Source organism: Talpa europaea (genome assembly GCF_964194135.1).
Source record: "Talpa europaea genome assembly, chromosome: 1".
NCBI classification, from domain to species: Eukaryota; Metazoa; Chordata; class Mammalia; order Eulipotyphla; family Talpidae; genus Talpa; species Talpa europaea.
Genome location: NC_140073.1, coordinates 132,925,274 through 132,997,362, shown reverse-complemented (window position 1 = coordinate 132,997,362; position 72,089 = coordinate 132,925,274). Strand labels below are relative to the sequence as shown.

The following is a 72,089-nucleotide window of genomic DNA, read 5'->3' as shown; positions in this document are numbered from 1 at the left end:
AAAAAGAAAGCAGGAACAGCTATACTTATATCAGATAAAACAGATTTCAAACTCAAAAAGATAAAAAGAGACCCCAGTGGTCACTACATTATGATCAAGGGGACAATACTTCAAGAAGAAATAACACTCATTAACATATACTCACCAAACAAAGGAGCACCAAAATATATCAGACAACTGTTGTCCTCTCTGAAAACAGACATCAGAGAAAACACATACGTAGTGGGAGACTTCAACACACCACTATCAACAATGGATAGATCAACAAGACAAAAAATAAGTAAAGAAACCAAAGCTCTAAATAAGGACCTAGAGCAATTGGGCTTAACAGACATCTATAGAACACTAAACCCCAAAAAAACGGAGTACACATTTTTCTCAAACGCACACGGATCATTCTCCAGGATCGATCACATACTGGGGCACAAGACAAACATCAACAGATACACCAAGATTGAAATCATATCAACCATCTTTTCTGACCATGAAGGCATCAAACTAGAAATAAACCATAAAAAGAAGGCAAGGAACTTTCCTACCTCATGGAGATTAAAAACCACACTACTGGAAGACCACTGGACTAATGAGGAGATCAAAGAAGAAATTAAAAAATTTTTTGAATTGAACGACAAGGAGGACACCAATATCCTAAATGTATGGGATGCAGCAAAAGCAGTAATAAGAGGAAAATATATAGCAATAGAAGCTCACATCAAGAAACAAGAAAGAACGCAAAGAAACAACCTAATCTCGAAGCTCAAAGATCTAGAAAAAGAACAACAAAAAAACCCCAAAACCAGTAGAAGAAAAGAAATAATAAAAACCAAAGCAGAAATAAATGAAATTGAAACTAAAAAAACAATCCAAAAGATCAATGAAACCAAGAGCTGGTTCTTTGAAAAAATCAATAAAATAGACAAACCCCTAGCCAGGCTCACAAAGGAAAAAAGGGAGAAAGCACAAATAAACAGGATCATCAATGAAAGAGGAGAAATCACAACGGACACAGCAGAAATCAAAAGAATAATCAGTAACTACTATGAACAGTTATATGGAAACAAGTTCAACAATCTAGAGGAGATGGACAAATTCCTACAACTCTACAATCACCCAAAGCTAGATAAAGAAGAAATAGAACACCCAAACAGACCAATTATAATTAGCGAAATTGAAATGGTAATCAAAAACCTCCCCAAAAACTAAAGCCCAGGACCTGATGGATTTACAAATGAATTCTACCAAACATTCAGAGATGAATTAGTGCCTATCCTTCACAAACTCTTCCAAAAAATTGAGAAGGAAGGGACAATACCAAACACGTTCTATGAAGCCAACATTACACTAATACCAAAACCAAACAAGGACAACACAAAAAAGGAAAACTACAGGCCAATCTCCCTAATGAACACTGATGCAAAAATCCTCAATAAAATTTTAGCCATCAGAATCCAACAATGTATCCATAAGATAATTCACCACGACCAAGTAGGATTCATTCCAGGGGCACAAGGATGGTTTAACATCCGAAAATCAATCAACGTTATCCAACACATCAACAAAAAGAAATATAAAAACCATATGATAATATCAATAGATGCTGAGAAAGCTTTCGACAAAGTGCAACACCCATTCATGATAAAAGCCCTTGAAATTCTTGGGATACAAGGAACATACCTCAACATCATAAAGGCCATCTATGACAAGCCAACAGCCAGTATCATTCTCAATGGTGAAAAGCTGAAAGCAATTCCATTAAGATCTGGAACAAGACAAGGATGTCCACTCTCACCACTGCTTTTCAATATAATACTGGAAGTCCTAGCCAGGGCAATAAGACAAGAGAAAGACATCCAAGGAATCCAAATAGGAAAAGAAGAAGTCAAACTATCACTATTTGCAGACGATATGATATTATACATAGAGAACCCCAAAAACTCCACAGAAAAGCTAATTCAACTCAGCAATCAGTTCAGTAAAGTGGCAGGATACAAAATCAACACGCAAAAGTCAGTAGCCTTCCTATACACAAACAATAAATCTGAAGAAGAAGAAATCAAAAAAACCATCCCTTTTGTTATTGAAACAAAAAAAATCAAATATTTGGGAATAAATCTAACAAAAGAGGTAAAGGACCTATACAAAGAAAACTATAAAACACTGTTAAAAGAAATAGAAGAAGACACAAAGAAATGGAGAGACATCCCCTGCTCATGGATTGGAAGAATAAACATTATTAAAATGGCCATCCTTCCAAAAGCAATATACAGATTCAATGCTATTCCAATCAAAATTTCAATGTCATTCTTCAAAGAAATAGAACAATTATTGATGAAATTCATATGGAATCACAAAAAACCCCGAATAGCCAAAGCTCTCCTGAAAAAAAAAGAAGGGAATGGAGGCATCAGACTCCCAGACTTCAAACTATACTACAAAGCCATAATCATCAAAACTGCATGGTATTGGAACAAGAACAGACATACAGACCAATGGAATCGAATAGAAAATCCAGAAATAAACCCACAGATTTATGGTCAACTAATCTTTGACCAAGGAGCAAAGACTATGCATTGGAGCAAAGAAAGTTTGTTCAATAAATGGTGCTGGGAAAACTGGGTCGCTACATGCAAAAGAATGAAGCTTGACCACCACCTCACACCATACACAAAAATCAACTCAAAATGGATTAAAGAACTAGACATAAGACCTGAAAACATAAAATATATAGAAGGAAATATAGGTGAAACACTACGTGATTTGCACATCAAAGACATCTTTACAGACACATCACCCAAAGCAGTGATAGTGAAGGCAAAGATAAACAGCTGGGACTACATCAAATTAAAGAGCTTTTGCACAGCAAAAGAGACAATAACAAAAACAAAGAGAAACCCCACCAACTGGGAGAACATTTTTGCACCCAACACTAATGATAAAGGACTGATCACAAAAATCTGCAAAGAGCTGATGAGACTCAACAACAACAAAGAAAATAATCCAGTCAAAAAATGGGCAGAAGAGCTTAAAAGAAACTTCTCTGAAGAGGAAATGCAAATGGCCAACAGGCATATGAAAAAATGTTCAACATCACTTGTCATCAGGGAAATGCAAATCAAAACTACCATGAGATACCATCTTACACCAGTGAGAATGGCACATATTAAAAAAACTAGCAACAACAAATGTTGGCGAGGGTGTGGAGAAAAAGGAACTCTTCTGCACTGTTGGTGGGAGTGCAAACTGGTCCAACCACTGTGGAAAGCTGTGTGGAGATTTCTGGACCTACTAAACATAGAGCTTCCATATGATCCAGCAATTCCACTCCTAGGTATTTACCCAAAGGACACAGAAACATCAATTCCAAAGAGCACCTGCACCCCTATGTTTATAGCAGCACTGTTTACAATAGCTAAGCTTTGGAAACAACCCAAATGCCCAAAAATAGATGACTGGATCAAGAAGATGTGGTACATATATACCATGGAATATTACTCAGCATTCAAAAAAGATAAACACAGGCAATTTGCAGCAACATGGATGGCGCTGGAAGGGATCATGCTCAGCGAAATAAGCCAAAAAGAAAAAGAAAAATACCGGATGGTCTCACTCATAGCAGGAATCTAGAAAACTTAAATAAGGGACCAGGAAAATGAATAACTATAAGAAAGTGAAAATCAAAATCAACAAAAAACTATGAACCAGGGACACTTTTAGGGGGGCGGGGGCGGGAGGGGAGGGATTGGGGTCAGAATGGGGGGGCTGCAATTGTATGGGGAATATAACAATAAAATTTATTAAAAAAAAATAAAAAAAAAAAAAGATATAAACCTGTGACAAGACAATAAAAGGAGACATTTCCTAATAAATTATGTGATGCTATTATGCGTCAGATGAGTGAGGGTCAGAATATCAAGGTAGAAAATAACCTGGAAACACTTCAGGTTGATATATGAATAGTGAGCCAAGTCTCGATGGGTGTAATGGACTTAGATAGTTAAAGGTGGTAGGACTGGGGGAACCTTCCAGATGACTCCATTTCTGTATTTCTCAAGAGTCAGGATCTTTTATAGTTCCATATACATGTTACAACTGTGTTTTCTGTGAAAAACACCATTGGATTTTGATAGGGATTACATTAACTCTATAGATTGCTTTCTGCAATATTAATTCATATGCCATAAAATATCTCTTCATATATTTGTGTCTTCAATTTTTTTAATCAATTTCTTACGGTTTTCATGTATTGAAGAGTTTTCCATTTATAGAGTCTGCATGTGTTTCACCTCTTGGTTAAATTTATTCCTAGGTATTTTATTCTTTTGATGCAGTTATAAATTAGATACTTTTCTTAATTTCTCATTCTGATAGTCTGTTAAGTCTGTTATTAGTGTTTGGAAATTCAACTGAATTTTATACACTGATTCTCTTCTGCAACTTTACTGAATTCATTCATTAGTTCTAACAGTTTTCATAGATTTGGGGGGATTTTTATGTACAATTCATATCAGCTGAAAACAGTGACAATTTTTACCCCTTTTCTTGTTAAGGTGCCTTATATTTCTTGTTCTTGCTTGTTATTCTGCCTAGGGTGTCCAGCACTATGTTGAATAAAACGGCAACAGTGGGTATCCTTATGTTCTTAGAGGAAAAGATTGCAGTTTTTTACCACTGAGTATGATATCATATGGGCTTGTCATACATGGCCTTTATTATATCAAGTACATTACCTTTATACCCAATTTGCTGAGAGTTTTTGTCATAAAAGGACTGTTAATTTTTCCAAAAATTTTTTTCTGTTAAAACTACACACATGGGTAACTAATTAACAAGAAAGGAGCCCAGAGCTTACAATGGAGAAAGGAAAATCTCTTCAATAAATAGTGTTGGGAAAACCAGACAGCCCATGCAAAAAAAAAAAAAAAAATGAAACTAGACCACTATCTAACACCATAAACAAAAGTTAATTTAAAATGGATTAAAGATTTGGATGTAAGACTTGAAACCATAAAATACATAGAAAACATAGGCCATATTGACATCTGCCTTAGAGATGTGTTTGAGGACACAACTTCAATAGCAGGAGAAATAAAAGCAAAAATGAACAAACAGGGCTACATAAAATTAAAAAGCTTCTGCACAGAAAAAGACATTGGCATAAAAATGAAAAGATGTTCTATCCAATGGGAGAATATATTTGCACATCATACATCTGACAAGAGGTTAATACCTAAAGTATACAATGACATCATTAAACTCAACAATTACAAAAATCACCCAATTAAAAAAATTCAAATACAGAGTATCTGAATAGACACTTCTCCAAAGAAAATATACAGATGGCCAAGAGGCACATGAGATGTTCACCATCCTTTATTAATAGGAAAATACAAATAAAAACAATGAGATCAGATATCTCATTGAATGACTCTCAGACAAAAGACAAGAAATATGTGAACACAGTTTCAGTCAGTATGCTACATTTATATTTACATCACCTTTAAACAATTTCTGGATACCAGATCTTCCAGACCTCAGAGCTCTCAGTAGTCACTTTACCTGCATTTTCCACCCTGGTTATTACCTCTTTGGGGAATAAGTGGTCTCCTTGGATTTCTGCATCTACCTAGGTCCCTTCAGATTGCTGCATCTGCTTAGGCATTCCTGACTTACGCATGCCCTAGGATATAGATTTTGGGTCCACTGTATAGACACAGGTAGTCTCACCTTACTCTTCAAATATCTATCTGCCACCCTGCACAATTACATGGCTCAGAAGGTCTCTTTTTCCCCATTCCCACTCCTAATCTCTTGATTCTGGCAGACTCAGAACTTTGCCTCTTGAATTAAATTTTTTGATTTACTCAAAGAGATTATGTTGCTTTGGTTTTCTTTTTTTTCCCAATATAGTTTAACTTAAAATCACTATAAATTCTTAAAAGTCTGACAGCTGGTGACAAAAGATGGTAATTACATTGAAATACTCTATAAAATCTCTTATTTTGTGAGCAATTTCACCCAAATGTTTCTGATTTTGAAATTGCTCACTTGTAGTTGCTATTTAATCCAGAAAGCATTTAAACTGCCATCTATAACATTTAAAAGGTATTTTCTTTTGAAATCACTTAAAAGAAGCTTGTATCACATATATTCCTATTCTATAAATGTAAAAATTAGGTAGCTGCTAATTCAAACATATTCCCCAAATGAGGTTGCCGCCATTTAAGCTGTTGGGTTTTTTGTTTTTTTGTTTTTATTTTGCAAAGTTATTCCTAACTACCCATTCTCATAGGGTCAATCCCCTTCTCTCCATCTAACTTTCTAGGGGAAAGAAACCATAAAAGTGATAATATAAAAATAAAAATAAATGGGAACTTCCAAACTGAAGTAAAATCTAGACAGACTATCTCTGTCCTAAACAAGTTGTCAAAGGGTAGAAAATAGAGATAGAAAATATCGTGATTTGGGTGACATCCACAGTGACTTTTAGGTTCTTCAGGAGTTTCCAGAAATCAATGAAATAAATTGTAAAATGCCTAACCACATACTTTTAAGATGTACAAAACCTTCCAGAATTAAAAAACAAACACTAATTTATCTAGAAAATATAAGTTATAGAAGGATATGAGAATTGTGTTCTCACCCACCTGAGGGAAATAAAGAGGCAAAGCACAAGTTGTCAGCAGTGAGCCAAAAACACACAAACTCTGACAACCCCTGAAAAATATCACCAGAGAAGATTTTAAGAAATGCTAAGATTCAAGTGTTGGAGATGGAGCTAAAGATTTTTAAGTGCTAGAATGATAAAATTGTAGCAATGAAGAGACTTGGCAAACTATTTTAGAAGTGAAGAAAATGAGACCTTGAGTGTATTTGGCAGTGAAATGACTGAGAGTCTGAAGATCAGTTCACAGACAAAAGCAACATGCTTTGAGTAATAAGAAAATTTTAAAAATTATGTGCAAAGATAGAACCAGATGGGACTGGGTAAATTTGTATGGGATGCAGCAGACTCACCTGCAAGGACCCAGGTGTCACTGTGGGCTCACCTAGAGCATATTTCTAGCTCTGGCTCCCTCAGGACAAAGGAATTTACAACAATGAAGGTGGTAATATAAAGATATTGGAAAGCTCAAAGCTGGTGATAATGTGGGAAAATGAAGAGGTGTGAGGTGCTAAAGCAAAAAGCATATGATAATCATGAGAATAGAAAACTGACTAATTTCAGACAAATCATTAGTGAAAATTGTATAACCACATTATAAACTTTCTTTCAAGCATGTAATTAAAAAACGTGTCCTAACCTATTTTTTTAAAGAAAGTGTCATTTTTAAATTCAGGTTTATCTTTTTAAAAGATTCATATGTTAATTTGATCCATGGCAACACTAAGTACCACTTCTTTAGAAAAGCAAATTATACTATGGAAAAAAGTGCTTAGCAAGAGCTTCTGTTTTATTCTTTGCGGTGGTTGGCAGAGTTTCTAAATTATAAGCACCAGAACGAACTCAGTTTCATTAACTCTCTGAGCACTGTGTCCTACCTTTGCTATGTCCCTAAGTAAAAAATGGCTCCCAGATGGTCCCCACAGCCAGCTGTGGTTCAAGATAATTTTCAAGAGCACAACAACTAGAACTTGAGTTGAGTGGGTTCTCAAAAATGTAGTACTCAGTGCTTTCAGGCACCAAGTTTGCTATTGATAATGAAGATAGTAAATGGAGGGGAAAACCCAAAAGACTTCAAATAAGCCTAAACTTCAAAGTTAAAAAACTTAGAGACTGGCAATTTGAGTTAAGGATTTTTTGTGGGTTGATGCTGACATAATTAATGCCCCACCCCACCCTTTACCAATAATGCATTAAAAAAAACCAAATTGAAACCACCCTCTGGCAATCAGGAAAAAAAGGAAAAATTAGGTCCATTTACTCTAAAGAAATGAAGATGGAGAAGACATTTATTAACCATCTTCAAGGATATAAAGTTGAGCACATCAAAGTTCATCTCACATATAATTGCTCTGGTGAAATCTCTGGGATTATTTAGAAAGAAAGCTATTGTATTTGTCCATGTGTTCCCAACTTCAGTTAATGTATTTTATGAGGACAAAATAAAAGCTTTCTGTTGCTGTAAGTTTCCTTTGCTGAAACTACAAACAGAGGAGGATGAAGGAATTAGGGTAAGAAGGCTAGGAGAACTGCGAAAAGGAGAGAGAAGGGAGTTTAGAATCAAAGAGGGCCATCTCAAACCAAGGAAACATAAAAGCACTGAGTCAGAGCAATTATCAGAGATTCCACTTCCATTAGAGGGAAAAGAATTTCTGGTAACACCAAATACAAGGTGAAAATAGTAGCCAGTAACTCTGAATGTCCTATATTATGTCATCAGAGCCCAAGTCTGTGGAACTGCAGCTACCCCTCCACCCTAACCAGATCACCCTTCCTTGCAAAATCCCAGGTCAAGACAGGAAACATGACATTGGAGTTGATTCCTTATTATATTGGCCAAAATATATTTTCAAAATTTTTCCTAGTTTCCCTGAAATTGTTAGGTTTTCTAAAACTTGAGAAAAATATAATAATTAAAACCCTCAACTAGCAATTCTTTAGAAGAACACCAGAAATGCATTTAAAGTAAGCAAAGTTAATTTTATTAAACTTAGGGAAGAAATCACCTTGACAGTCTCAAAACAGAAAAATTGGTTATCTATAGAGCTTTAGGACATAGGCAGGGCTTCCAAGGGAAAACTGGGCTGAGTTTATGACAACATAAATGGATTCAATGGGTACAATGGAGCATAGATATTAAAGCAAGTCTTGATGAACAAACTCTTCATATAAACTATGGAGTACACATGACTGCTTGGGTTCTCTGTGAAGCAGACACTGGTGAAGAGTTTAGTAATGAGATTGATTTTTAGGGAATGCCTTTGAGATAATACCTGTGCAAAAGAAAAGGAGGAAGCTAGATAGGGCAGAGGGAAAAGTCAAGCTGGGATGCAGCCTCCATAGTCTCAATCATTCCCCACAGGGAAAACTGTGTATTTAAAATGAGTCACCAGAAATGTACCACATTGGGCCATCACACTGAACATGGGCAAGCCTTGGGAGAAAGTAACAGGCGAGGAAACTTCTTACATGAGGCAATCTCTGAAGGAAATGACAAAGACTTTCTCCTGACAACATGCCCAGCAGCTAAGCTACATCTTTCCTGAAGCGGGCTCTGGATAGGGTGGTGCTGTCTCATTCATTATGTGTTCTCTAAGTAAATAGCCATTCTTGTTATTATTGCTTCATCCCAGTACAATTTAGCATAGGAATAAGAAAATGCCGGAACAGGGATTTAGGACAATTTCCATTTTCAAAACAATTTGAGTTTCTCTCCTCCTCGCATGAATTTTACTTGGATTTCAAAGAAGGAGGTGCCCTTCCTTTATTCAGCTGCCTTTTCTATGCCATCCTTCTTCACCTGCCTTTCTCCATTCCTGTATCTCTATCCTCTGCTTATTCCAATACTCTTCACCACTGATACTTGTCTGTGTAAAAACTTCCTCAAATTCTCCTTAGTAAAATATTAAATAAACAATTTATTTAGACATAGATCTCTATGTAATCACACATCTTCCTTTCACATCAAAAGTCTTCACCAAATAAAGACAGAAAGAAAAGATTGGCTTTATTGACCACATTTCTCTTATGAACTATTCCAGTTCTGATGGTGCTATTCTATTGAAACTATCCTTTGGAAAGTCACTGGTAATCTTTCTTGATATTTATGTAGTTGCTCATATTGATTACCTTCTTCAAACTCTGTTCTTGGCTTTGTGTACTCTGCAGGTTTTCCTTCTGCCTCTAAGACAATTATTCCTTTATCATGTTCATTGTTTTTCCTTCCTGTTCATAAATTTCTGTCAAAAATGAAGTTGTTTCTCATTTTCGCCATTTACTCTCTAGTTATGCTTTCTTTGTTGGTGATTTCTACTCATTGTAACAGCACACTTATGGATACTATATTCCTCACTTTTTTCAAAACCAAGTAGCCACCTAGCAATTCTGAAATGATTAATTTGTCAGTAATTTTTCTCAATATCTTTCATGTTTCTCAGATCACTAACCTGTCTACAAAAAGCCTAACTCTTCACTATTTTTATAATCTTGCACCAATACTTCTTATTTAAGAGAATCAAATAACAACAATAAAATTAAATAACATCTCCACTCATCTGAATTAAAAACCAATTGATAAATATACTGTCAATTGGAGTTAGAAAATGGAGATCAAAATTTGATTTAATACTATGAAATCTAGGGAAGAGCATGTAGCTAATTAATGCAATAAAAGTGTGTTCTGATCTACTTTCTATTGCCTTCCATAAATATCTCAGAACTTATGAAAACACACCCAAGGGAAAAACCTGGATCTCAAAATAAAATACTATCCAGGATCTCTGCCTTGTACAGAAATTAGTATCCCAATGCTTAATACTTTGTATCAGAATCAACTCCATCAACTAAATCAATGGATTTCTCCTATCAGAAAAGGTAGAGTAAGAAAGAATATGGTTAAAAAATCAGGGTGTTATAAGATTCTTATATTTTAAAATGAGGAAAGGGAACCACTAATTATTTCTTATCTGTTTCTTCTTTTATCCTTTGAGATTTGTCATGAATTATATCAACCCAAGTGGTGACCATCCTCCAAAAAGAGGAGATAAGCTGTTCATCAAAGTGGTCTTATTTCCAACTTCATGGAAATTCCTGGTGGGAAGCATAAAACTTCCCCCAGAGAGTACATTAATTAGATTAACCCCAAATCTACACTATATTGAAGACTGAGAATTTGCTCTTACTTCTATTCCCATCCCAAATTATATCCAACTGCACAACCCAATATAGCTCACCAGAGATTAGACAATATGATTAAATGGCAACACAAACATATTCACCTAATAAATTTCCAACAACATAAAGATGCCCCCAACTTGCACGTGAACTCCATCACATTGTGAAATTCCCAGAAGAAATTGAAGTATAAAGATTAAATTGTCTTGCAAGTTAAAGTTCAAATAATTTAATGTGCAAAAGAATTAATGCACTTAATTCTTCCTCCCTAAGTTCTCATTCTACTAAGCTTAGCTAAAAGACTTAGTTTTCAGATATCTGGTATTCTGGGTTCTTTCCACTACTGATTGAATATCATTCATTCATGTCATTGAATTCTGATCAAAATATTTTTGAATGAAAGCATTGGTGGAAATTAGTGTTAGATGCTTGAGTTATGAACTCAAATGAGTATAATTTCTTTTGTTCTCCCACATTTACAAAATCAAAAGACACACTAAGATTATCATTTCATTATCAGACATTGAAGTTCATTATGAACTTAAACCCAACTGGGAAAAATTTCTCATAAGAAGTCAATATCTTGTAAGAGGTTATGTCACACCTGAGGGGAAATCCAAGAGCAGGCAACCACTTTTCTCAGAAAGGTGTTGAAGACATCATAGTATTCTTGGAAAGTGTAGAAATTTATATTGGCTACAGTATTGGTCACAAAGTCTTGTTTCCAGATTTCATGAATCTAATCTAAGAATCCTCACTCTTGGTGTTAGCAGATGCTGATTAGTAGAGCTAAAAATAAACAAAGGATTTAATGGGGAGCAGAAGGATAGGGTCTGAGTTCATAACTCAAGGATCTAACACTCATTTCCACTGATGCTTTCATTCAAAAATAGTTTTTGGCCAGAGTAAGCAGGGCTTTTGCATAGGGACAAGTCTTGGTGAATGAGGAAGAGAAGAATGGAAAGGAACCTGAAGTTGACAAACTTTCCTCCATGGATACTTTCCTCCACTTCCTGTCCACCCATCCTGTCTTGATCCCCTTCAGTCTCCTTCCGCAGGTGGAGGAAAGTGGGACATAAGAGGGGAGACTGAATGTTTAGGAAAAGCATAACGGGCTCATATGAATTGAGTTGGGTAAGATATTGCAGGTGGGAAGAGATAGGAAATTGTGTCAGAAATGAAGTACAGTTTCTACTTTGTTTCTGATTCTCACTAGGAATATAACCATGAGAAATCATGTTACTTATTTGGATTATGTCTATAAAAAGCTAGACTGAATATTTGGAGATTTTGTAGTTGGAATGCTTATGAAGATATTGTGGTTTTTCTGCTGAGCTTTATAAATACTTTTCCATGAGATCAGTTCAATATCATAGACTTTGCCTTCATTCAGGTAAAACTGATTATTCTAGACATTGGAAAATCTGGATAGTTGAATTTCTGTGATATTGTCCTTGTAATCCAGAATTCAACATAATGCAATTTTTCCATTAGGGTGAGAAAGTGGAGTTAGAATGAAGAGAAGGGTGGAGAGGCATTTTGATTATTTTAAGTCACTCCTTTGCTTCTCACCTATCAACAGAATTTACTCACAAGTTACTGTTTGGGAAATGTTAGACTGGATCTAAACTTCAACTGGAAATTACTCAATGGTTTCCATATTTCTCATGCTCATTCACTTGGATTTGTGTATGTTAAAAGAGAGTGCTTCCCAGAAATATCCTTTTTTCTTAACTGTTGCTAGGAAATAAAATCAGACCCCATAGCATTTACTATATATCATGGGATGGGGGGAAATAGAAGATCCCCACCCTGATTTCCATTAGAAAGGAAACTCTGACCCAAAATAATTAAGCTTAACCCACTTCCCACATTAATAAAATGAACAACCTTTAAAAGTTCATGTCAACTTTTAGGTTCTGACAGACCCTTCCAGACTAAGTAAGAAAAAAAATATTTGACAGTATAGGGATTCAGTGTCACAAGGGGCAGGACAGGTTTCTGGCTAAGTGAGTCAATTGAGCCTTTACTTAACAAGGGTTCAAACTGTACTGACTCACAAATATAAGTTTGTTCTTCAGCAATGTACTCACTCTAATGGGCCATCTAGCAAACAAACCAATGGAGCTATCACTCTTGATCATAGCTATGACTTCCTTTTTGATGAAAAGGAAACTGGAATTCACAAAGTTGAGGTCACCATACCCACAAGACTGAAACTCATAATGGCCTGTTCTTACTCCACCCCATGGTACCAGCCATCCAGGAGGCTGAGGTCTAAAACTTATCACACTGTAGAACTCAGACTTGGAGCACAGCACACTGGGTAGGAAAATAATCTAAAGGAGGTAATACCTGGGGCTTTTTAAAGAAGATTTTAGTGCTTCAGAGAAATAATTAGAGAAGGGGGTGGGGTATCCTAAGTATAGAGACTCAGATGGGGAGTGAAAGGAAAAGTTCATAGGGGCTTCCCAATCCTAAAATCCTCCCCAGTCCTGGTGGTTAGGGGACTGTGATATGGTAAATAATGGCCCATGAAAGATATTCAAGTCCTAATAGTGAATTACCAGAAAATTACCTTATATGACAAAAGGGACTTTGGGTCACATAAAGAAAATGGTCCCCACTTGTGAAGGATATGAATTTAACATAAAAGGCTATTCACAGGAGGAGAATTAAATCCTCAGAATTCAAACTGATACACCTAACCCCAGGAGGACTCTGTCCCAGAGCACTGCATCCCCTAGATCTAGAGGGGCAAAGAAGCATCTGAGTTTATGTTTCCTCATGAGCAAAGACAAGGATTCCAGGACAAGTAGTTTGTGAAAAGTGAAGGAAACGTAACAGGAAAGTCAGGAAATGAGACAGGGAAGGACCAGTGATCACTGTAACTTAGCAGGCAAGCTTCTGGATCCAGTATAAGACATAGGTCTTAAGGCTATCCATCCCAAGCCAAAAGAATCATATGACCCAAAAATGGAGATAGAGGAATAGTCCAAACTGGAGTGTTAGAGCCTGAATAGGGTGAGGAGGGCATTAATAGGGTGGGAGAGATCAGAATGGGAAATTAGAGCCTATGCTGGCCAACTCCAGGGATGGACGTCCTGGAATGAGGAGTCAGGGCCTGGGTAGAGAGGACCTATATGGGGCTGGGTTGCAACCAAGGTAGAAGATTGTTTTCATAATGGGAGAAAGATCAAGTAAGTTATTATTAGGGTTAAGAATCAGGTTTCTCACTGTGTTAAGAGGGAAAAATAATAGAAAGTTATAATCTAGAATGAACCCCATGCTATTGCCTTGGAATTAAAATCACAGATGTGAACTCATGGATTTCAATATAGATATAGATGATAGATACAGAAATACAGAAATAAGCATGTATACATAAGTATGTATGTATATATTTATGTGTATACATATCTAGACACATTTGCATATACATATTGGTATGCATGCTTATAGATGACTGTATCAAGAAGATATGGTACATATACACATTGGAATATTACTCAGCAATCAAAAAACATTAGCACATGCAGTTTGCAGCAACATGGATGGAGCTGGAAGGGATCATGCTCAGCAAAATAAACCAGAATGAAAAAGAAAAATACCAGATGTTCTCACTTGTAGCAGGAATTTAGAAAACCTAAATAAGGGACCAGGAAAAAGACTAATTAATACAAAGTAAAAATCAAAATCAACAAGCAATTATAAACCAGAGACACACTACCGGGGGTGGCGGGGGAGGGGTCGGGAGAAGAAGGATTAGGGTCAGATGGGGTGGTGCAATGGTATGGGGACTATAACCAAAATGAAAATGCATACATTGTGCAAAAATGAAAAATGATGTAAGAATTATATAAAATATTAAAGAATTGTAAAAATAAAAAAAATTCCAAAATTTCAAAGTAAGTTTGCATAAACTGTTTATTAATTATTAATAGGGAAGAAGAAAGCAAAAATTTACAGTTGAGATACTTCACAGACACAATTCAAGTGGTCAAAATATTATCAGTAATGTAAAAATGGAGACTGAACCAAGAGAATTGATAATATAGATCCACACAAGAAAAGGATTTGTAATGGTCAAAAGATGGAAAAGTTCAAAAGTCCATCAAGTGATGAAAAGTTCAAATGTAATAGAATATTACTCAGTCATGAAAACAATGCAGTACTGACACATGTGACAGCTTGGATGAAACTTGAAAACATCCTGCACTGTGAAAGAAGCCAGACATTGGACCACATATTGTATGACTCCATCTATATGAAATGTCCAGAACAGGCAAACACATACAGACAAAAAGCAGATTAGTCTGGGGAAAATAGGAGCTGGAAGAGTAACTGCTGAAGACTATGGGGCTTCTTTTGGAGGTGAAAAAATGTTCTGGAACTAGATAGTGGCACAGAATGCATGATTTTGCAAATATTCTGAAAACAACTGAAAATTGCACATTAAAAATGGACTGTATACCGCGCTTCTGACCGTACCCAATGCTTGTATAAATAAAAAATAAATCTTTAAAAAAAATTTAAAAAATTTAAAAAATAAAAAATAAAATAAAAATGGACTGTATGGTGTGTGGAAAAAAAAAAAAAGGAGACTGTAAGAACACAGGACATAGCAGCACTTTTGTTACTTTTACAGAAGATCAGTAACCTGAATTTAATGATGAAGAAACATCAGACAACCCAAATCAAGAAACATTCTACAAAAAAACTGCTTCTAATCTTCAAAAGAGGCAGGGCCATAAAAATCTCAATGAGGAACTATCTAGAATAAAGTTTACAACAAAAATGTGACAAGTAAATGAAGGGAAAATCTGGATGGAATTTATTGCTATAACATACATTTATAGGGACACCTCGCAAAACTTGAATGCAGTCTGAGTATTCCATGGTACAATGTATCAACGCTAATTTTCCAGTGTGGAAGGTTATATTGCGGTTTGGAGAAGAGTGTTATTGTTTATAGGAACTAAAAATTGTTCAGAGGTGGTAAGGCATTATTAGGTCAGAAACAAACTCAGGAAAAGAATAGCCCCTTTGCTCTACTCTCATTTTTTATGCTTGTGTTTTAAATTTAAAGAAAAGAAAATGAAAAAGTAACTGTTCTAAGCAATGGACTATTTTCCAGAACAAGGTCGAATTCACAGTGTTGCTAAGGCAATAATTTCCCCACCCACAAGAAAAGACTATGAGGTGTGTTCAGTTATTTAATATCAAATGTTTATTGTTTAACTTCCCACTACTGCTAAAATCCATTTCATAATTAGCTCCTCTTAAAAAACACAGTTATTTCACAAAAACTGTATTCTTGAAAAATTCACTTTGAAATATCCAGCGCTGCTGATTAGGATGCTTCAGGGCCTACCCAGGACAGCCTGGCCTGGGGGCCTCCCAGACCCTGGCCCACACACAGAAAGTTGCAGACAACTCAGGGAACACTCTGCAAAGCAAGTCCGCTGAAAACTGAGAACACCATACTTGATTCAAATTACGAATTCAGTACTATACTGTACACATCCAGCATTACACATGCTTAAAATAATGTAAGTATGCATAATGACACATCAGGGCTCAATTTTAATGTAAACTATAAAGACAGCTACAAATTTTAAAACTACTAAAAAAGCCCATTTTACCTAAAGTTTAAAAAAGTTACTGTATACACATTGGCTATTCCAGAGGCCTGGGGCATGCAGACAGGAAGTAGAGAAAATATTCCAGCTAATAATAATCATGCGAACAAGTTTTCCAGACAAATCCTATTTGAAGGAAGAATATCTTGAAGGGCCAGGGCCAGTTATCAGCTGAATGGTTTGGAGGAGAGGACTTAGTGCTGATGATCCTTGATATATCTGTGCTTCTTTCAGATCCTGGAGGTATAAATGCAGACAGATCCACTGGGTCTCCACGATGACTTCTGGCTATAGGGGCAGGAGCACCTGGTTGCCACTGGCTCAAGGAATCTCTCAGCTCCTGGAATTCCACTGCGGTCTAGATGGCTGTTCCAGGTAGGCTGCATGAATGTAGTTTCACAGCTTTATCTCCAATTGATCATTAGCTCTACCCCCAGAACAATGTTAGACCAGGAAAGATAATTTTGTTTGTTTGTTTGCAATTTTAACATCAACTATAAAAGCAGCCTAACTTATGATGAATAGCACCATGAAAAGATACATAATGGCAAAAAAGAGGACCCTCAAGGAAGTTGATACTGATGGAGGCATATACTGCTGATGGTACATATACACAGTACCATCATCCTACCACTACTGTGTCAACACAGTAAACCATTTAACTGGGTTAGAAAAATAAGATGTCTTTCTGGAGCAAAAGTAAAAATACATATTGCTGAGCAGCAGAGGGGGAAATGTGGACATACTCCTACTCAGACTGCCTGTCAAATAGACATGCAGAAGTATTTTAAGGTCAGATGAAGCATCTAAACTCTAGATGGTGTAACATCTCAGATATAAAATAGCTATGGTTTGGAAGCATCCCCCTCTACTGTCTGATGAAAATAGGAATGCTCATCCTATAAGAAGAGGTAGTCTGGTTGTGAAATACAGACAGATGCTGGCCCTTGACTGACCATTTGCTTTGCAGATTCAGTATCCTTGGCATCTTTTATAAATTTTATAGATGTGTTTGTTTTTCTGGCTGGTGCATTGCTAGAAGCAGATGTGAAGACAAGGATTCCATCCCAGGGAGGTCTATTTGTTGAGCACACACAAGCTGGGCTTTCTCTAAAGCTAACTGCAAAAGGGTGTTTGTTTTGAGAGAGCTCAACAGTACTGAGGCAGTGTGTTAAAATCCCTACTGACAGATAGTCACTGGTCCAAAGTGAACAAAACACCAGCAAAAGATGTATGTAGTCAAATCAAGTGAGCCTCTCTGTGCTCTGGGAAACGAAGAAATCTCATACTTCAAGTGGGGGGTGAGAGTGCAAACGGGCCAATGTATGTCATGCGTGAATGCCAGAGAGTTCCAAGTTATGGGTCACACCTGTAACAAAAATTAGCATAAACTCTTTAAAAACTCTCCATGTGCCAACTCCCTTCAACAAGCTTACCCCTTTCTTCTGCCTCTTGTGAACAGACATGCACACACCATCCAAACTTTTCTTTGTGCTTTGAGAACCAGCACCAGTTCTACACTTTCTGTGAAGTTTTAACCAGATCACTCTCCACTCCTATAACAGATATCACCTAAACTCCAGACTAGCATGTGACCCTACCTTCCGTGCAAACCTGGCATCTCTTCCAATGACTTTACAAAATTAAGACAAGGACTATCTTCATTATCCTCCTTCTACCCAACACCCATTACTCAGTACAGTGCTATTCATGTGACAAGTTTGACTTAGATGGACTATTTATTCATTTATTTAATAAATATTTACTGAGCATCTGCTGTGTGCTAAGATTGTGAAGTCATCTGTCTGGGGACCCAGCCACAGAAATGTTTTGAAGCCTCCTTTATAAAGGTACTGAGTCATTATCATCTTGGAATTGTGTGCATAATGCTTTCAGAATAAAAAAGAAAACCCTGCCAACCCCCAAGAAGCTTACACAGCTTATGCTCTGACCATTTTCACAGCTCTTTACATCTAATTGCAAGATCTATGCATTGCTGAAAGGTAGAGGAAGAATCTGCCCACCTCTCTGCCCAGCTGTAGGTAGAGTGGACATGCCTAACACTGTAGAGCAAAAGTTCAGCCTTGCATTTGTCTGCTTTTGTGCTTCTGAAGCCTTGAGAGCAGGCTTGTCAAGGAGAACTGGGCACAGCTCAGGGACAAGGGAGAGTTATTGTCCCCTGCAAATAGCCCCAAGCCAGTGGGTACTGGAGCCAGTGGATAAAAGTCCCACAGCATCCTACAGAAGAACAATTCTAGGAGACATTGCAACATTTCTCAGAGGTCTTGTGGCCTCTAGCTAAAACCGCACCAATGCAATCTTCACTTGCTTTTCCCCCTACTAATGCAATCTTCATTTGTTTTCCTCCTTGCCTGCTCCCTCACCTCATCTCCCTGGAGACATCTTTCTGACACATTACCTCCACCAAGTTTCTGCACCAGGGTTTGCTTTCAGGGATAAAAGCTAAGGCAGAACACATTATTATGAGCACAGGGATTGGGAGAAATGATTCCTTTTAATAACAAAGTAGTGAAACACAAGCTCTTTGTTATTGGCAAAGCTATGGGAGCACCTCTCCAGGGGAATCCAAGCAGTCACTCAATACCCTGGGCATCACTTTTGCTAAAAAAGGAGGAGATGAACTAAAGGAGCATTTATCATAGTTCCCTCCCCAGCTGTAACACCACGACAATAGATGCTCCATTTGTCCCTTTCAGATAGACCTTCGCCAACTGAGTGGCAGCAAAAATGCAGTAGGTCTGTCTCATTGAGTATCTCACATCATTACTATCTTAAAGTCAAAATGACTAATGAATTTTCCAAATGGATCCTTCAAACTTTTGGGATGCTCTAAACTTGATGATGCTAAAATTGTCAACACTTACCCTCAATGGAAAAGATCAAAGTCCCACCTAACTGGCCTCCTGTAACCACTCCATTTCTCTCAACTTGTACATTCTTTTAATCAAAATAGTAGTATCTTCACAGATTTTTCTTTCCCGTGGTAACACCACATTCTTCTTCCAAAACCTGTTAAAAATCTCCACATATCTATGTACCTTTCACAGTGCGTCACTCACCAATTTGCACTCAATTGATATTCAATAAATATTGTCAATATTCATAAATGCTCATCAGATGACAATGAACTTTTTAACAAGGAAGTCTTAGACTCATCCCAGTTTTTGAAATGTCAGTTGTAAAACTGCCTTGATACAAAGTAGAATATGAACTTTTTGTCTGTTTATTTTTAATAGAAGTTTATAAAGCGATTGTTTATTTTCAACGTACTAGGGAGAATATACATTTAGTTAAAGTGAAAATTCAGATTGTCACAGAAAATATAAAAATTAGACATTTGAGACCTATTTCTCTTCCTTTAAAATCAAACAGTAAAATTTGGTGCCCTTCCCTGCCCTGATACCCAAACGGAGCAGTACCTGTCCCTCCAGGTTTTTTAGCAGTGGGCATTGCTGCCATGAACATGTATTCACTATTTGGGTCATGCACACTGGATTGGCGCTTCTGGAAAAAAAGTCAGAAATATAGAGAAACATGGTTCATCATCAGCTCTGTCCCATTCTCACCCCCACTTTGTTTGATTGTTCTGTTACATTGTCATAGTTCTTATGTACAATTTTCTCTTCTTTGTTAAAATAGTATGTCACAGGATCATGATGTGACTTAGGGTCCTGACTTTAGGCTAAAAAGGAGAATAATATGAAAGGGTTGTTTTGTTGTTGTTGTTGTTTTTTAAAAAAAGAGGGTTTTCTGCTGAACTTTCTTATTTTTGCCTTTCTTGTTTCTTCTCCAGTGGAATTAAATTGTGAGTCCTATCTCACTCTCTTCCATCTTTACCTCTGTTTTCAAACTCCTTTCTGGTACAAATAAACACACTGGCCAATGATCACATGGTGGGTATACTTTAGTATTAGCATACAGAGAATGTTTGACTAAGAACCAGGGTTATGAAAGAGTAAAAATATATCCCCTGCACAGAGATTTTTGTTATTATTGTGGTTGTTTTATCTGTTTTGCGTAGCTTTTCAGTGGTTTTCTGTAAAAGGAACGAGTCATCATATCATGAAAGGAAGTTGACCAATTCCTTCCCAGCTACCACTGGCACCTTGTAAAACTGATGTTTGACCAACTGAGTGAAATTTGCTCTGACTTAGGAAACTTAGAATCAAATTTGCAGCTCATGTTTAATCATTTTTTTTTCCTTGGGCCTGATTTTTTTTTCCTTGGGCCTTGTCTTTTTAAAATAATAATAACATATTTCTCTGTAAACCATCAAATTATTTTTAGAATGGAGGAGCTTTAAAATAAATATCCTCCAGTTCCAAGTTAGCAGTTTAATTAACAGGTGTAACTTGAGGAGAAGAAATTGTCTATCTGTTGATCAAATTACTCTGTCAAGAGCAAAATGTACCTTGATGAGTAAATAACCACTAATGTTCCCAGTAAAGCAAGAGTAAGAAAAGACAGACATAGCTCACCTTTTTTATCAGCCAACAAACAAATACACATGTAAAAATGTAGATGAGGATAAGACCAATAAATCCAATGGGTAACCAGAATTTCAGTTGGCAACAAAGCTTAGATTCTGGATTGAAAAAAAGGATATGTTAAGGAAAAACTCTGAGAATCAAATCTCCTTTCAGTGCTGAATCACAAATTCTTTGACCTAATTTAGGAGTGATTTAATCAAATGAAACATTTATTATACTCATGAAATCCAGTAAATGGTAATAAATAACATCAACTTAGTATCATACCAAAGATTCAAAATCTAAAACCTAAAAGATTCACACCCATGTATGTTTACACAGGTGGGTAATATAAAGTCCTCTTCTATTTTATTTGCAAAAGAGTAGAAAAGTAATTGTAGAAAGCTGTCATTTTTAATCAAACCACTTCATCCCATAAGCTCCCCACTAAACCAAAACCTTAAATTTCAGGCAAATAGAAGCAACAGCCATTAGCCATAGGTTGGGTAGTAATCATTTTCCCTGATTTTTAAAGGCATGGCCTGTCTCTTACTCCACAGTTAAGATTAATAAGTTGCGCAATACTTCTTAACACTAGTTATTATGATTAACAATAACCAATCATCCTTGCATATTTTATTATAAACAATTGGCATCAATTGCTCATAAAAGAACTCTAATGCAAAAGACATTTCTCTGTTTCATTATTTTCATAGCAAGAAAAGTTGTCAAAATGCAGATATGCTCTTAAATTCAGAAGATGAAAATGTCTTACCATAAATATGCAAATATTCTTTACTTAGAATTTTGATTTGAAAAGGAGGAGGATCAAAAATCTGTAGTTTGCAGAGGTAATAGCTGGCATAGGAACTGTCCAAGTTTTGTAGAAAAAAGGAAACACTGCTGTTGGATAACTGAGATATACAGAATGTTATATTCTTCGTGAACACTGTGTTTCCACTTCCCTCTGTTTTAGTGAGCTCACAGAGTACTTGGTTCCCTTTCAGCAACTGCATCTTAAATTGCCAGATAGTCGTAGGGTATCTGCATAAGATCTGTACACCTCCATTGTGAATGGTAAACATTTCTGACTTGGCAGAATCATTGACTTCTCCTGAATAAAAGAAAGAAAATAAAGCAAAGCTGACTTTTTGGAATATGTTGCCCTAATAATTACATTTGAACATAAAAGTAGTCTCTTTTCATCATAAAATCACTCCCTTTGCATAAAAATAAAAGAACTTCAAAGGCAAAAAGAATTTAATGGTAAAACTGTCCTAGAAAAAAAAAATCTACCCTGAATTGCTTGTCATATATGAAGATATAGTATATAATATATTAAATAATATATTTGCATAGGATTATTCAAACAGATATGCTTCCTGTCCTTTGGTGGATTTCATATTGAAGATGGAAGGAAAACAAATAAATATGTAATAGTGCACCATAATTTATGCTAGGAATGGAGTGTTATTCAAATAAAGGTGTAGGGTTGGATTCAATTTTGATTGGAAAATCAGAAAATTCCACTTTGAGGACATGACTTTTAAAATTGAAAATGAAAGAAAAATATCACTTAACCAAACAAGGAGAGATTGGGTGGCAAGGGGAATGTGGTTTAAGAAAAAAAAAATTCTTTGAAGTACAAAATAGCTTCAAGTAAAAATGAATAATTATATATAAATATAAATTTACATTATAACTTCCTTCCTACTAAAGAGTAAAAGAAGAGATGAATCATTTCAAATGACAGAAATGTATTCTCTCCCCCAACCTAATCCATTGAGAACTGAATCAAGGTCTAATGATAAAATAAGCAAAAATTTGGGACCTTATTTTTTTCACTTTTTTAATGAATGTTAAGTGTATACAGGAAGGCTACGTTCTTTTTGTGAGTCACAAAAGTATCACAGAAGAAAGAAACTGGTTTTAGTCTGATTGCAGTTCTGAATTATTAGATTATAAACTCAAACTAGTCTTTATCTTTCTTTTACCTTTTTTTTTTTAATTTGACAAAGTTTCATTCTGAAATTGTTTGGAAAAAATTACTAGCATGTCAGTTTTTAAGTTTTGAAATCTCTATTCTTGAGAAATCTACTTGATAAGTAAAAAGAATGTTTTTAGGGGAAAAGTGATCTAGTTCTCCAGTGAAATATAAATTCCATTTATGCTGTCAAAGTCATTAAAGGAGATTCCTTGAAAAATTAATAACAGAAATTCCATACAACCCAGTTATTCCCATTTGGGGGTACATACACAAAATACACAAAAACGCTAGTTTAAGGACATATATTCACCTCTGTGTTTATTGCAGCATTATTCATGATAGCCAGCAGCTGGAAATAACCTGTGCCCATCAACAGATGATTGGATAAAGAAAAATGTGGTATATATACACAAGGAATTGTGTATTGTGTACACAGATATTAAAAAAAATGAACTCTTGCCATTTTACAACATGATGTACTAAAGGGTATCATGCTTAGTGAAATAAGATAGAGGGAGAAAGACAAACACTGTTTTATTTCACTCATATGTGGTAAATAGAGAAAACAAACAAATGAACTTCTAAATAAAATAAAAATAAACTTTAAGATTATATTAGTGTTTATCAGAAAGGAAGGCTGAATAGGAGGGGGTCAATCAGATGAAAGGCAGAAAGGGAAGAACTGGACTTTTAGTGGTGAAGTTACTGTAGTGTATAGACATGTTGATTTTTAATAATGTACATCTGAAACATCTAATATCTTAATGCAATGTTACCTCAACTAAAAAAAAATACCATTTTTGTGTTTTTATTCTTTATCTTCTAGTAGTTGTTCTATATAGCAAACATACTTTGTATTCTGCTATTATCACATTCTACATTTAACAGTCATCATAATTATCCTCTTAAGTGACTTTATAATGTAACTATCTGAAATTGCTAAAGTATTTCACTAATGTTGGACGCGGGTTATTTTTATCATTCAGTTTTATGTAAGTATTAAAACATTTGGTCAAAATGATCATGTTATCAGAAACACTAAGTATTGCCAGATTACTTTCTGAAAAAACTACTCCAATTTATAATAGGACTAGCATTATGCAGGAGGATTCATTTAGCATGACTTTGCTTGCACTAGTTTCTTTATCATATTTACTTATTTTTCTTAATATCTCTGCTTTAATTCATTTTTTTAGGGAATAGATTTTAATACACAATTCTTTTGGTTTTCACTTATAGCAGTCCAGATTAATCACACTAATTTCCACACCAAAATTACTGAACAAAATGTCTAAAAATATTACTGATGTGATTAAAGAATTGACAAAAAAAGGAGAAATTACTAGGATAAATGTGAACTAGAACCCAGAGATATGAGCAGAGCCTGGTAGTTGTTTTTACTGATAACTATTCTCCTAAATTCATACTTTTGTTTAAAAAGTCTGCATGCAAAATGAGTCTACAAAGTGAAAACTCTAAAAGAAATATTCAGAGACAATTTCACAATGTGACCCTCTCTTTTTTTTTTTTTTTGTGGGACCCTCGCCGGTGGCCAGGGAATGAACTGGTGCTGCAGAGGCTGTGGGCAGCCTCGCAACCCAGTGCTCAACCGCTGCGCCACCAGGGGAGGCCAGTGACCCTCTCTTCAGTAGGTTGGTTTTCCAAAAGTTACATCGTTGAAGTATAGGTAAGACAGGAGTAAAACAACCCTCAGGCAAATTACAGTTTACAATGTTTAAGGAAATGAAAATAAATGTGTGGTATCTACAGAGCTCAAGAAACTTAAAGTAATTTTGAAAAGAACCATGTAAAACTGGCACACAAAAAAAACCCTACATTGAGATGAAAAATTCAATGGGTAGGTTGAGAACATATTAGATGGAGTAAAAAGAGAGTTGATGAACTGGAAATATCTTAGAAAAAATGTTCAGCCTGTCATACCAACAAATCGCAAGCAGATTTTTTTTTAAATATGCAGATCTAGATATATCACAGTGAAAATATTTTAAGAAGTCATTGAAAAGAAAGTGAGTACCTTCGAAGAAGCAACTACTAGACTGACTAGTAAAGTCTCAAATTCAACAATAAAAGAAATGATACAATGAAATTATATCCTTAATGTGCTGAAAGAAACTCAACCTAGACTACATTATCTAGGAGGGTAGTAAATGTGTATATAGCTTAACACTTGATAAGTGAAGTATGTATGTTGTAATTTCTGACATAATTAAAAGAATAAAAACAAAATATACAACCTAAATGAATACCACAAATTTTGGCATAATGGTTTTATACAAATGGGAAGAAAAGTTGGAATTATAAAGGAAAACACAGGGTAGAGAGGTTTCTGTGTTCTGACAATGTTTAATTCTTAACCTGTGGGGATTATGTGAATGAGATAGTATTCATTATTCATTAAATAATATACTGATGTTTATTTACTTTTCTGTGTAGATGTTTTGTTCTAGAGTAAAAACATTTTAAAAGTATATGGAAGGAAAACACTGTTTGTTTCATTTTTAAAATAGAGGAAACAGGCAGCTCTCCTGCCTTCCTGTTTCTTACAGATGCCTCTCTTTTTCTTCTTTTCCTAATAAACTTGTCCTTTTAAAATGTAAAATATAAAATAAAATAAAAATAGAGGGAACAACACAAGCCAAGGCAAAGGGAAAAGAATTGATAGCATGAGAATGGATGCAGTTTGCATTAGATTAAAATGAAATTTGTTTAGGGACTTATTTGTCTGAGTAAATCATGGTATACTACTATTGTTTTGATGTTTTTGTCTTTACTGTCTGCTGCAGAAGATAAAATCAGTGAGCTAGCTCTCAGTTCCTTTAGAAATGTTTAAGGCAAATTTCCGAAGGACTTTAGAGTGGAAGTAAGTAAGCCTCAAGGATCTTGGAGCAAAAGTGTTTGCAACCACAGTATATACACACCAACATAGATGCATAGTCTTCTAATTTTGAGTGATTTTGTCAGCAAATTTGCTCCCCTTTTGTGCCTCCACTATGTCCCATAACACAACACAAGATGAAATGTAATAGTGAGAGGTGCAGGGTGGTAGAAGAACAATTCAGTGGTTTCCAAGGAATCAAAAGGCAAAATCTGGCTCTGACTATGGCACCCCTCTGAACTTCAGTCCCCTCATCTGTGAGACAAGGAAGTGAGACCAAAATATCTTAAAGTTCTTTCCAACAACTATTCTTTATGGATCCAGGATCAGAATACTTCCAAATGAGTCTCCAAACAACTGAGAGAACTATTTGTTGTTGAATCCTCCAGAGAAGAAACCATGTTTCCATAATCCTTTCTCTATCCCAGGATTTTACTGGGCTGTTCTATAGAGTCAGGAGATGAGAATCAATGAAAATGTTTTCATTGTACATTTTGGTAGGGTTGGAAGGACTGAGATTTTCTTAAGTGAGAGTGCCAAGAGCATGTGTTACTGAAATTATTACAGTAACTGCAGATTCTAAAGTGTCATTTATATTGGACACACTTTTTTACTTTATACTTTCAATCAAAAATTGTATAGGTCACCTTTTCATTGTTGAATTAGTGATAAGAAGCATGATTTAAGTTTCCAAATATCCAGTGCTTAAGCTATCTATCTAGAAAGTCACTTGGTAACTCTATGAGTTGCAATTCACATGCTTTCAACTAAAGGAATCAGGTATGACATTTAATCAATTGTTTCATAATTACTTTGTCACTTATTGAACAGATATGTTCAAATACCTAATCACAAATTCTTCTGTAGCCTTTGGTGACATTTGAAAAATAGTATCAAGAGGAGATCACCCTTATAACTCTAACACATTTAATGGATTGGCAGACAATTTAAGGAAAATCTGAATACGTTAGTTTCTTATTACTGTAGAAGCAGCTAAAATCTTTTCCCCAATCTCACTGGGTGTTTTTATCTCCAAGTCTAATATTCTACCAGAAATGCTAGTATGGCAGTACCACTTTTTAAAGTCAATGTCTGTTTTGATTTTTTGGATCTCAAATCTATTTCATCAGTCCCTCTGCCATACCAGTAGTTTAAAATTATGAGTGTCCAACCTCACCAATTTCTGTCTTCTTGATTTCCTTTCTCTCAAGCTTAAATATTCTTCATATACCACCTCTTAGTATAAAATCATCCTCCAAAATACCATCTTTCACACAATCTTCAATGTTCCTTAGTCCAACAAGCCTTTTCCATCTTTAATACCTATAAATAGTCATATATACCATCGGCCCATGTTTCAGACACCCATAAATAATCCCATCTTCATATTTCCATTTCCTATAATATGAGTTATAGGAATGATTCACCCTTTTCCCAGCACCGTACACAGTCATATCTGGTGAACTTAAAAATCAACATAACAAATTCAGTTCTTTTATATGCCAACAACTTACAACCCAGACAGAGCAAATTTTTAATCTAAGGTCACACAACTTCTTGGGTACATGGAAGATTTATATATAAGATTGACATGAAATAGTTAGAGCTCAACCTAAGGTTGATGTCACACTAGTAACAACCAAGGGAAGTCTAATGAAAACAAGTAACCACATGTGAAGCTAATCAGTGGTCACTATAGACTGGTTCACAGGATCATTGCTAGAATCTATCTACAGGAAGAAGCTCTAATTTCCTGTACCTGTTTTATATCTAGCAGGATCTATTCAACTGCTCTACCATTTAAACAACTGCCCCAAACCAGCCTCAACACTCTAAGACTACGATAACTTTCTATATTTCTGTTCTCACTCTTTCCCAATTACCATCCATTCTTCTCAGGGAAGTCAGAATGATCTTCTAACATGTATGGCCAGAGAGTATCATTGCCTGCTTCTAAAATACCCAAGGTGTTCCCACTGCATTTAAATTAAAATGTAACTCCCCACCTTGGTTTCCCATAACCTGTAGATCTAATTGCCTCTCTGCCATCCACTCACTACACCGCAGTCACACTGCCCTATTTCTCAGACATCAGAAGTTGGTCCCCTTTGAGTTTGTTGTTTCTCTGCCAAGAATGTTCTCTGATCTTCACATGGCTCTTTCTTGCTTCTTTAGTGACAATTGACCACTCAATCCAAAATATACCCCAAGTCATTTTCTATCATACTACTTAAAATAATGTATCATTTTTCTGAAATTATTTGGTTTATTTGTTTCCTTGTTTATTTTCTGGCTATCTCACTGTAACATAAACTTTAAAATTAGGGATCTTGGTGATCTCATTCCCCAATCCATCTCAGTAGCTACATACATCAAGTGCTACATATCAGTAGCACTTGATATGTGTTAAGACACTAGTATTTCTTTGATGGATGGATGGATGAATAAATAGATCTCAGTGATGTTCTAAATTTGGGGAGAGACAGCATAGAATATAAACTATAAGAATGAAAAAGGGTTCTTAGAAATGATCCAATTAGGCTTTTTGTTTTACTTTTATCAAGTTAAGTTGGGACCACAAAAATTAGTGTCTTGTCCAAGGTTACATAGTTCATAACTGGGACATGACTTTAGGGTTTGCTATACCATTGCCAAACAGGTACATAGAAATAGTCATGCATAAGAGGCATGTCTCCAACAGGGAGATCAGATTCTAATGAAAATTATCTTTCTGAACTTCAAACAGAAGTTTCTTTACTCACACCAGGTTCATTAATGACTATTGATTCTATTATTATTATTATTATTATTATTATTATTATCTCTATAAAGAGCAGGACAGGTTTAAACCTGGTTGATTATTTGGATCCCTCAGAGTGTATGTTAAATTTGCTCAACATACAGCCAGGACAGAGACCCCGGACCAATGATTGTTCTAATATATCCAGATGTCTCATGACTACATGTTGGTGATTTGTGATATAAACAAATGCTACCTTTTAGCTTTTAAAACACACTTGTTAAAATCATAAATAGGACAATATTCTCTTAAATTCTGGTGATCAGTCTAAAAATCCAAATATTCAGTATAAGTTCCTGTTTTGCTATTATATCTGTTTGTTTCTTGTTGGTACTTCTTGGTTATAGGTACTCTACAAATAGGTACTGTATCTTTTAATTACATTGATTACCACATCTAAAAAGTAGTCTTCCCAATAAAGGCTCAAACTTTTAGCTGCTTCTAACTTTGATTTTTATAGTGTTAGTGTTGATTGAACAGATTGAAGACAAATGTTTTTAAGAGTTAACGAAGAATATTTACATTAGGTGTTTTCTCTTTATTTTCAAATTGTCTTAAAAATAAGTACTTTTGCATCTACATTTGTAGGAATTGTTAAGAAAAATCACTGCAGAAAAGGTCACTCATCTGAGAATTGTTCAATGGCTCAGAAGAGCTTATTTGTTAGTTGATTCTTTAAATATTTGGGATGTTTTATTTTGTTAGTATAAGCTGATCTTAATAGAACCCTTTCAGCCAGGACTATTGTAAGCAACTGTATTACTCTGGGCTGAAAATCTTTTGCCAAAAACATTTAGCAAACCCACACAGCACAGCGAGTGTGAGACAAATCAGCAATTTTAATTTATCATCCTTAACTCAGACTTCTAACCACAAACCTCCACAAAGGTACCAGAGTGTTAGAAAAAAAGAGATCTTCCGTATTTGCAAATATTAATGGTGCTTATTAAACACATTTTCTGTAATCAAACAATAATAAGTTTTATTTTAGAACAGCACATAAATGTGGCATAATAGGTGAATTTCTAAAAATTGCAATGTTATATTAAGTTTTGTTGTATTTTTTTCTTTTACTAAGAAATTCTGGCATTTTAAAAATGTGGGTTTTTTAACCTTTCATAAAAGTATTGTCATTTCTTTTTTTTTAAAGATTTATTTTTATTTATTTATTTATACAAGCACCAAGTACAGTCAGAAGCACGGGAGGGTAAGAGAATTCACCAGAGCCAGAGCGGGGAACAGAACAGGCAGACTGACAAAATACACTGCTGAGGGGAACAGCAGGTGCTGCAGGAGAGGTGATCCAACCGGTGCTGCAGCAGCTGCGGGCAGCTTCGCAGCCCAGCGTTCAACCGCTGCCCCACCAGGAGAGGCCCAAGTATTGTCATTTCTTATGAGTTTACTAGTTAATCTTTTAGAATCCTGATTAGTAGATTTCTATATATGCATCCTTTCTTTAAAATATTTTTTATAAGGAATTGTCTTTTTTTTTAAAGATTTATTTATTCATTTTACACAAGAACCGGGGTACAGCCAGATGCGTGGGAGGGTGAGAGGATTCACCAGAGACAGAGTGGGGAACAGAACAGGCAGACTGACGAAATACACAGCTGAGAGGAGCGCGGGCGAGACAGGAGAGGTCTGCGGCGCCTTGTGCGACCTTCGCCAGCCAGCCAGGATCAACCCTGCTGCAGGGCTGCAGACAGCTTCACAGCATTGCGCTCAACTGCCTGCAGCACCAGGGGAGGCTCTATATATGAGTCCTTTTATACTTAAAGTACAATTTAAAGGCATCCATAATGTAACGAAGTAATTGAAGACAATAGAGCAGGTAGGCAAAATAAGCCAAAGCCAATCTAAATTATTAATATTTGCAGTAAAGAAATAAAAAAAAAAGTTAAGGGGAAAGTTGAGTACAATACACACACACACACACACAAACACAATGTGTGAATTGTTTTTAACTCTCCAATAAATTCTGTAGGGGGCATAAAACAATCTTTGACCCTCTAAGTGTGTATAGTAAGAAAAATTAATGCTTGATTTTCCTCTAGAAAAAAAAAAAACTTATTTTCTAATTGAAAATGGAAAATTCCCAGTGTTATAAAACTTTGTAGCAGAATTCACAAAGCAGTTCATTGGCAAACAATTTACTGGGTTAGTTATTTCATTGTCACCGATTTGAAATTGCCCTACTAGGGAATCATATGAGATTAAATAAACCCAACTCTCTTCTGCAAGAGGGAGGGAGAGAATGAGCACCACATTCCTCCATCCTTCAACTGCCATGCAAAGTCCTTTGAGCACATAGCTTGGTGTTCACTTGGTGACCTTGTTAACATTTAAGTCTCCAGCTCTCACTCTATTCCAGTAACCCACACCCCTATCTCCATCTTATTCATCCCCTCAGCTCTGATCCTTTATTTCAAATTTCCTTTCACCAGTGTTGTCTGCATATCCCCTGACATCCAGAGTAACATTTCCAAAGTGAATGCAATATTGACTTACCAAACCCAACCTGCTCCATTAAGGGAGTCAGAGTTTGAGCCTTGGGATCTCAGTCTTCCTTATTCCTCCCTCTTTCTGACTCTGATCCAATTGGCCACTAAGTCTAGTTGACTCTAGTTCATGGATAGCTCTTAAATTCATTTGCTTTTCTCCACTCCCTTGGCCAATCCAGGACCTTTTCATGTCTTCCCTCATCTGTGAAAGCATTTTCTACACTGGCCTCCAAGACCAGTCTTTAGCCTCTGAGTTCATCCCTTATGCTGCTCCCCAAATTATGTTTTTAAATAGTATATCACTTCCCAACTTTAAATTTTGTACTGTTGCTTATGAGGTCAAAAGAATCATTTTTCTTAGTGTGACACAAAATCTTCTCACAATCTTATGGACCACACATAGTTCAAGCTATGCTGAACATTCTAGTCATTCATTTCACACTGTTGCTTCTGTTCCCATAGACTAGAATATGCTATTACCCCCTTTATCTAGCTAAAAATCCTGTCACTCTGAAGAACCATTTTAAATTGATCAGTTTCCTATCTCTATACTCCCAATAACACTTTGTTTATATCAATGTATTGATTATGCATATAGGCTTAGATCACAATTATTTTGCATACTTTTCATTTAACTATGAACTTCACAAGAATAAAGGCTGCATCATGGCCACTTAAATAATACCAGGACCTGAAATATAAGTTCAATAAGATAGGTAAATGAATAGGAAATACAAAAGCTGGAAGAATATGGAGGTTGAAGATGGTTGGTAAATATCCTGCAATGGAATGAGAATAGGAGTAATGAAAGCAGAGCAAACAATCCTATTTACTAGGTATTGGAGAATCCTTGTTTCTTAAAGGCAAAACTCAAATTGAGTGATGTCCAGTCAATTCTCTGAAGCCAAAGTATAGAAGTTCGTAAATACCTAAGTTTTCAAAAACTTCCAAAAAATAACTCATAAGGATTGGGTAAGTTTGTATGAAGTAATATATTAAATGCATTAAGTGCAATCTATTATTTAATGTTCATAACAGCCTTTTAAGTAAGATTCTGTATTTCTATCCTTATTTTACAGATAAGGAAACTGAGGCTTGAATAACTGGCCTAAAGTTATAAAGCCAATATGTAAGAGCCACAATTTTAACCTAGATAATCTGAGAGCACACTCTTAAGGAGCTTTTTAGTACATTAAACTAGATTTGGAAGTAATTTTCAGATATTCCTTTCCTATGGAAAAAAGATATCTCAGATATTTCTTTTTAAAATCTATGGATCTTACAGAGATTGAAATTAACATGAGAGTTTAGATCCTCCTTACATAACTACTTTTTGTTTCCACCACGAAATGGGGATGTGCTGTTAGCAATTTAAAGAGCATAATACTTCATTTCACCTGAGAAAGGTGTTAACAGTGGTGGAAAGTCATAAAAAATACCTTGATTTTATGATGGAAAAAACAAAGGGGATCTTACAGGAGAATAATACACATTTCTAGAAAGATGTAAAAAGAAAATGAAAAAGATGTGGTTAAACAATTACTGGAAGAAAAAATATCAAATTAAAAAAAAATTTAAGGCAGCAGATTGAAAAGCCTCACCCAGCCCAAGCAATGTTAATGAAAAAATTCAGAGGAGGAATATCATGGTAGAATTCCTGAAATTTTAATAATAAAATAAATAGCTCTCAAGATGCTAGGAAATTTTTAAAAATTATTTACAAAGGAATGAGAGTCAGACTAGCATAGATTATTTGCCCACAATCTAGACGGCAACTGACAGTGGGTGAATATCCATAGAATATTCAGAGAAAAGACTGCAATCCAGGAATCCTATTCCCCAAAAAGATATTAGCCACTCAGTATAGTAAATAGAGGACATCTCTGTCTGAGCTGGAGCTCAGACAGGTGAGGGTATCTGAAGAGAGTCATGAAAATCTTCTGACTGTTGAATCATAACTGAGATCACAAGATAGAAGCAGATGGCAAGAATGATGTTGTCACTGAAAATAGGTGAAGTAAGTATAAAGAACTCTTGAAATGAAGAGAAATGCTGTAAAAATAAGAAAAGTAACAATGATCTGCAAGTATGAGTTTTCAATTATTTCAACAAAATCCATGTAAGGGACAGGGGTGATTTAACAGGATAGTATTGAGTGGGAAAGAAAGAACATTTCAAAATTCTCATGTCAGACAAGGCCATTGTCATTATTTATTTTAAGTCAATAATAGACATTCAATTAAGATTGTCTAAACATGATAATTACTTAGAAAATTAAGAAATGTAGTCAACATTCCAAGAACAAAGACAAAAAAGGACTTAAGAGAAACTTTACTTCATCATACCAACAAAAATAAAGAAGGATACAACAATAAAGGAAAAGTAATAGAAATAAACATCACACTGAAGTAATAAAATCAAGTATAATTTTATTGTGCTGAGTTGGAAAGTCTTAAATTCACCCATGGAGAGAAAAGATTGACAATTGGGATTATTTTTAAGTCCAGCCTGAGTACTAGAAAGGGGTACTGTCAGGAAAAAACATTTATGCAGCATCCTGGAGAAGCTGGGAGGGGCTCCCAGGTCAGCTCAGTGGCACAGACTTCTCTCTAAGCTTTGGGGAAGAGTAGGTGATTGGAGACACCAAAAGGCTGTTTTCCCTGTGATGGCAGAATTCAGGAATCACTACTTTAATGCATCAGTGATAAAAGAAAGGTTCAAAATGAGCCTGAGGGTTATCCTACAACTTCCTCCCAGAACACATCACGAGACATGTGCATTTATTAAGCACTATCTGACATTATCCTGCTCCACTGCTTTCAAAGTGATCTTTCTAAAACTAGAATCCATCAAGTCACCCAACTGGTGTCCAATTACTCATGAATTCTTCTAAATGCAATTAGAAGTTCACATTTTCCCCAGGTCCTTATGCAAAGAAGGAGCTTTCTGTTGTTCCAGGATCAAAGAAGATAACTTTACTAAATTTTACACAGAGATAAATAGACTAGGCATTACTAAAATTTCCAGCCTCTTAACGCACCAACTAAACAACAAACTGATTAAGAATTTCTCTCCTTTTAAGATTTACATTATATCTCTTTTACTTCAATATGGTGTGAAAAGAATATAGATGTTAGAGGCAAATACATTTGAGTTCTAATCTTGGTGATGCCATTAATTACTACATAACAAATCACTTAGCTTTTCCTGGTCTGACATGAACTGAAAATAAGAATACCTCTTAATGGAATGAGAAAACATACCTAATTGGGAGGATTAAAAATATGCCAAAGCAAAGGACCTACAAGCAACAGTGTAGTTCAGTTTGGCTCTTTACTTCATGATTAGTCTTTAAAGATGATGGTTGCTGCCTGCATCTTGGTGGTATTTTCAACAAAAAAGACTGCTAGCATATTTACTATTAACATTTAGTCGCTTGTCAAACAACTTGTCATATGGTATGTGGTTTTCTGTATGATAGAGGGGACAATGATTTTATTCAATTAGAATCCAAAACATATTATTTCAAAAGTACAATTTATTCATCAGCTTAGTCTGGCAAGCTGTAACCATTCTAAACAAACTGGATTCATCCATCCATAGGAATAAAATCATTGCTAATTCAAATCTCCTGAGTAGAATATTACCATCAAAAGTGCCCAGGTTGGTCTGGCATAGTGGGAAGTTTTTTTGGCAGTAGAAACAAAACCTTCAATGACTTTTACCAATGTTCCCGTAAGGAAATCCAAAATCTTTGACATGATCATAAGGTCTGAATGGTTCGATCTCTGCTTTCCATATTAGCCTCATCTCGCACCATTCCAGACTCCTTCCCTCTCTGCACAGGCACATCTCTGCTTCCAGTTCCCTGACTTTATTTATTCTCTCATGCCACAAGTCCTTTGCACTTACTCTTCTCATGATGTGAAATGTTATTCCCTACCCTAATACCATTATCCCCATTCATTCCAACTTATCCTTCAAATTTCAGCTCAAGTGCCACTTTCCATAGGAAAGACTACGACGAACCCCACTCCCCAAACCCAATTCAACAACTACCCAGGCTAGACAGACTTTGTTCCTTTTTTCTCTCATAGGACTGCCTTTTGCATGTAATTATCATTAATTCTTGGGACCATTTAATTGATCTCTCCCTCTGTCATTCAGTTAACTTCATGAGAGTAAAGACTGACCTGATTTTTTGCTCATTTTTGTACATTCAGCAGCAGCCATCATGGCAATTGTTTGGTACTACATTAATAAATGGAAGAATGAATGGATCAATGAATGAATATCAATTTCAAAGCATTCATTTCTTATTCATGCTGCTAAAGGGCTTCATAGGGTCATATAAAAGACAGCTGAATGAGCAAACAGTCCTGAACTACCATTCAGACTCATTAATAGACCTTAATTTTTCATTCTTTATACTTAAGAGCATTTGAGTTATCATGAACCAATAAGATCAAACATTTGACCAATTGGCTTTGTTTTTTAATTTTTTAGAGAGAAGAGTCTTTGTACCACTACAAAATTTATTTCTAGATACAATTATACCTACTAAAATTTCTGCTTTCTACTCTTTTACTTTCAGTTTACTTTAATTTTACTTTTTCCCAAATCAAGAACTTAGCTCAAAATTAAAGATAAAACAAAGGTAATATTAAAAAGTAAGAAGTACAGACTACAGAGTAAAAAGCAGTAGAAACACATATAGTAATTTAATTATAGGTAGTATTATTCAGATTGTTCCAATAAAGTCTGATATATGCCATCTAAAAGAAAGAATTGAGGCCATCAGAATATTTTAATATCTACAGAGGCAAGGGAGTGTTTTTGTATCATCTTTGGCCTTTGACTCTTACTGTAGAAAAAGCTGTATGGCAACCTGGGCATTTCTGACAACATACTACCCAGATAAAACCCTTCTTTTCAAAATCCTTTCATTTTATGTTCTCCTTCACAAAGAATACCCAGTCCAAATGCCAGTACTATTTAATTTTCATTCTGTTGACACAAGTCATTTTGCCTTTTACCTTTGTCTGAGAACAGTAAGCCACTCTTCTATTTTATCCACCAACAGGTAATTCCAAACAGGTATGGGCTGATAAAATATGTTCCTTCATCTTACAACACAGCAGTAGTGTAAACTCAATGCCGTCAACAGACTAAAGGTGACATATCTGTCCTTAGTCATGTGCTTAGGCGCTTCTGCAATTGTTCCTACTTTTTAAAAAAAAAAATCCTTTTTTAAAATTTGGTGCTTACTTTTCCTACCTTTCATTTTTCTTAATGTTCACTTGATTATAAACTAATAAGAATTATTAATTTATAATAATTACAAATTATTATAAAGTTCAATCCCCAGCTGGCCAGGGAGAAACCCACATGGAGCAGCAGACCTCTCCTGACTCACCCACTGCTCCCCTCAGCAGTGTATTTCAGTAGATCTGCCTGTTCTGTTCCCCACTCTGTCTCTGGTGAATCCTCTCACCTCCCGCATCTCTGGCCTGTACTCCAGCTCTTGTATGCATAAATAAATATTTAAAAAAGAAAGAAAGAAATATTCAGTAGATCACTTACCTTTTAGAACTTCAACTTGGAAGCCGAGGAGAAATAAATACCAGAGACCTGACTTCATATTTGCCAGAAACAGATACAATCCTCTACTTCGGTCTTCAAAGGTGACAACAAAGTCATGTTCACAGTTATTTTCTATTTGCTAGAAAGGAAGTGGTTTTGATGGGGGGAGGGAGGTGATAGAGTGTCATGCCATCACATTCAAAGAGATAGCTTTAATTGATGGCACTGGCTGGCTGGGAGACATTATTGTGTATGGAGGTTAAGCTTAATCATGGATTATTGAAATAATGGAATTTGAAAACAAAGGAAAACCTTACTTTCATTCTAGCTCCAATAAAACAAATAAGAGACAATGACCTATTTTTTTTTTCATAATCACTCTACTTCTCTGTATCAATAGCTATTGGGATAGCTGGATCCCAAAACAGCCACATGATGAATAATACCATCTTGACACATTTCTATTTCAGCTATTTGCCCTCAAAATAGATAATCTTTGAAATAAGAAACAAATGCAATTATTACAAAAAATCAAAATAAAAATATGTGAAAGATGAGTAATGTTGGTATCTCAGAAATATTTACATAGCATTCATTGTAGATTATAATTTTCCAAATGATGAATCAGTTTATCTAACTTAAACTCTGCTCTGCATATTTTAGTAGTCTGTAGAAACAAGGATTCTGCAGTTACAGGCTGAGAAGAAAGAAATTTGAAAAGCCTACCCATGCTTTCTCTATCCTCACAGGAAAATAGACAATAACAACTATAATAATAATATAATTAGATGTACAGGCATATAAACATTTTATATGAAATAACATCTTTCTGTAAGACATATTAAATGTAAAATATATTTGACATGAATAAAATATTATCTAGCTATTATTGCATGTGCATTGTTTCAAAAGTATTTAAATGGATTATTTGTGAATATCTATATTGCATTATTGCAATAACAATTTATTTAATCCTCTTAACCATCCTATAAGATGGGACTACTAATCTCCCCATTTTACAGATACGAAAAACTGAGATACAGAGTGGTAAACTTCCTCATCCAAGTTACAGTTAATAGGCTGCAGTACTAGGATTTGCAGTGTCTGGCTCAGGAGTCCTTACTCTTAACCAAAGCAGGTGCAATCATTCATGCCAAGGCTGCTGAGCCAACCATGTGGAGGTCTGAACCAGCTTCCACGATGGGAGTGACAAGGCACGACCACTTCAGTCCACAGAGGTGACACCCAGGTGAGAAGCAAAATCAGATGGACATGGCAACCAAGGTTCCAGTTCAAAATGTCCAGGCTTGGGTTATATGACAGTAATTAGAGATAATCAGAGCAGAGTCAAGCGAGTTCAAACCCAAGCTTGGGGCTGATACTGTAGTGATTTCTTTGAACTGCTAAAGCTTTCCCTGGGTAAATTTTTAGGCTTGTTCTCTCCACGGGGGTTATACAAATAGCAATTTGAGGTGTTGGGCTAATCTGAACAGTAAAGACTAGGCCATCAGGACCTCTGGGAACCTGCTACCCCTATTTCTTTTTTAAGTTTTTTTTTTTTTTTATAGAGGCATGTTTTATTTATTTATTTGTTTGTTTTGTTTATACATGCACTGGGTACAGTCAGAAGCGCGGGAGGGTGAGAGAATTCACCAGAGCCAGAGCGGGGAGCAGAGCTGGCAGAAGGACCGAAGTACACTGCTGAGGGGAGCAGTGGGCGGCAGGAGAGGTCTGCGCGCCATGTGGGACCCTCCTCTGGTGGCCGGGGAGCAGCCGGGGATCGAACCGGCGCCGCAGAGGCCACGGGCAGCTTCGCAACCCAACGCTCAACCACTGCGCCACCAGGGAGGCCCTATTTCTTTCCTTTCCACTGTGCCCCCCAAAAGCATCAAGAAGAAATGTATCCAAACCTGCTGGAGTCCTTTACCAACAAAGACATAGGCAGTAGAGAATCATTAACTTTTCTAAACTAGTTGTGACCTAACTCTAGAAATAAGCATGGGGAACTTTGGTTTTATTTGATAAAAGCTATAACAAATTCATGAGTTTAGCTGTTTTATGCAAAAGAAAACAGGACAGAAACCAAATGAGCATTTATTGAGACCATACTATGTGCTTCATATCTCATTCAGTTCTCACAACTACTCTATGAGGTAAATCCCATATTATTCCCTGAAAAGTTAGAGATTAAGGAATTAACCCAGGGTCACACAGCTGATAAGTGACATTGCTGGGTCAAAACCCAGACAGTGAAACTCTAAATTCTACACTCTAAATTATCACAATTACTAGTTTTCATTTATCTGGCCAGAAATTACTGGTAGCATTTTTTTAGCCTCAGATTTTGGTTAGGAAAGGTACCTATGTCCTAGACATCATTCCAAAATAATTTAATGTAAAAGAGATTTCCTAATAAAATTTAGGTGCAATGGGGAGAAAAGTTATACAAGTTATAGTCAGGTTCACCTTTAGTTCAAGAGGATATGCATGTTTTTGTTTGATAGGAATCTGCTTGCTTATGCCTCTGGAAGACATTTGATCATACCCTACCTGATATTAAAGTGGAGCGGACCTTGCTTCCAGACAAAAGGCACTTATGTCAAAGACACCTATATGTGATCCTTCCCATATCTCCCCTTCTCAAAATCTTGGTTAGGCATACAATCACTCGTGGTTTTAAATATTCAGAGCTACTTTTCATGTGCTTGGAAAATAAACTGGGCAAAAATTTCCATTTACCCCACAGGAAGCACGTCTTGTTTGGTTTTACTTTTTTTCATTTTTTCATTCCATGACTTAAGAGGTTTTGATTTGTGTGTGCAGATGCCTGGGGTGAGGGTGGGGAATGGAAAGTTTGTTACAATAAAAGTGGAATGTTTATTATTTCTTGCCTTGTGGGTTTGCTTTTCTGAAGTTTCGAAGGTGAATGTCTTTCTTTTGCTTTCTTGAAACTTACCAAAAGCAACATTTACATGTGTAAAGAAGCCCACGCACCACCATTGAGTCCAAAGAGTGGGTTTAAGAAGGGCCCCAAAAGTGTTTAGACTTTCCCTGGATGGTGGTATACCAATCTGAAATAGAAAAGCACTGAGAGATATGGGTTCTTCCTCATAAAAATTATTCCTCCTTCCACGTTCCCTGCATTGTTGAGTGGCACCATCAAGCAGCCATTCAACTGCCAGGAACCTGCATGTCTACTTTCTCCCCGCTCCACAAGTCATCACTAAACCTATTGTTTTGCATCTGAGCTGTCTGCCACATCTTCTTTCTCCTTCTTGTCAGGGCCTCTGCCTTAGATCAGTCTCCAATCTCCTGGTCTTTCTGTCCCCACTCTTGCCCCATTTCAATCTGCCTCCAAACTACGGACCAACTAAATAATCCTTGTAAAATATATCTAATCATCTGTGTTCCTCAGCTGAGCACTCTCTGTGAGCTTCTACGATAAGGTCCAAACTCCTTATAAGAACTTTTAGGACTGAGCTCTGATGCAGACTCATCTTTTGCCTTGTTATTTCTTTCTTCCTCTTGCACTGACTTCAGCTATATTGAATGATGTGGCATTCTCCAAATTCCCCAAACTAACTTTCTTCCTCCAACTGCATCCAACTTGTCCCCTCTTCCCCTCCTTACCACCTTAGCGCCCTTATTCTGAAGAAATCCTATCATTCTTCAGAACTTTTGTTTACATGCCTAGCAATTCATCAAAGAACTTCCCTGACCCATTCACTCACAAGCAACCACTTCCATAACTGGTGTCTGACAGGTAGCTTTTCTGCATCCTCCTAAAACTCCTCTGTATCCCCCAGCTGAGAACTCATCATTCTACTGTAATGGCCTATCTGTCTTGCAGCCCCTATTGGACAGTGAGCAGCATCAGAGCAAGGACTGAAGATGCCTTCAATGTAGCCAAATCTGTAATGTCTGATATAATGCCTGGAGCATAGATGCTTCATAGCTATTTGTTGAATGAATGAGTGTTTGCAGAATCCTTGACTTTTCAAGGAATGATATTACCTCAAGAACAATTGCCAATTAACATTTTGATCCTTGAATTACAATTTGAGCACAGAAAATTATCAAAAGCTGTTTGTATTTCACATTGAAATTCATTCACTAAATGTAATAATCATCTTGATTCATCTCTTATAAGATCATTTGTCCATCCCTAATGATCAAACAAAAGAACAGTCCAATTTAACAGTCAAATAATATTTTCTCATTTAAAAGGCATTAATCCAGGGCCTCCCCTGGTGGCACAGGCAGTTGAGCACCACGCTGTGAAGCTGTCCCAGCCTCTGCAGCGCCGGATCAATCCGTGCCAGCTGGCAAGGGTCCCACATGTAGGCCAGAGGTGCAGGGGGCGGGTGAGAGGATTCACCAGAGACATGGCACAGCAGAACTCTTCTGTCGTGCCTGCTGCTCCCCTCAGCAGTGTATTTTGTCAGTCTGCCTGTTCTGTTCCCTGCTCTGTCTCTGGTGAATCCTCTCACCCTCGCACGCATCTGGCCTGTACCCCAGTTCTTGTACAAAAGAAATAAATAAATCTTTCAAAAAAAATAAAAAAATAAAAGTCATTAATAAAACTCAGAAAACTGATTATACATTTCCACGAAGGTGAAAATTATCATAATGTTAAGATGTGACCATAAAGTGATAGGAATGATATTTTTAACAAAAATACCCCATCTTAGTCATTTTGACAGCAAATACATCATTTCAGTTATGGTGTTCTTGATGAAAACATCATGTAGCACCGCCCTGAAATCTGTTCCCTCCAACCTTTCACAGATCTGACTCACTCAGTCCTGTTTTTCGACCCCTTTCCAGAGTCCCATGCTACAAACTCTCCAATCACTAATGCATGCAAACACATTTCCTGTGACCCTGAAACCCCTGTCATTTACTCTTCTCTTCTTTAAAAAAAAAAATTATTTATGCATACAAGAATGTATGGGATGTAGGCCAGAGGTGCAGGGGGCGGGTGAGAGGATTCACCAGAGACAGAGTGAGGATCAGAACAGACAGACCTACTGAAATACACTACTTAGAGGAGCAGTGGGGGAGATAGGAGAGGTCTGCTGTGCCATGTGGTTAGCTTCCTGGCTGGGATCAAACTCATGCTGCAGTGGCTGGCAATAGCTTGATAGCACCATTACAGCTTGGGCTTCTTGGCCAATTCTTCTAATTCCTCTTTCATCTTAAATGCTGGCATTAATGTTCCTCAGTGCTTGAATATCAATCCTTTGCACTCCTCACTCTATATACTTCTACTGAGTGATCAAGCAGATAATGCCACTTGTTAATTAAAATATTTAATGGGCTAAAATACCAACTCCATTTTTCTTGTGTGACTCAACCTGATTCTGAAAGCTAATCCAAGAATATTTTGAACCAAACATCATTGTTGAAATAAGTGCATAATCTTTCCCAAAAGACTAAATCTTAAAAAAGACTCACAAACTCATATGAATTCTGGGTCCAAGCAGATAGAACAAAAGAATAACATGGATCTGATAAATGACAATAGGGAGTGCTGGGAACTGGGACAAACTGAGAGCAAGAGGACAGTCGATCAAATCCAGTTGTACATTTCCTCTTGAGAGTGTGAGTTCAAAGTAGCCCTATCTTCTGATTTTTTACAAATAAATTTAAAAGTCTAGTCTTGTAGATGTTTCCTAATTTAAACATTTTTCAATTTATCCAAAAAAGGCAAAATATAGTATGAGTCAACATTATGGAAGGCAAGTGAAACAGATCTGAAGACCCGATTTGACCCACTGACTATTTTTAACCTATGCCTTAAGGATAACACTCTTTTGGTAGTACCCACATATACATATGCATATTAAGTCAGGAAACTCTTATTTTAGACCTGGCTCAATCATTAGCCAGCTGTGTGGCTCTGAGCAAAATGCCTCACCTTCTGGAGCAGAGATTACAATTGTAACCTTCAGAAGATATCTTGTGAGGACCAACAGGTAACAGATAAGAAAGCTCTTAAAAATTACTGCAAGATACCAATCTAATTATAATTTAAATTTCATGACTTTATATTTTAATATTTTGAAAACATCATTACATGTGCATTTATCTTGAATTTTTATATACAGAATTAATACTGGTGAATATCAGAAAAATAATAATAGCCGCATTGACTTTGAATGGTTTTTCAAAGATGCCTCACCTTCTGGACCAGACAGATTACAATTTTAATAATCTCTTTACAATTTTAATAACCTCTTTACAGTAACTGATACATTTTTAGGATATAGAATTATACTTGAAACCTATGAAATTCAGTCCACTTCTGTACTGCCCTTTCTTTTTTTTCTTTCCTTGTAAACAACTTAAAGGCAAAGGTAGCATCTTCTTGAGTTTCTATTTAGAACCTAAATGCCCTTCATGGAAGGGGCTCATGTAGGCTAGAAGGCAATACTGGGATTTGGTGTTTTTATGGAGGTTAAGTAAAAAGCACATGAGGTTTATTGGTTGTGCTTGTGTGCATGGATGACACCTACTGGCATAAACTGAAAATCTACTTTTCCTTTTCATGTGAAAAATTAAATGTCTGCTTTTTAAGTACAGCCTGCCCCCCCCCAAAAAAAGAAAACCACATCCAGTAAAATCCGATACTAGAAAAAGTGTACTATCCAGAGATATTAGACAAGGATTTCATGGAATTATGAGAAACATTCTTGATACAGCAAGTGGAAAAAAAGCAAGTTATATATATTATATACATGAGTTTAATATTTACATTTTTACATTAAAACCTAGAAAAAAATAGAAACCATACATGGAAAAAACAGAAAGGATTGCACCAGACTATTAATTTGCTTAATGATTTGCTAGTGTGATAATTATTTTACATTAATATTATTTTTCACTTTTGAAATACTCTACTATGACCATATGCCATTCTCATAATAAGAGTAAGCAAACACTGTGTATGTGTGTGTGTGTATGTTTGTTTCTTCCCTAAAAGTTTATGAAATTAAGCATGCCTGAGGAAGCAGAATATCTAAAGCATAAGGGGTTAAAGTAATTAAATAGTTTAATAATGGACATTAAATTTTGGCCAACAATAACTAAGATTTATTTTTCTTTTTTAAAGATATCTTTTGTCACTTAATTGTTTTTCCACATGAACCTGAGAATCACTGTCAACTTTTCACAAGTTCTATGTGTCCAACCTTCCCGGGAAACCCCTGAATTCCATTGGGATCTTGATTCTAATACTGTATTCAGTGTCCAGACCTCTCCGTTACTACTTCTGCATCCCAGGAGGATCCAACAGCCTAATAATTCATACCTTTCATAAACCATTTTATTTTAAATGTCAAATGGAAGTTTAGCAGGTATAAAATTGATCTGATCTTATTCCTTAAATCAATGTGCACCTTAATTTCTTAACTACTTCTTCATGTCTTAACAAGATTTTGGTAGCTATAATATGTCCATATGTAACAACAATCATCCCCATTAATAAATGTACACCACTTGAGAAGAGCACCAAGAATCTCACAAAGGCTGATGGGGTTTGGCAGAAAGTTTAATGAACAGTAATAGCAATAACTAAGATGGGCAAATGGGTAGAGATTCATAGTCATGGTAAGAAAAGTCAGAGATGGCTAATTTGTGATGGAGAAGATAGAGCAGAAGTTCTTGATGATGAAAAACAGAAAATAATTCACATTTGTATGGCAAGGTACAGCTTATAACATCCACACATGCATTATACATTAAAAGCCAGCAACTTACACAGAACAGGTAATTCATTCCCATGTTGGAGGAATGGAAATCTGAGTCTCAAGACATCAATGTCTTGTCCAAATTGAAAATGGAAAGGCCTCTAAGTGGAAACACTCAGTGTTATAAAAAAAATTTTCTTCAAATTAAATTACAAACATATATTTTCTAACACAATGCCAACCAGAATTTTCATGTTTAGAAATCCAATCAAATGATCCTAAAAATCTTTTGGAAGAATAAAGTTGGGAATAACGAAGACAATTAAAGTACTGGAATATAAAGTGACAAGGTGGCTGAGCCCTGAAATAGATGTAACAACTAGCTAAGCTGAATACAAAGCCTAGAAGAAATTGACATAGCACAGGAATTTAGTAAAATGATAAATACACAGAATTTCAAGTCAGTGGAAGAAATACATACTTCTCAGAAAATGAGGAATAATTAACTAGCTATTTGAGAGAAAAAAATGAATTTAGAGCCCTACCTCATATGATATGGCAAAATTAATTTGATTCAAAATTAGTGTAAAAAAAAGAATCGTAAAAGAATCTGAAGAAAATTTAGATTAGAAAATTATACCCTAACTATTTAGAAGGATAATAAGCCCCTTCATTGTTTCTCAGGCATTTTCCTCATTGTATTATTAGAAAAAAATGATAAAGACATTTTTGGGAAAATTTCAAGTTATTGGGGATAGTATTTTTCAGTAAATAAGGAGATACAATAAGCCAACTATTTGGGGTGAAAGCTTGGATTGTGGGGTAAAGAAAGTGTTTTTATACATAAAAACAAAGTAAAAAAGAAACATAAAGGGAAAACCTTTATAAATATGACTCATAAAAACTCAAATTTCATGTATCAAAAAGTTTAAATGAAAAGGGAAGTGAAGGCAGAAAAATATTTGCAACTTATGATAGCTAAAAACCAATGTGGTCAATACATAAACTTCTTCTTACAAGTCATTAATAGTAAGAGGAACACTCTAATTTTAAAAGTAGATTAAAGGTCTGAGACTAAAATTAGCAAAAGAAGAAAGGCAAAGGTCCAAAATCCATCTTAAGAACAAAAGTTCGAATTTACTGCTAAGCAAAGGAATCAAACCATGACACACATTTTGTCCTGCCAAACTGGCAAAAAAATATTTAAATTATAGTTAAGAGACAAATAATATCTAAAAGGCATTAAATAAAATTTAATGTTTAGGATTGGCTAGGAAATAAGTAAGGGGTCCTTTTACCCATAGCTGGCAGGAATGGACACAGACAGCCTTCTGAAGGGCAATCTGATAATAAATGTCAGAAGTCTGAAAATATATCACACAGTCTTCTGATCTTTCCCAGGAAGTCTGCTCTACCACTTCATTAGATATTTTCAAACAGGTTGGGGCACCCATTTGAGCTCTGATGAACCCCAACCCCCACAAACCGATATGCATCTACAGCATCAATTATGTCTATACAAACTCCAAATATGCAGATGTTGTTTCATCTTCATAAGTCAGTTGGAAATATCCAAAGGATTGAATAAAATTTATCCTTTTAATTGTTTAGCTTTGGACAAACTTTGAAGTAACATGCCAGGGTACATACCTATTCCAGCTTTGATTATTTGCCCTGGAAATAGCCTTAGAAATATAGTTATGGCCTGAAAGAGAATAAAATCAAAACAAATAGAAAATAAAATGGGAACTATTCTGTTCTTCCTTCCCAGAATCAGGGAAGGATTCTTGAATGTAGTGAATTTAACTTGAAGATACATAAGATTTAAGAGAAACCTAAATAATGTTAAAACCAACGTTACTTCAATTTTTTTAATTGGTTATAACTACCATATGATTTAAATATAAAAGGTATGAGTCTCAAATGTTAGTAGAAAACAAGTACTGACATGCATATTAGAAATTGTTCATTGTGGGCCTCCCCGGTGGCGCAGCGGTTGAGCGCTGGGTTGCAAAGCTGCCTGCAGCCTCTGCAGCGCCGGTTCAATTCCCGCTGCTTCCCGGCCACAGGAGGAGGGTCCACGTGGCACGCAGACCTCTCCTGCCGCCCGCTGCTCCCCTCAGCAGTGTACTTCAGTCCTTCTGCCTGCTCTGTTCCCCACTCTGGCTCTGGCGAATTCTCTCACCCTCCCATGCTTCTGACTGTACCCAGTGCTTGTATAAATAAATAAAAATAAATCTTTAAAAAAAAAAAGAAATTGTTCATTGTGTAAAAAAGAGCAGTTTCTATATGTGCTATTTTTTATTGCTTAGTAGCCTTTTTGCTATTATTATTTTTAAAAGACTAAAAATTAATGTTACATATCCTTCAGGCAGACCCATGCCTCCATTTTGCATTATTCCATCAAACAAACCATATTTTTTACAATGGCTAGGTGACTTCCATTCCTAAGAAAACCTGCAGCTGACAGCTGCAAAGGAGCTGCAAAGATTTGATTGGCTAACTCTGATCATATGCAGATCCCTGTAGTTCAGGGGTGAGGCAAGCCCTACTCCAATCACATGAGCTAATTATTGGGGCAAAGTGGCCCCTAAAGGAAAATCAAGATATTGTTGCCAGAAAGAAGAAAGAGAACACTGGCTAGACAAAAACAGCAGAAGTCTACACAGATGGGAAAATGCTTCCTTCATCTTAACACTGGGGATAAAATAAGTTAAATGTTCCAGTCTCAGTATGAAAAGTCATTGTGGTAGGATGTATAACAAGACTTTTAGACAAAGTAATTAACAGTGACTAACAGAAACTTTTTCTTAGTGTTTTGGCCATTCAGAATAGAGAATGAGAAAATGGGAGTCTGGAATTAGCACTCACTGGCTGACTCTTCTAAGACTTCGAATGGTCAGTCTCCTCATATGCAGCACTAAATGAAACCCATGGAGTGGGGAGGACCTTTCCCACCCTGATCAGTGCTTTTGGAGGCTGATCTTACAAATCACTTTGACTCCCCCAACCTCTGGCTTCTATTTGCTTCAGCTGAGGGAGTTCCAGAAGGAGATCATAGGGCAGGAGGAAAGTGAAGTTGAGTATTATTCCCTAGGCTACCTCCCTTCAAAACCATGGCTCTTTGTCAGGGAGCCCTTGCTCACAGCTATGGCTACTCCTACAGTTCTGTCTAGGTTCTGGTAAATCCTCTACTCTTGACCTTCAGATCTAGAGGTGATAATGGCTTCCTGCTGTTGCTTGCCCTGGGATATTTCTCCATCTCTTGCTGGTTTCCTTTAACCATGCTAACACCTTTGCAAACAGTCTCTTTATTAAACTTTCCTCAGTTCCTCCTGTTTGAGTTTACTGCCTATTTCCTTGATAGGGGTCAGGGGTGTGGGGTGTGGGTGGGGGTGTCCTCATTGATGCAAGAACCAATTTTGTAAAGAGATGAATTTAGTAAGTGCCTGACGATATATTGTTATTTCAGGGGTGAAGCAAGGAAAGACTTTAAGTTAACCCCACCCCTCACATGTTGATCTACTCACTGATCGGTTGATTTCCTTTAAGGGGAAACAAACCCTTTCATTATATGATTATGGAGAGGACATAATGTGCATATTGCCCTGACTTAACCTTGCTACACTATGTTATGACTGATATCAGATTCTTTCTTGAGAGGTAGTGACAGGGTTTGGGGCAAGCTGTCCCAAAATGTGCCACCTTAGCATATTGATTCTTTTGAACTAAGCTATTTAAGAAATAGTTGGTACCAAAAACAAAATCAAAAAAACAAAACATTGAATCACTCTGTCCTTGAAAACAGGAGATAAGTTCTCCCTATGACAAAGTACCCTCCCTATAACAGAAAGGTAGAAGGCATTCTCATCACCAAAATAGAAGGAAACAGACTTTGTTACTTCTTTACTAATTGACAAACCCACCCCTTTGTCTGTCATGTGAAGTATCCTCCTTTCTGCCTTTGGTACCCCAAGTTCCAAACTGTAGTATAAGCATTCGTAGTCTACTCCATCACTCTTTAGAATTTATAACCATGTAAATCCTCCATACATATGTTATTAAAATTTTTTTGTTAACCCATCTAATGCTGTTTTGATTATCTGCCCAGCCCAAGAAGTATCCAGGGGATAAGGAATGACTTCTTTTGCACCCCCTGTACCAAAGATAGACTTTTTAAACTCCTAGTGTTGAAAGCTAGCTCTAACATTAAGCACATCTACCCTATCAACCCACAGTTACAGACTGAAGTAATTTTGGATATGGAACTTCAAAGAGTAATTATGGTAAAATGAAGTCATAAGTGAGCTTTAGTGACAGGTGTCCTTATAAGAAGAGGGAATTAAGACAGACATGTACAGAGAAAAGATCTTGTGAAGATAGAGGGAGAAATTAGCCCCCTGACAGCCTGGGAGACTGTTCCATGCTACCTACAAAGGGATTCATACTGCATTGTTCTGAATTTCTGGTGTAACCTAAAAGGAAATATCACAACGTCTGGAGCCTTGAGGTCCTGCAAATGAAGGAGGATGTCTCCAATTCCTGGCAGTAGGAATGCAGCTAGGTGGCACCAATCTTAACCTCCAAATGTAATGATATATTTTCAAAGGGCAAAGTAATATCATCGACCTCATAAATCTGAAGAGAACCTGAAGAAGCTTCGGCTGGGATCGTGTGCCATTGTTGCCATTGAAAACAGTAGACATCAGTGTCATATCCTCCAGGAATTCTGTCCATTGGGCTGAGCTGAAGCTGCTCCTCCCCCTAGAGCCACTTGTATTGCAGCCACCTCACTGCTGGACTCTTCACTAAGCAAACCCAAGCTGCTTTCTGGGAGCAACTTCAGGCGGCTGCCTACGCCAGGCTGACCACCAGGGCTCTTCATTTAACTGCGGACCATCCTGCCGTGTTGCTCTTCCACCTGTGGGCTGGGAAGCTCTGCGCATGCGTGGCGCCATCTTCCGCCCTCCCTGGAGAGGCTGCTGGGTCTTCTACAGAGACTGAGAAAATTGAAAAGAAAACAGGCCGCTGCTGCTAAGGCTGTGATCAAGGGGGAATTTCGGGGTGAATGGACTGCTCCAGCTCCGAGTTTGCTCCGAGTTGGCCGCTGCTCTACCTGAGGCTACGAGGGCGTGAAGGCGCACAGGCGCCTGCGCCATTTTCCCCTGAGGACAGACAGACGCTGGGCCCCACTGAAGACATCCTGCAGCCCCCCACCCCGCTGCTGCGGCCCCTGAGTGGACAGGAGCAGCCTCTAAGTGGTCTTAAGCTGCTTTTCCACAGACACGTAAGCAGAAGATGGAAATAAGGTTGATGGAAGATGAGGGAAGATTATAAAAATATAGTAATTATTAATTAAAATTAAAGCCAAGGAAAGAGGCCAAAACAGATCCTTCCGTTGGAGCCTTCAGAAGAAATCAGTCCTGCCACCATGTTGATCTTGGACTTCTGGCCTCCAGAATTATGAAACATTTCTGTTGTGAAACCACCCCGTCTCTGGCGGCCTTAGCAGAGTAACATGCCCAACCCTAGGGCTCCTAAGGAAAAGACTTTTTCTTGTGGAAAAAGATAAAGGCTCCTCCACCTGACTAAGAAAATCAAATGAGCCCATTGTTTTAGCTTCGGGAAGCTGCAGTTTACGTGCATAAAGCCTAAGAAAAAATAGCCATTTTTTAAATGGCTCAATCCATCAATATTTGCCATCTGCAACAACCACCAATGTGCCAATGCATTGATTTGCTAGCCATTTGGGGCGGGGCAGGGGGGAGTAACGTACAGTTGGACTGCTGTCTGTCCTGCCAAATATTGAGACAAAGCTCATTGCTGAGCAAGGACTTGATATTTTAGGATTTAATGTGTTATCGGTTCTCACACAATGATTCCTGGATGACAAAGAACAATGGAGATGCAACTGGTGAGAAGAGTAAGAAATGAAACAACACAAGGTAAGATAAAATCCCAGAATCTGCCCAACTCCTAAGTGTTGTTACTCCAATAAGTGTATCTGGAGAGCCTCACATGAGCCTGCTGGAGTCTGAGCCCCTTCCAGCCGACACCCAACCCCCTTGCTGTCGGTGTTTGCTTGTAAGGACGAGAAGTCTGCTCAGCTTATTTTGGTTGCTGCTTATTTAGGAGCAAGGAAAGTCTAGACAGCAGTGGGGAACAGAGCAAAGAAAGCCCTGGGCTATGGCACTTATTTTTCCCTCTCTCTCGAAATAAATTGGGGGTAGTACCCCCATTTTCTAGTGCCATTATTTAAAAAGTAATACAATTCTTTCTTGCAATTTGGGCTTGGGAACCCATTGTCTTGTAAATAAATGTAGTGAGTAGATTTGGGATTGATTAAAAAATAAACCCAAAGAAAAGCAAAAGCAAATTGCTGAAGTTTTCGAGAGCTAAGCCTCAAAAACGAAATGTGTTATGTGACAGAAACCCTGTTACCGAAATCATTTGTCTTACACATCTCTTTGTTTCGAGTTCCAGAGCCATTCATTTCTATTTAATTGAGTGAGCTCTGTGTTCCTAACAATAGTTTATACAAGTGAGTTTTTCCTTCAGCTATATAAAATTAGAAGTTTTGCCACATTTTTAAATGTAATGTTTATTACACCAGTGCCCAAGAATTTTTCCAGTGGAATGCAGCTAGATTTCAAAACAGAAAAGCTGGATTCCCTTCACAGGCTCTTGCTAGCCACAAACTTGATGCCACAGAGTTTTGCGTAGAGGGGCTGGCCCCATGGTGCAGAGACTAAGAACCAGGCTTAGGTCGCCAAACCTTTTGGGTTTGAACCCAAACCCTTTTTATTAACTCTGGGCTCACAGTTCAGTTTTCTTCTCTGACAGATGAAGAAAGTGATGGCAGCTGCCCCTTAGTTTGGTGTGGGAATGAAATAAGCCAACACAGTGACTTCAGCTGGCAGCGATTATGTTAATTGCCCGGTAAGTATCTGGTGCTCCCTGGTTTTAAGGGGCAGAGAAAAAGCTCAGGTGTTCTTGCCCCTTCTCAGCTGCCCTCAGCTCTGCCTCTTCTGTCAAACAAAGAAAGTGTGAAGGAAGGGGTGTACCAGCAGAGCGGTTAGCTGGTCAACACCTCAAGTTGTCTTTTAGGGGCCCTGACCCCAGCCTGTGGTAGGTGAGGTTTGTGGTACATGTGTGTTTGGTGAGTTTTGTTTTGAAAATACAGAGGTTGTCTAAATGCCATTTTAAAATTCTCACTTCAAACTTTCTCTTGCTCAACCTGTATGATTTAGTAAAAATTTAGTTATTCCTTAATATATGTGCTCCAAAGGCTGAATATAGTAAGATGACAACTAATGTAAAATGTGAGAAAGGAGGAGATGTGTGAGGAAGCTAAGAGCAGAGCTTGACATTGTTTTCAGGTTGGGCTGGCAAGTTTTCTTTTAGTGGGAAAGACTTCCTTGAATCTTTCCTTCCAATCAAACTCCATCCATAAGCAATGAGGGGAAAAAAGAGAAATAATGAATTTCCAAATTGACTGACTTAGTTTCATGTTATTTTCCTTAAGTGTGCCCAGAATTATTTTTTTTTTAAGCCCTGGTTTACAATACTATACGTTTCGGGAGTTTAGCTTCACACTAAACTCATTTCAATATGCATACTTACCATACCTCCCCCATCACCAGTGTTGTAGTGTCATTCGCCATAATCAAATTGGTCACCCATTTCTCCCACCTTCTTCCACTTTGGTAACCACCATGTTCTAAAAGTGGTTTCTGTTGTGTTTTGTTAGTTTGCTAGTTTGTTTATATTTCATGTATGAGTGGAACCATCGGTATTTGTCTTCCACTTTCTGACTTGTTTTACTTAACACAGTCACCTCAGGTTGCATCCAGGTTATCTCAAAAGGCAAGATTTCACCTTCTTTAGTAGCTGAATAGTATGTCACAACTTCTTTATTCTATCATCCATGGGTTGGCATTTAGGTGACTTCCATAGCTTGGTCATTGTGAATAGTGCTACCATGAACATCGGAGGGCATATATCTGCTCCTTACATTTATATTTTATTTAAAATGTAAATAAATTATGTATTAGTAAATTGAAAGTCAATATTGTATCACTCTCAAAAGGTGATGACAAAGTAAAAAACTACAGAGTACATTCTATTCTCGCCAGAGAGAAAGAGTTTGAGATTAGCAAATGTTGAGGAGGGGCTTAAGGTATAAGGACACTAAATGAGGCTAGTTCCTTGGTGCAATCACAAGAAATGAAAGAGAATTGAAGTAGGGAAAAATATTCTCACTTTGTGAGTCAGGGTTACTTAATGCCATGAACAGGTACCATCTGTAGTCATTTTTCTTTTACCTCCTAAAACTGGTATATCTATCCCATACTAGAAAGCACTGGGACTGTGAGCATTTCATTTTCTCTAGGTCCATGCTGTTTACCAATGGATAGTGTTTTTTCCTTAGACCAGTGTAAAGGGCAGGAAGACACAGTGCAGGTTTTCTGATCCCATGCAGACTGGGTAAAGGAGGAGTCAGAGTCCTTAGTGGCTTTTTGCAGGTCTTTCTATTGGGATTCACCAGGTACAAGGCAGGCAGGGGCGCTGGGGGATTGGGGGCTGCCAGCCTCCCAGCCCCCAGGAGGTCTTCACTCTGGGCTCCCCCGCCCTCTCTCCGCTTCTGCTTCTCTTGCTTCTCTCTCGGCATCTCTTTCGTTCTCGGCTTCTGCTGCTGTTGGCGTCCCCGTGACGCCGCCCTTAAAAGCATAGTCTCAGCCCAGGTGAATCTCATCTACCTATGCCACACCCTATTCCAGGTGCCCGCCATCAGGCATGCATTCAGGACCGCAAGGATCCATCATCTATCCTGATGGCAGGAGGGCAGAAAAGCCTGACATTTTTCCTTACCCTACAACCAGTCACCAGTGTTACCAAATATTAGTTAGTGCAAGCCCTTCTCCTGGGGTTAATTCCCTTGGCAGTTCTCAAAATATAGAGTAAAAAAATCCCAGGACCAGAGGTGAAAATGGACCCAGAGAAATGCTTCCAAGAAGTCCCTTGGCCCTGGATGATGCCCAGCACTCGGCTGCACCTGCACTGTGCAGAATGCAGCCTCCAGTTTGTGTGGCTACCAGTGCTTGAAAATGGTTAGTCCACACTGAGATGAGCTGCCAGGGTAACACACACACCAGATTTTGATATCATATATAAAACAAGTTTGTGATTTACAAGAACATTTTCATAGCAGGCTCATGTGGATTTCATTATCTATGTTTTTCTAGGCCCTTTTGACATGTTACTTTTTAATACTAATAATATTCTTCTATACACTTAGCCAGTATTGAACCACTTAATCCTACACAGTCTGTAAGTAGGTACGCCTATTATCATTTCTGCTTTGCAGCTGAGGAACCTGAGTGACAAACAGGTTGTAAAGTGTATAAAATCCCTCTACTTCTTAAGTGGCAGATCCAAAATCTGAACAGAGAGAGAATTCCAGAGTTCAAAATTAAAAACACTCCCCTTTTTCAAGTCACAGCATCAGTTAATTCAAATCCTACAAGTTAGACTTTACTAACTATAAACTGTTTTAACATTTCTCTCCTTTTCTACATGACAGAGTAGAAGAATTGAAATTTACTTAATCTTCTGTATACTGTGCTAAGAATTTAACATCCATTTAATGTTCACAGTGGTTTCATTTTTGATACAAAAACAAAGGCTCAAGGAATAGCAGAGTCACATATTTGACTCACTGTTTCCATTTTCTCCAGTTTAACTCTAAGTGTTGCCACATTTTATTTGCATTTTAATTTTTAATAATTCTTAGAAATCAGTGCTATAGGATAGTCTATCCATTAACAGGTTTTATGATCATTGATAATGACCCTGATATGTCTTTTTATTCACCAAGTGAGAGAAGCAGTGTCACTTTGTATAAAGTACAAAACTGGTTAGGTTCCAAGTATAAGAAACTGGTCACCTGTGTAAGGAATGTAAGGTAGATCTCAGTTATCTAAGAGTTTCTGATGGAGAAACCAGAGTATTTGGCCTATTTGTAATTATCTGGGCTAATTACTTTTACAAGCAGTACAAATGCACAGCATGGAAATGGATATCAATGGAACTGCTTATTGTCAATTTAGAATCTATTGTGCTCATCAATACCTGCTACAGTGACAAAATGACAGAATCTTCTTTAATAAAAGAGTAGGATTGGGTACTGCTTCCTGAGGCTCTCAGCTAAAGTGGAAACAGGCAGACGTGTGACCCAAGTGGAATATTCCAGTGATTCCTAAAACAAAAAAACAAAGATGCAGTTATTGGTACGTGTTCAACTGGGATGGCTTTTAAAAATGCAATGAGCTATTAAAAATCTCTATATAATTAAGCATACTTGGATAAGTTGGGGTTACTTACAGGCATTAAGAAGAAAAAAATTTGCTGGTATTTCTAAGGGTTTCCTGTTTTGAAGAACAAGAGTGCGTCTCAGAGCTGTCTGCAATTCCTAAATATAGACACTAGGGGCTGCTGCTGAATCACACTTAACTCAAAAGTCTACAGCTGTACCAATAATTCATTCCTTTTCTGAAGGAAAAAAAAAAAAAAAAGCAACCCTATGAACTAATTCCATAGACTTTCTTGCAATACAGTATAAAGGGAAAATATATTTTTTTAACATTGTGCAGTAAATGCTCATAGAGCAAATATTTCATCTGTGCTTTCATCTCAGGACACTGGAATATGCATTTGGGCCACATTCTGCCTGTCTCCACTTGAGCAGTACAGCCCCAGGAAGCAGGGCACAGTTCTTTTATTAAAGGTGAAGCAGGGTCTAGTCTTAAAGGAGATTCTCTCATGCAGCCACTGATGTGAATTCCTGTATTACCAACAAAAGTAAGCAATTCTCCACAAGAGACAAATTGTCTGATTTAATACCTTCCCTCAAATTGTTCTCTTGAAATAAGTTTGTATTTGCATCAAGGAGAGAACTGCCTGATAACCTTCCCATTTGTTTTGCTTTCCTTTGGGAGTTACTGGTAGAACTTACACAGAGATTTGAAAAGGAAAAGAGACGTCCTTGGTGGATTGATATCCCAGTGAGAGCGGTAAAATCAGCTGAAGTTGATGGGCATCCACCAGGCTTTGCCCGGATCGTTGCCATGTCCTCTAACTGCAAATGCACTTCACAGTACTCCTTTGAAACTTCTCTGACCTACAGTGATATGTACCCCAAAGATTAAGATGAGTAACTTGAAACCAAATATATCATCCCATGTGCAGGGAGGAAGCAGAATGAGATGGGAAGGCTGCTGAGACAGAGCATGACTCTAGAGCCACTGGGATGTATCATGAAAAACCGAAAAAGAATGGATATGCAGGCATGCCCCCAACTCCCTTAAAACCGACATTTTGAAAGTTTGTTGGCAGGCTCATGTTTGGAATTGAGAGATTATGAAGGATGTTTCAAGTCCATGGGCAGTCAATCAAGGCACATTCAGAGCACATAAAGGATTATACCATGGCTGGAGGGAAGTAGCCTGCACTAGGCACTTACCATATATAACCACCACCAACCATACATTTATTTTACTCTCAGAGCAACAGTTTAGAGTGGGTATAATTAGCCCCATTTTACATATGAAGATTGGGGTCAGGCAGCTCCTAATTACTCCCTCCACATCATATAGCCAGTATGTGGCAGAGTAAGACAACTGAATCCCTTTACTTTCCTGTACCTACTGAGTGTGCTTTCAGTGTATCAAGTGTGTCATATGCATCATTTCATTAACACCCACACTGGTGTAATGGATAGGGATTGTCATTACCATGTTAAGGAAGAGGCAACTGAAGCACTGAAGTTAACAAACTTGTCCAGGGTAACACAGCTATGAAGTAATGGACATGAATTCAGAATCAGGTCATGAGGCTCTGGAACTGTTGCTCTGAACAAAAGCACCACCCCTCATAGCCCTTCGGCAGGTGCTCAGGCACTGGCTGAATTATAAATCTGCAAACCAAGGGCCATTATTGCCAAAAGAAAAAGGAATAGGGTTTGTCCTCCCTGTACTTGACTTGAGGTTAAATAGCATTTTTTGAGCTTACTCTTTGCCAGGTTTCATGTTTAGTGGTACCTATCCATCCCTCTATCTAATTTGGTTCTCAGAATGGTTCTAGAAATAGGAATGATTATACTCATGTTTGAGTAAGAAAACTCACCCATCCATTCACCCATCCATCTATCCGTCCCTCTATCTATCTAATTTGGTTCTCAGAATAGTTCTAGAAATAGGAGTAATTATACTCAGGTTTGGGTAAGAAAACTCATGCCAGAAAGTTTACCTAACCTACCCAAAGACATACAATTAATAAGGCAAGACTAAAAGGTAACATCTGTGTAACTTCAAATGATCCCCATGAAGTATTATTGAATAAGAAAAGCAAAATCCAAACAGTACATACAATGCACATATGTAAAGAATTGCATTATTATGGAAAAAAATAGGACAGATCTTATGTTGTCAATCTGAGTTATGGAAGAAAGTGTAGTACAAAGGATGTACTAAGTATAATCACACATTTATCCATTTATGAAAATTATGAATGCTTAATCCTATGTCCATATAGTTATGAAATTCATGCAAAAGTTATAATAAACTAAAATAAAACAAGTTAAATCAGTAGATACTTAATAAAATTCAATAGCCATATTAATTTAAAAAACTAAGTAATTTATTGCTATGGATTATCTTCTAATTCTTAATTATTAATAGAAACAAAAAATAAGCATTTTAGTTAAGATTAAAGCTCTGGGAGTATTCAAGTTAAATTCGGGAACAAGGCTAGGATCCATCTATCATTCTCTGTTATTCTAGATGTTCTGGTTAATGCAGTAAAATAAGAAAAGGAATTAAGAGGTAAATATATGTTAGAAAGACACAAAATTACACATACAAATGGTTATGTCATTAAAGAAAAAATTAGCATATATACATCAACACAACAATTCCTCCATATGAGAATGGGATCAACCCCAGATACTGTTTTTTCATGGGCAAAAATTAATATTGGCGATTATGAATAAAGCTACTATAAACACCCCTGTATAAGCTTTTGTGTGGATGCAAGTATCCAACTCTTTTGGGTTAATACCAAGGAGTGGATTGCGGTATCATATGTTAAGAATCTGTTTGGTTTTGTAAGAAACTGCCAAGCCGTCTTTCAAAGTGGCTGCACCACTTGCATTCCCACTAGAAATGAATGAGAGTTCCTGTTGTTCCATAGCCTCATCAGCACTGGTGAAATCAGTATTATGGATTTTGACCATTCCAATAGGAGTACAGTGGTGTCTCATTATTGTTCTCATTTGCATTTCCTTGATGACATAGGATGTGGATCTTCTTTTCATATGCTTATTTGCCATCTGTATATCTTCTTTGATGAGGTTTTGTTCAGGTTTTTGACTCATCCTTATATCAGGTGGTTCATTTTCTTATTGTTGAATTTTAAGTATTGTTGGTATATTTTGCATAACAATCCTTTATCAAATGTCTTTATTAAATGTCTGTCTCCTTTTCAAGCATTTCTTCCCATTTGAGGCTTGTCTTTTCATTCCCTTAACATTGTCTTTCACAGAGCAAAAAGTTAATTTTAATGAAGTGAGGTAATCAATTATTTTCTTCATGGATTTTGTCTTTGATGTTATATGTAAAAGGTCATTCTTTACCCAAGATCATCTAGGTTTTTCTCCTATGTCATCTCCTAGAAGTTTTATAGTTTTGCATTTTACATTTAGGTCTGTGATCCATTTTGAGTTAATGAATGAGATAAGGAAATAGCTTATGCTCTGTGTCTAAATTTATTGTTTTTCACATTGCCCAGCAACATTTGTTGAAGACTATTTGTAATGTCTTTGCTCTGTTATTTTGCCTTTGCTCCTCTGTCAAGACCAATTGACTATATTTTTATGGATCTATCTGTGGGCTCTCCATTTTGTTCCATCAATCTATTTGTTCTTTCACCAGTACCACACCATCTTGATTACTATAGCTTTATAATAAGTCTGGTAGTCAGGTAGTGACAGACGTCCACCTTTGTTCTTCTCCAAAATGGTATTGGCTACTCTAGCTCTTTTACCTCTCCATAAAAAACTTTAGCATTGGATTGTCTATATCTACAAAAAACTTTCTGAAATGGTAACTAAGATTGCACTGAATCTGTACATCAAGTTGGGAAGAACTAATATCATACAACTGTAAGTCTGCCTATCCATGAATATGGAAATATCTCCATTTATTTAGTTGTTCTTTGACTATATTCATCGGTATTTGTTTTCTCCATATAGATGTTGCACATATTTTATTAGAATTATACAAAAGTATTTCATTTGGGGAGTGCTAATGTAAATGATAATGTGTTCCCATGCACTATGAACTTCTCCATGCTTCTCACTTTTTCTCATTTGAAGAGAGACAGAATGGATGGAGGAAGCTAGGCTTGGGGATTTCCTTTCCCACATGGAAGGCTAGAATAGACTGGGATTGGGTATTTCTTTTCCCAGAGATAAATTATACTCTCCTAAAACCCCAGCAAATTAGGTTCTAGGAAAATAGTTTGTCCTGAGGGCAGAAAAATAGAATGCTCTGCCATATTTCAAAATCATTCCTTTCCCCTCTCCCTCTGCCAAAAGTGCAAAGGAGGGCCTCTCCTGGTGGCGCAGTGGTTGAGCGCTGGCCTGAGAAACTGCCCGCAGCCTCTGCAATGCCAGTTCAATCCCCGCCTGCCGGCAAGGGTCCCATGTGGCGCGCAGATCTCTCCTGCCAAGCCCGCTGCTCCCCTCAGCAGTGTATTTCGTCAGTCTGCCTGTTCTGTTCCCCGCTCTGGCTCTGGTGAATTCTCTCACCCTCCCGCGCTTCTGACTGTACCCAGTGCTTGTATAAATAAATAAATAAATAAATCTTTTAAAATAAATAAATAAATAAATAAATGAATGATTTTTTTTTTTTTTTTTAAAAAAAGCACAAAAGAATTTTTCTCCAAGATTCACTATGAGACCTGGTAGAGCTCCTGGGGGCAGAATTCACAAAAGTGTGCTTCCTACCCATAACTGGGTTTCCTTGGAGTTTTAACTCTCACATTTGTCTATACTGAGCCTCGAGCAATTCATCAATTACAGTTCCGGTTTTCCTACCCCGACACTAGTTTCCACAGAGGTTTCTGTTTAAAGGTTTCTTTTCTGGTTAATTGTGAATCTCTGTATTTGCCTGTCTCTGCAATTTCAGGGACAGGAGTTGGTCCTGATCTCAATTCTTCGACAGGTCTAAGAAGAGCTGTTGATTTTTTAGTTTGTTCAGCTTTTTAGTTGTTAGGATGCAACCTCAACATCTAAGCTTCTTATATACCACACCAGAAACTGAAAGTCTATTTCTCTGTATATTAGAAGAAAATGCTTGTCAAACTAAAGGAGATGATTACTAGAATTCTAGTCAATGAAAAAAATGAATGTTAAAACATAAAGACAAATGTCAGTTTGGAAACCATTGTATTAGCCAGATTCTCTGTAGAACTAGAAAGAACAGGATGTACAGAATCAACAGGAACTAGAGTAGCCAACCCAATATTGAAGGAGAACAAAGAAGATACACACACACACACACACACACACAATATGGAACTGACTCATGCAGTTAGGCAGGCCGACAAGCTCCAAGATCTGTAGTCAGTAATCTGGAGACCAAGAAGAGCTGAAGCTATAACTCCCTCAGGCCTGAACCCAAAGACCTAAGAACCAAGAGAGCAATCATTTGTATCCCAAAGGCCTGCAGGGTCTACACCCAGGAAGAACTGATGTTTCAGTTGAGGTCTGAAGGCAGGAAAAAGCTAGTGTTCCAGTTCAAAAACATTCAAGCAGGAGGAGGTGCTCTCTGTTACTCAGAATGTTAGCCATTTTGTTCTATTCAGGTTTTCAGCTCATTAGACCCACTCACATAAGAGAGGGTAATCTGCTTCACTCTACCCATTTAAACATTATTTCATCCAAAAACACCTCCCAGATACACTCAGAAAATGTCCAAGTATCTCAGCACCTTGTGTCCCAAATCAAGTTGATGCAAGCATATGGGGATAGGAAGAATTGTCCTAGCTAGAAATCTAGGTTCAGAATCCATTCTAGGTTTCACCTGTTTTCATAGCATCTGCCTTTTCTGTGCCCCTGAACCTAGGGTAGCAGTAGCAACAGCACTCATTTCTAGAAATGGGGAAGAGATTGACAACACCAGCTTCTGTACAAGTGAATAATTTCTCTATAGAAACATGTAAGTGAAACAAAATGCAAGAAGTAAGGACTATGTGAAACATTAGCATGCTCATGGTGATAAGGAATGAATATATTCATGCACGTACACATAGCTATCTGCATGTTCTTTATAGATAATCCAAATAATTACAACTATAAAAGTTAAGAAAAATTAAAATTATATTCTAACTGTCCAGAGAGGGAAACATTATCCACAAAATGAGTGAGACAATATGATGGCATCAGACTTCTGAGTCAATAAATATATACCTTTAAAGTTCAAAATAGTTATTTTCAACTTATATATCCTTAATGAAGTGGAAGGCAAAATAGAAACATGTACAGACTGGCAGGGAATCAAATTTTTGTGCTCTACACATCCTTTCTTAAGAATTTACTAGAGGATATAACAAGAAAACAATGTCCTCAATTTCCGCACAAGTAAAAAGAAAAGGTTAAAGACTGGGCTTCTGGGTCTGAAACTGCTCACTGCAGAGCCCAGTGTTTTAACACAGGTGCCAGAGAGGTGAAGGATGACAGGAGGGGTGCAACAGACCCCTGAGTCTATCCCCACCTCCATGAGAGTAGCTTCATCTGAAACTGCCTCTTATCATGGACTTCTATGGAGGATTTTATTTGAACATTATTGCAGCTTTGCAACATTTGGAAATTCCTACGTTGGACAATCTCAAAAGTGTCTTAGGCTCCAATACTCCTCAAGCCTATGAACATAGTGGGGTTTTGATCAAACAACACCATGTGTTGAAATGTGTAGTGACTTAGCTCATATCTGCAAACTGACTTATAGCATACGTCATTAGAAATCAAAAGCCTTTCAAAAATGGGTCATAATTTCTCCCACCCTGCTTAAGTCTTTCTCTGTGCAGTTCATATTTTCAGAGCAGAAATCCTGAGAAAAACAAATCAGTGCTATAAAAACAAAAGGGTAGGAATTGGAAAGTCTGGTTTCTAATCCTAATTGCATTACCTTAAGATGGTTAACTTCTGTGGGCCTTAATTCCTTCCCTTGTATAAATATTTCCCTTGAAGTATACTTTTTTAGCTCAAAGAGCAAAACACAGAGCACCATTCAGAACACAAGGAACACTGTGATTCTAAGTCCAATGTTGTGAAAACAAGTAAATTTTTAGATATTAACATTTCTTTCACCAGACTGAAGACAAGGAACAAAGAATAATCCAGGTTCTCCAAAGCATTTGTTGACTTGCCCACAGAAGGTTTACTGGTTTTTATCACTGAATAAGATATTCATGAAATAATTGAAGTCAATAGAGCATTAAAAATGAAGTAGCTCAAAGTGTGGGGACTGTTCCTTTTTGTCACTTCATTAGTCAAAGCACATTTTAAACCCATGGCTCAGCCGTGATTTATAGACTAAACTTACAGAACTTAGAAAGTTCAAGAGCACACAAAGGGGTGTAAAATTCACACCAGAACTTTGGGTAGGCCATGAGAATGTTTTGTGACAAGTATGACTAGTGTGAGTCTCTAGAGGTTACCAAGCCCTGCCTCAGTGTTTGGAATATGGGCTGATGTGAACTGATGTCACCCATATTCCGCAGGAACAGAAGCTCTAGGCTGGATTGCAATAGGCTGTTCTAAAGCTAATAACTGCCCCATTCCATGAATTCCTTCTTGTTGCTTAACTGAATCCACAATTTTAACACAGTTCTTCCTATTTTAACCACTCAAAAATATTTAAGATCCATGCCCTTCATATTCCAACCTCACTATTTCTAAGAATGCTGTTAGGACTCAAGCAGTCACAGATCCTTTAAGCTATTATCCTGTTCTCCCCCATGCCAACATTTTTTTTTAGCTCATAACAGTCAAAAGAGCTAAGGAGACAAGCTTGTTCAATGAAGTAAAAACAGGAAGAGAAAAAGGAAGATGAGACTAGGAAAGAGTAGAGATACAGTTAAGGTAAACCAGGGAGCCCTAAAAACAGTAACAATAGCTAATATAACTTTCACCTATGATCTCCAGAATTTCACAAAGTATATTTTAAAAAATGAATTCAGTAGGATACCTTGTTAGCTTTTCACTTTGCCAAGTAATGACATTAAGTAAATACATTTTTTAAAAAACAACAAAGATCCTAGCAAAACCTACCATAACAAATTCATAAAATGGAAAGGACATCCTTAACACCAAAAAATGAGAAAGAATAGATTATTACAATGATCTTGGCTCTTTAAATGGAATTAAAAATGTACTATATCAGTCATGTTTTTCTCATCTCACTACACACAAGTGAAACTTTGACAAAGAAAAGTACTCTTCCTCCTAGCCCTGGCATTTGAAAACCACTAGACTGCTAGGCTTTGAGCATGAAATTAAACAGAAGAGCCCAAGCAGAGGGTAGTTTCATTGTACTACATAGGAATCATTCTGCTGTATGTAATTCACTACACTGGGCAGAGCTGTCTTCATTTAAGCAAAGTGCCAACCTTCTCCATACATTGAGTAGATTTAACTGATCGTGTATATTGATCTTGTATAATCTTGCTAAATTGTGTACTAGTGATAATAGTTTTTTTGTGGAGTCTTTAGGTTTTTCTATATAATCATATCATATGCAAATGAGAGAGTTTTATACTTTCCTTTCTAATATGGGTGTTTATTTTTATTGCTTAATTGCTCTGTCTAAAACCCCTAGGATAAGGTTGATTAGAAGTGGCAAGAAGAGCCATCCTTGTCTTGTTCCTGTCTTTACAGGAAAATATTTTTCAGTATTTCACTACTAAATATGATTTTAGATACAGGTGTTTTTTAATAGATGACCATTATCAGGTTGAGAAAGTTTCCTTCTATTCCTAGATTGATAACTTTTTATCATAAATGAATATTAGATTTTTCAAATGTTTTTTTCTGCATTGGGATTATCTTTTATTCCATTATTATGGTGCATTACATTGATTAACTTTTCTATGTTGAACCAACATACAAAATTGCATTCCTGAAATAAACCCCATTTAGTCCTGGTATGTAATCCTTATATGCTGGTAGACACAGCTTGCTGGAATTTTGTTGAGGATTTCTACATCTGTCTTCATAAGGAATATTGGTCTGTAGTTTTCATTCCTTGTGATATCTTTGTATGGTTTTGGTAATAGGACAACACTTGTCTCGAAATACATTAGAGAGTATTTTTTGGGGAAGATACCAAACCACAAACGGACAGAGTAACAGAAAGATCTGAAATGAAGTTGAAAAATAAAGAATACAGAAAATGATCTGCATGACCTGATAGCTAGTTGCTATTAGGAAAAACTGAAATTGAATATGAAAATATTTCTTAATTATACTGAAGTTTTCTATACAGAAAAAATAGTTTCAAGTTTCCATTTCATAGACACAGTTCAGTTGTTTTCAGTCAGTCTTCATGGTGGAAATTATTTATAGTCCTCTATTATCTTGTCTCTTTTTCTCTTTAAGTATTAGAAAATTTTAGCTGGACACATAACTATACAGCCAAAACCTCCATTTCTCAGTCACCTTGCCCCTCATTGTGACCATGTGACTAGGTTTTTGTCAATAGGAAGTGAGAGAAGGTGATACGTAATTTACAGGTCATATTCTTTAAAAGAGAGAAATAACCTCTTCCTCCATATTCCTGTTTGCTGGATGTGGAAGTCATAGAGGAAGCTGGAGCAGCCCTCATACACCACAGATGGGAGCCAGGTCCTCACCTGCCCCCACTAGTCCTCCTGACCATTAAGGAAGAGACAAATTTCCATCTCATTTGACCCACTGCTATTTTGACCTTTGTTATAGCATCCAAATTAGTGTACTAATAAATACAATATCTAAATTTCCAGGTTAAAATAATTCAAGAGGCTTTTTTAAATATAAAGGGTTACAGCTTTCAAAATAGTAATAATTTTGGTATTGCAAAACAAAAAAAAAACAGGTAATATCCTTTACAGAATTTTGCCTTAATAAAGGATTTTTGCCATTCATTTCTCTCTCTTCACTCTTCCTTGAACACACTACAATTAAATAGTTCTTCCCTTCCCTTCCATCAAAATTGCTTTGATCAGAAACAACAATGGCCTCCAGGTAATGAAATTATGTGGTTAATTCTCAACCTTCATTGTATGGACCTGTCAGCTGTAAAACATTTGTGTATTTTATACTATTTGAAACAGTTCACTATAATTATAGAATACCTCACTCTCCTGGATTTCCTCCATCCATCACTAGCTGTGATTATTCAGCCTCTTCCTCATCTCTCCTATCACATTATTAGAGTGCCCCTCAGTCGTTGGAAATATCTTTTCTGTCTGCAGTCACTTCCTTGATGGTCTTACCCAGTTTGTTAGTTATAAATACCATATAGATACTTCAACTCTCAAATTTTATTTCCAGCCTACTAGAGTATAAACGCTACAAGAACAGGAATCTTTGTCTGCTCTCCTGGTGCATGTTCAGTGCCTAGAACTGAACCTGCCATGTATCAGAATGAATAACTGGAAGCTCCTTTGCTATATAAATAATCTCTTAAAACACTCAATATTTACTTTCTCCATGAAAGGCTTAGTAGAAGGCAAGGAAAACCATACACATGCAGTACACCAAGCACATGCAGAATAAATTTCAACTATGAATTTCTGGTGGCACAACCAGACTGTTTCATTCTCACTATTCTTGGCCAGCTATGCAGAAGCTGTGATGATGATGTCCTCAGTTGGTTTTATGAATTTGTAGCTCTACAGATTATGGAATGAAATGCCAAAGTCAATAATAGGCTTAAAGAAAATGAGAGCTTATTAGCATTCAGCTCTTCTCTGCAGTTTCTAATCCCCAATACAACATCCTTTAAGACCATAACAATGTTCAAAGACCAGCACTTTCAAAGGGTGTTTACAGGGTCTTCTTTGCTTCTGGGTATATTTAACAACCATTACACTCAGTGGGGTACTAGGGCATTCCGAAAAGAGCACATGTGTCTAATTAGAAAAGTAATCAATTAAATGCAGGCTCAGTTAGTCCTAATAAACCTATACTTGAATAACAAACTAAACCAGGACCTGTAATTAACTTTTTTCCCTTTAAAAGCCATGAAATAATGTACACAAGTTCAATTTCCTGGATATTTGTTGAATGGTCTCTGAGTGAGCATTTCGCAGTGGGTATCTCTTTATATGTCTTTCTGTAGGTCAATGTGATTATATGTATGTGTGAGTGTGTGCCTGGTTGTGTTAGTGTCCATATCCTGAAAGTATTCTGTTCACATCTCTAAAGAATAAAAAAGAGTTGATCCTTACCTGAAACAGAGAATACAGAACATTCAGGAAAGAACATACTTCTCACCTGGGAGCGTATATTCTCATAATTGGTATCTCAGAGTTTATATTTGACAGATCATGGACAGTGCTTCAGTTTGACAGTTTAGACCTACCTCCCAAATCTAAGAGAAGTGAAGAGGTTTGGAAGAAATAGTCTTGTGGACCCAACTGTTGGCCTACAGACATAACATCCTTTCCCCTTTCTTGCTTCTAACAGAATTCAGTTTTTGTTCAGTGACCCAACCTTACCCACCATGCTACTCAGGGAATAGGTAATCCCATTTTCAGCTCCAGAAGTAGATCCTTATTAAACGAGGGGTCAGCACCTGGAATAGCCATATCTACCCTGACAGAAAAGGAAAACAACAAGGTATCATATTCCCACACTTCAAACTATATTACAAAGCTACAATTACCAATACAGTATGGTATTGAAACAAAAACAGACACTCAGATTAATGGAATAGAACTGACAGCCCAGAAATTAACCACATCTATATAGACAGTTAATCTATGCCAAGAAACCAAGAGTATACAAAGCAAGAAAGGAAAGTTTCTTCAATAAATAGTATTGAGAAAACTGGACTGTCATATACAAAAGAATGAGACTAGGCTACTATCTCTTAACATATAGAAAAATTAACACAAAATGGACTAAAGACTTAGATGTAAGACCTGAAACCATAATATCCAAAGAAGAGAATGTAGGCAAAACACTCCAAGACATTGGCTTCAGAGATGTCTTTGGGGACTCACCTCTAACAGCAAGCAAAACAAAAACAAAAATAAAGAAATTATGCTGCATCAAACTAAAAGGCTTCCACACAATGAAACAAACTATCATTTAAGTGAAATCACACCATATAGAAAGGATAAAAGATATTTGCACATCACACACTTCCAACAAGGGTCTAATATCCAAAATTTACCAAAAACTCATACAGCTCAACAAAAGAAAACAAAAATCAAAACATGGACAGAAGAGCCAAATAGATACTTCTTCAAAGAAAATACTTCTCCAAAGAAAATAGCCAACAGACACATGAAAAAATGCTTACTATCAGTAAAATGAAATCAAAACCACAGTGAAAAGTACTACCTCACTCCTGAGAAGAGCACACATCAAAAAGATCAGAAACAAGTGTTGGCGAGGATGTGGAGAAAATGGAGCCATTGCACACTGTTGGTGGAATGTAAACTAGTCCAGCCCCTAGGGAAAACAGTATGGCAGTTCCTCAAAATATTAAAAATAGATCTACCATATGATCCATAAATTCCACTCCTAGGTATATCCATGAACACAAAAACACTAATTCAAAGTGATATATGCACTCCTACATTAATGCAACACTATATATAAAAGCCAAGTTATGAAAACAACCTAAATGCCCAACAACAAATGAGTGGATTAAAAAGATGTGGTGAATACTATTCTATAAAAAATGAAATCTTCCAAATTATGACAATATGGATGGATCTGAAAGGGACAATGCTTAAGTCAGAGGGAGAAAGACAAATACCATATGACTTTACTCAGATGTGGAATGTAAAGAAACAAAGGAACAGACAAAACTAAACCAAACAAACCCCAGAACTATAAAATTGAAGCTGCCAGAGTGTGGAGAATAAAGTATGAGGTGGGACAGTGCATTATGGTAGAGGCTATGGGTACTTTGGGTACATTAGAAATACTAATGTATTTCTCTAACTCATATACAGTGTTATAAACCAGCATTACCTCAATTTAAAACAATGACCAGAACTAAATAGATAAATAAACTAGGTTGGAGGGAGGCTTTACCTTTGAGGATGTGATTCTATGGCTTGTGCCAGCACTGATGTTAGGTAGAATACCCAATAAGACCACAAGTGTAACACACCTGAGCAGCAATATCCTGTTTTTAAAAAATTAAAGAGAAGTCGGTTAATTACCACACTTTGGAGATCAAATCTGGTTACACCCTTCTAAACTGACAGTCTTCTTCCTACCAAATAATATACCTGGAAACTTCCCCCAAAAGGTTGCATAGGAACCCCCTCCTACCTGAGAACTCATCTGTTCATATCTGGCCAGATTTAAAAAAAGGGAGGCCTCCTGTGAGATGACCTCAGGGCTATTGCAAGGGATAGAAAGATTGGAAGCATAATACTTGAAACTGTGCTATGTGTAAATTAAATGGAGACAGGAGTAAAAATGTTCACCGTCTGCTTTCTGTTCAGGCCATTGTCAAGGAAATGAAAACTACCAGCTCAGGACAGAGAACTTCTCAAGAGTCTCCCCTAGGGAGCAGTCTCACCACCAGCACCATCACTGGCACACACCTCCAGAGACTGGCAGGAGCAAACCTCAGACCCTAAGCATGAGAAAGACATGTAGCAGGGCATGGGAGCTAGGAATCTTGGCAGATGATTTCTCAAACCAGATTGTATAATTGTAAATGAGAAAAAAAATAAAACTTTTATGATATGACCATTTAAAATACTTAAATCTATAACAAAGCCAAAGATATTACTACACTGAAATCTCACAATAACATTGACTGGTAGGTACAGTTATCTCCTCTGTCCTTTTTATAAGAAAAAAGTGACACTTGGAGAAATAAATCAGTCTGTCAACCAGCAATTAAGAGACCTGGCAGACAGTAATACTGTCCTGATTCCAGAGGGTTTGCCCACCACTTAACATTATGCTTTTTGGAGATTCCTCAGCCTGCTAAAAATAGAGCTACCATATGACCCGGCAATTCCACTACTAGGGATCTACCCAAAGGACACAAAAACATTGATTCAAAAGAACACCTGTGCACCTATGTTTAATACAGCACTATTTACAATAGGTAAAACCTGGAAACAACCCAAATGCCCAAAAAATAGATGACTGGATCAAGAAGATGTGGCACATATACACAATGGAATATTATTCAGCAATCAAAAAATATAAACTCATGCAATTTGCATCAACATGGATGGAATTATGCTCAGTGAAATAAGCCAGAAAGAAAAAGAAAAATATCAGATGGTTTCACTTATAGCAGGAATATAGGGAAACCAAATAAGACATCAGTGTAAAAAAATAATAACAGTACAAAACACAACAAAGCAAAAATGGACAATTATAAATCAGAGACATCCTGCAGGGCAGGAGGAGGGAGAGGACCAGAGGGAAGGAGGGAGGGGGGGAGCACAGGGGACTGAGGTGATGGTGCACGGGTGCATTGGTGAAGGAAACTATGGGGACTATACCTGGGGGGTGGGGAAGCAAATATTGTTTAAAAATGAACAATGATGTAAAAAATTTAAAAAATTATGCTTTTCCTCAAACTAAGAAAAGGAGAGGGAACAAATATTTAGAAAACCTTAAAAGACATTATGTCTTTTCAATTTTCCTTTTTTTCCTGCATTAAAAAAAAAAACTGGACACTTGGAAAGTGTCAGACATTTTATAATTAACAACTGCTCCCATGCACATGTAAGCCAGCTAGTGCTAATGGTATCCTACGTTTTTAAGCAGCTCCCCAAAATAACTTCTTCTCTATTAAGTTTTCTTTTTTCAGAGTAATAGTTACTAAGACAGAGCCATGATTCTCTTGCTCTACTAATAATGGTGTCCCATTAAAGATGATTGTAAAGGAAATGTCTCTCCCAAATCTCATTGATTTTCATAACCAGTGAGAAATATTCCTGTCAGAAAAGATATGAGGGAGAGGTTGAGTTAATATCCCCTGTGAGCAAGGGAGTTAAGTGCTGCCTCAGCTTTGGACGGCCTTAAGTCCAGTGTGCCCAGTGTGATGGGCCCGCACCAGTTCTGAAAGCATGATGGTGAGATCTCTGATTCTTGGCCAGCAAGATTCAGATGAATGAACAAGGGGAAGTGGGTCCTCTGCCAGAAAGGCAAGCTATGCTACTAGACAAAGGATGGCCACGTAATCTTAGGGTCAGTAAGTATTTGGAGGACAGGCGACGGCTGTTCTAGAAAAGGAAATTGAATAAAGTTGTCTCTGTGTACCCTTATAAAGGGCATGGCACTTCATGCAGTCAGTGTCTTCACCTCCTGTGCTTCAGAACAGAAAGCATTCTAGGTGGTCTATAAGTGTAACCCTTAAACTCTGGCTCCCCCTCTTAGCAGACCAATCCTCACCTTATGAAATTTGTTTATACTGAAAATGTGGAGGCTGTATGACCACATTCCTCAGAAATAGTATGGGAGAGGTCAATCCCAATCTCAGCCAAGGTGGAACCCTAGTCAAAAAAAAAAAGGTGTTTCCTGGAATGGAAAAACAGGAACCTGATATGAGAGTCCTTGTCCTTAGTGACCCAGAAGAAGAAGACAAAAAACCTCAGAAGGTTTACCTAGCTCCAGAGAAACTCTTTGTGCCCATCGCAGTCTTGCTGAGTTGTCTTCTGGTTCCTGGGTCTTCCTTCATGACTTAGAATCATCAGCCTTTCCCAAAATAGTAGATTTTTTTCCCTGGTTTCCTCTAAGTCTGCCAGTTCCTTCATTTTCAGTGCCTCTTTTGACTTGTCCCATTTATAAAGCTTAATAAACCAGAAGTGTATCACTCTACTTGACCACAACACATAATAAGCCTCCTCAAGAATGCTTTGTGTTCAGTTTCAGGTACAATAAAATGGGATCATTAGCTTCTTCCTCAGTTCTCCAATTTTGTGCTCTAAAATGAATTGGAGGGATCTGGGTACAATGAGAAGGAAATCAGAAGTATCCTGGTTTTATTCTGTAGTTGGCCATGACAAGAAATGTTCTTTTATATAGAGCAATTTGTTCTTATTGAACATTTTATCTGCAGCTCAACCCTGGCTACACATTAGAATTATCTGGGGAGCTTTCCAAAAATCATGTCTGTGTCCCAGCTCTGGTGGTTCTGATTCAAGTAGTCTGAGTTGGAACCCAAGCAACAATAGTTTTTTTAAAAATTTCCAAGTGGTTCTAATAAACAACTCTGGCTGAGAGCCACTGCTAACTTCATAAAGTCTGACTTAATTGCGGTCAGAATTCTATGTTCATCTCTGAGGACAGTGGCTCAGAGGAGATATTTCCTTGATCATAGGCCACTCTTGCCTGTCACTTACGTCTTCCTCATAATTGACTGAGACTGGTGCTATGACTCATTTCAAAAGTTAAAAAGCCCACATTCCATTTTAGGTAGGTCTGAAAATCTACAACAAATTTTCAAATGCCTCCCGCATTTGAAACGTTCATTCTGCTTTACAGGTGGTTTTCCTGATGCAGTGTCTCATTTAGTTCTCATCCCCATCCTCAGGTAAACAAGTCAGATGGTGTTTTCCTATCTTCAAGATGAGAAATCAATGCCAAAAGAAAAGGATTGATTTATCCAGGGTCATGTCAAGGGAAGGAGGGAGACTTGGGTCTAGAACCAGATCTCATATCTCAGTCGGGTCTTCTTTGCCTCTCCCAATGCTGCCCACAACCACGCTACCCAATCCTACTGACCCAGCACTGTGACCTAACTTTGTTTGCCACCTACTGTGCTTCTTAATCTTAAGGTACATGCAGATTACCTGGGAATCTTGTTTAAAATGCAGAATCTGAGTCACTGGGTTTGGGGAGGAGCATTTTTAACCTACTCTGAGTGACACCAGTGCATCTATGAACTGTTCTTTGAGTAGCAAATCATAACAAAATCAAAAGTTATGTCCATTCTGAAGATAGGAATTCAGCTGAGCTTCACTAATCATCTGGATGCTTGTGAGACAACACACACTTACTGAAGCTAATCATCGTATCCTTGGCAGTTCTCACTCTCTCTCTCTCTGGCTAGAATATGTGCTATTCTTTTGGCAGGCGATCATCATTGTATTCATGTCTGGAATGGGATCAACGGCTGGAGCTGGAGCTGGAGCTGGAGCATTCTCCCCCCGCGCCCCCCCCCCCCACACACACACACTAGTTCTCAGGCCAACAGCATAGGTCCCGTGGGGCCACTGGGCCATCTGGCCATGCAGCTGGCCTGGGCTTCTCAGTCTGAGAACATAATGGTGATTCACTGTATACTATCCAAGTCCTTAGATGACATCTTCAGTCCTGGAAATAAACTGCCAGGAACAGTTATACTGAC

At 37.0% G+C, this 72,089-nt stretch overlaps 1 protein-coding gene across 1 annotated transcript; it reads right to left on the bottom strand.

Annotated features, from left to right (window-relative positions):
- Window positions 1-17,804: 17,804 nt before the first annotated feature.
- ICOS (inducible T cell costimulator) lies at window positions 17,805-36,791 on the bottom strand (the record flags this gene model as incomplete). Its single annotated transcript, XM_084259543.1, has 5 exons — window positions 17,805-17,845; window positions 19,917-20,001; window positions 20,976-21,082; window positions 21,742-22,080; window positions 36,734-36,791. The coding sequence occupies 5 exons, from the start codon at window positions 36,789-36,791 to the stop codon at window positions 17,805-17,807; spliced, it is 630 nt and encodes a 209-aa protein (XP_084115669.1).
- Window positions 36,792-72,089: the final 35,298 nt, after the last annotated feature.